At 43.0% G+C, this 60,948-nt stretch overlaps 3 protein-coding genes across 5 annotated transcripts in view; 2 read left to right on the top strand and 1 right to left on the bottom strand.

Annotated features, from left to right (window-relative positions):
* The first annotated feature begins 575 nt into the window (after positions 1–575).
* On the top strand, positions 576–35,840 carry LOC120060363 (1-phosphatidylinositol 4,5-bisphosphate phosphodiesterase beta-1-like). 2 transcript variants are annotated; one of them, XM_039009633.1, is made up of 32 exons: positions 576–674; positions 1,645–1,722; positions 2,121–2,189; positions 2,436–2,576; positions 2,745–2,824; positions 2,995–3,048; positions 3,314–3,389; positions 3,544–3,644; positions 3,805–3,968; positions 5,647–5,793; positions 9,558–9,715; positions 11,877–11,959; positions 13,665–13,749; positions 13,883–14,069; positions 14,263–14,318; positions 14,450–14,549; positions 15,054–15,138; positions 15,837–15,961; positions 16,069–16,223; positions 16,352–16,516; positions 16,776–16,875; positions 24,926–25,030; positions 25,287–25,399; positions 25,564–25,696; positions 25,861–25,908; positions 26,010–26,226; positions 26,362–26,521; positions 26,589–26,665; positions 26,785–26,874; positions 27,004–27,061; positions 27,209–27,295; positions 33,660–35,840. In XM_039009633.1, the coding sequence occupies exons 1-32, from the start codon at positions 576–578 to the stop codon at positions 33,831–33,833; spliced, it is 3,570 nt and encodes a 1,189-aa protein (XP_038865561.1). In that variant the 3' UTR covers positions 33,834–35,840. The 2 variants fall into 2 exon arrangements, with proteins under 2 accessions (XP_038865561.1, XP_038865560.1); XM_039009632.1 differs by having other exon boundaries at positions 25,558–25,696; positions 25,855–25,908.
* Positions 35,841–37,924: 2,084 nt separating this feature from the next.
* On the top strand, positions 37,925–43,959 carry LOC120060362 (cell division cycle-associated protein 4-like). Of its 2 annotated transcripts, XM_039009631.1 has the most exons (3): positions 37,925–38,056; positions 41,329–41,465; positions 41,786–43,959. In XM_039009631.1, the coding sequence occupies exon 3, from the start codon at positions 41,795–41,797 to the stop codon at positions 42,704–42,706; it is 912 nt and encodes a 303-aa protein (XP_038865559.1). In that variant the 5' UTR covers positions 37,925–38,056; positions 41,329–41,465; positions 41,786–41,794; the 3' UTR covers positions 42,707–43,959. The 2 variants fall into 2 exon arrangements, with proteins under 2 accessions (XP_038865559.1, XP_038865558.1); XM_039009630.1 differs by lacking the exon at positions 41,329–41,465.
* Positions 43,960–56,634: 12,675 nt separating this feature from the next.
* The window catches only part of si:dkey-229e3.2, a 4,705-nt gene continuing 391 nt past the window's right edge, over positions 56,635–60,948 (bottom strand). Inside the window, exons 2-6 of the mRNA XM_039008975.1 lie at positions 60,667–60,874; positions 60,349–60,497; positions 60,088–60,232; positions 57,139–57,219; positions 56,635–57,013 (exon numbers count right to left, since the gene is read on the bottom strand). Coding sequence (XP_038864903.1) covers positions 56,873–57,013; positions 57,139–57,219; positions 60,088–60,232; positions 60,349–60,497; positions 60,667–60,874 — 724 coding nt within the window. The 3' untranslated portion in view covers positions 56,635–56,872. The remainder of the gene's footprint in view (positions 57,014–57,138; positions 57,220–60,087; positions 60,233–60,348; positions 60,498–60,666; positions 60,875–60,948) is intronic.

The following is a 60,948-nucleotide window of genomic DNA, read 5'->3' as shown; positions in this document are numbered from 1 at the left end:
TACAATTGATTATGGATCCAATAAGTTGTCTACATTGGTTTCATATTATCTCTCTCTCTTTTTGTCTGTCTGTGTATGTGTGTGTCTGTGTGTGTGTCTGTGTGTGTGTGTGTCTGTGTGTGTGTGTCTGTGTGTGTGTGTGGGCGTGCAGGCTCCATACGCATGTCAGAGTGAGTCAGTGTGTGGAGGCAGTAGCAGTTATGTCTCACAGAGCGAGCTGACAGAACAGGACAGCTAGTACTATATTATCTTGTTTTACACTAGGTATACAAGAGGACACTGATACTAGAAGAGTAACCCTAAGACAGTCAGCTAGTACAGTAGGACGCATTATACTAAAGAGGAGTATACTGTTGATTCTACAGAACTGACTAGACAGGGCAAAAGACACCGTTGATTGTAGATGGATATGCAGCTTGTTTCAGTGATGTACATACCAGATCACTATCATCCAACCCTCTCAGTCTACTGACTAAAGAGGAGAGAAGAGGAGAGGAAGACAGGAGAGGAGAAAGAGTATAGACGGAAAGGGAAAGAGGACTTCCCGCGCTGCTGGTTGAAGGTGTGTGTGTACCATGGCAGGGGCTCAGCCAGGGACACATGCTCTGAAGCTTAAACCCCCGACCGTCCCCGATACTCTGCAGAATGGCAGCCGCTTCATGAAATGGGATGATGTGAGTATCAGTGTGTGAGTGTGTTGTTAACACTCCTTTTAGGAATGATAAGTGCTAGACATTTAAGATGAAAATGTGCACACACTTGACGTTTGTGGTTGTGATTACACATGTAACACATGTTACACATGTCATACATGTGGTTGCAAATATGTTGTAACGTGTGTATGTATGTATGTGTGTGTGTGTGTGTGTGTGTGTGTGTGTGTGTGTGTGTGTGTGTGTGTGTGTGTGTGTGTGTGTGTCTGTGTGTGTGTGTGTGTGTGTGTGTGTGTGTGTGTGTGTGTGTGTGTGTGTGTGTGTGTGTGTGTACATGTGTGTACATGTGTATAGGTGTGTATGTGCGCGTGTTTGCAAGAATGTGTGTTGGTATGTTGAAGGTTTTAAGCACAGAGCAAGGATACAGAGAAATGTGCTGGCATGTTGCTATGGTAACTGCCATGGTTAAAATCCCTCCTCGGTTAGCCGAAATGTTCCACCACATAAAAGAGAGAGATAGATAGAGGGAGAGAGAGTGTGTGTGTGCATTGGTGCGTACGTGTGTGTGTCAGTATATATTTCTAAGTAAAGAGGTAATTTGGGACCAAAGTGATTCATGCTTATGCAACGCCTTAGTCAAACCCAACTCAGCTTCTAACATGCGCACACACACACACACACACACACACACACACACACACACACACACACACACACACACACACACACACACACACACACACACACACACACACACACACACACACACACACACACACAATACAACATTTTCACAACCACATTACATGCATAATCACAACCAACAATGTCAAGTGTGAGTGTGTGTGTGTGTGTGTGTGTGTGTGTGTGTGTGTGTGTGTGTGTGTGTGTGTGTGTGTGTGTGTGTGTGTGTGTGTGTGTGTGTGTGTGTGTGTGTGTGTGTGTGTGTGTGTGTGCGTGTGTGTGCTAATCTCTGTCTCCATGTGGCCAGGATCTCTCAACAGTGACTCCCATCACCCTGACTGTGGATCCACACGGATACTTCCTTCACTGGACTGACCAGAACAAGGTACACACACACACACCCACACCCACACACACACACACACACACACACACACACACACACACACACACACACACACACACACACACACACACACACACACACACACACACACACACACACACAGGAGCTAAGTGGAGGAGACGCCATGCTGTCTCTCACTTTGGGACTCCCACTGTGTATTCTACTTCCTGCTGGGGCTTAGTCCCCCTGTGTGTGTGTGTGTGTGTGTGTGTGTGTGTGTGTGTGTGTGTGTGTTTTTGAGTGAGTTAGTGAGTTAGTGAGTGAGTGATGAATATTTTAACACCCCTCGCACTCCTTCTCTCATGTCTTTACTCCCTCCCTCATTATCTCTCTATCCTTTTTTCTCTCTGTCTTTCTCCCTACTATCTCTCCTGCAGGAGACAGAGTTGTTAGACATCACCCATATAAAGGATGCCAGAACAGGGAAGAGCACCAAAACACCAAAGGTACTTAACCCCCAGGACCTCTGAATCTTGACTCAAGCGTGTCAAACCAGGCTCCTGTTGGTTTTCATCACTGCTTTTGATTCATAGTCTGATTCCCTAGCCAATCAGCAATACTAATCAGTAACACTGATCAATGATGTACCATGTTGAAATGAAAACACATTTTGAGGACTGGAGCTGACACCCCTGGTCTAACCTGTGACCTTGACCTCTAACCACTAAACTCTGACCCTCTGTCCTCTCTAGGAGGCGAAGCTGCGTGAGCTGCTTGATGTGGGGAACCTAGTTGGTCGTATAGAAAATCGTTTGTTGACCATAGTCACAGGACCGGACATGGTCAACATCACATACCTCAACTTCATGGCCCTGCAAGAGGAGGAGGCCACGGTACACACACACACACACACACACACACACACACACACACACACACACACACACACACACACACACACACACACACACACACACACACACACACACACACACACACACACACACACACACACACACACACACACACACACTGTCCCTCTCTTTGTCTGTGTTGCATAGGAGTGGGCTGAGGAGCTGTTCTCTCTGGCCTCCAACCTGTTGAGTCACAACATGAACAGAGAAACAAGTCTGGAGAAAGCGTGAGTCTATCAGGAAAATAAATTTTGGTGCTGATTAAATCTTTACGGCATTTAAAAAGGAAATGCGGGTGCCAGACAGATCTGTGATAGCAATGGAGATCACTGGAAATGTTAGTGTGACAGAGGTGTGTTTATTCCTGTCTCCCTTTTTCCTAATCTTTCTCTAACAGGTATGTCAGACTGACCCTGCAGCCAAACTCAGAGGGGCGGATCCCAGTGAAGAAGTGAGTGAATCCCATTGGTTCTTCAATCACTTTAGGGGATCGTCCTGAGAAAGGTGTTGTGCAGAATCACTGATCTATATAAATTACCTGGTATCCCAAATAACTACTCATTATGGGATCAAGATTAGTGAATCTGTGCAGCGCTTTGCTCAGGGCCCATCCCTTCGAACACTAATTGTCACTCCTGTGTCTGCTGATTAACTCCCTGTGAATCCGTTGGGATGTGATTGATTTATATTGTGCATGTCCTGCCCCTTTTATCCAGCATCGTCCGCATGTTCTCAGCGGACAAAAAGAGGGTGGAGACGGCTTTGGAACACTGCAATCTACCATTTGGACGGGTATAGATTATAACTATGGAATACTATACAATAATAAAGCTGGTAGTGGTGGTATTTTAACTGGAAGTTATTTCCTCTCACACTCAAGCCAACTATTTAAATGATCACTTCTTGAAACCTGAATCATCTCAGTGGTATTTGTGTTCCTCTGCAGAGTGACTCTATTCCCCTTGAGGACTTCACCCCTGACCTTTACAGATCTTTCCTCTCCCACCTCTGTCCTCGGCCAGAACTCAGCTCAGTTTTCTCTCAGCAGTAAGTACTGATACTACCTCCTGGTACCCAGCTCTAAACCCTGACCCTTTCTGATCCTTCCTCTCCAATCCTCTGCTGTTCAGCCATAACTCAGCTCAGTCTTCTCTCAGCAGTATGTACAGTCACTAATTCCTGACTATTTCTCTCTCTCTTTCTGTAGAGGTGCTAAGGGTGCTTACCTGTCGGTGGATCAGATGACAGAGTTCATTAATGAGAGGCAGAGAGATCCTCGTCTGAATGAGATTCTGTATCCTCCTCTCAGACCCTCTCAGACACAGACCCTGATGGAGAAATATGAACTCAACCACAGCCTGCTCAAACAAGGTGTGTGTGAGTGTGTGTTTTGTGTGCATGCGCTTGTGCCTACGTGTAAGCTTGCGTGCATGCATGTATGCATACTTGTGTGTGTGAGATATGAGTGTCTTTGTGTATATACAGTGCATTCGGAAATGATTCAGACCCCTTGACTTTTCCAATATTTGTTACGTTACAGTCTTACCGTTACAGTTTTTTCCCCTCATCAATCTCAACACAATACCCCATAATGACAAAGCAAAAATAGGATTTTAGAAATTGTTGCAAGTGTAAAAAAACTAATAACGGAAATATCACATGTACATAAGTATTCAGACCCTTTACTCAGTACTTTGAAGCACCTTTGGCAGCGATTACAACCTTGAGTCTTGGGTATGACGCTACAAGTTTGACACACCTGCATTTGGAGAGTTTCGCCCATTCTTCTCTGCAGATCCTCTCAAACTCTGTCAGGTTGGATGGGGAGCATTGCTGCACAGCTATTTTCAGGTCTCTGCGGAGATGTTCGATCAGGTTCAAGTCCAGGCTCTGGCTGGGCCACTCAAGGACATTCAGAGACTTGTCCAAAATCTACTACCGCGTTGTCTTGGCTGTGTGCTTAGGGTAATTGTCCTGTTGGAAGGTGAACCTTCACCCCAGTCTGAGGTCTTGAGCGCTCTGGAGCAGGTTTTCATCAAGAATCTCTCTGTCCCTCGATCCTGACTAGTCTTCCAGTCCCTGCCGCTGAAAAACATCCCCACAGCATGATGCTGCCACCATCATGCTTCACCGTTGGGATGGTGCCAGGTTTCCTCCAGACGTGACACTTGGCATTCAGGCCAATGAGTTCAATCTTAGTTTCATCAGACCAGAGAATCTTGTTTCTCATGGTCTGAGAGTCCTTTAGGTGCCTTTTGGCAAACTCCAAGCAGGCTGTCATGTGTCTTTTACTGAGGAGTGGCTTCCGTCTGGCCACTCTACCATAAAGTCCTGATTGGTGGAGTGTTGCAGAGATTGTTGTCCTTCTGGAATGTTCTCCCATCTCCACAGAGGAACTCTGGAGCTCTGTCAGAGTGACCATCGTGTTCTTGGTCACCTCCTTGACCAAGGCCCTTCTCCCCTGATTGCTCAGTTTGGCCGGGCGGCCAGCTCTTGGTGGTTCCAAACTTCTTCCATTTAAGAATGATGGAGGCCACTGTGGTTTTGGGGACCTTCAATGCGCGGAAATGTTTTGGTACCCTTCCCCAGATCTGTGCCTCAACACAAACCCGTCTCGGAGCTCTACGGACAATTCCTTCGACCTCATGGTTTGGTTTTTGCTCTGACAGGCACTGCCAACTGTGGGACCATATATAGACAGGTGTGTGCCTTTCCAAATCATGTCCAATCAATTGAATTTACCACAGGTGGACTCCAATCAAGTTGTAGAAACATCTCAAGGATGATCAATGGAAACAGAATACACCTGAGTTCAATTTCAAGTCTCATAGCAAAGGGTCTGAATACTTATGTAAATAAGGTGTTTCAGTTTTACATTTTTAATAAATTATCAAGTTTCTAAAAACCTGTTTCACTTTGTCATTATGGGGTATTGTGTGTAGATTGCTGATGATTTTTTTATTTAATCCATTTTAGAATAAGGCTGTAACGTAACAAAATGTGGGAAAAGTAAAGGGGTCTGAATACTTTGTGCCTGTGTGTTCTGTAGGCCTGATCACGTTGGAGGGGCTCAGCAAGTACCTGGTGTCTGATGAGAACGGAGTGATTCCTCCTGAGAAGCTGGACCAGTCCGAAGACATGACCTTCCCTCTGTCTCACTACTTCATCAACTCCTCACATAACACCTACCTCACAGGTACACACACACATGAGTGATTTAGGGTCATGAAATATTGTGTGGTTGAGGGGTGGGTGGGTGGCGGGTGGGTTGGTTGGTTGGTTGAATAAAGAGAACACAATACCTTAAATCCATAATGCACTGTATCATAAATGTATAATTCTTGTGCTATTTATATTTATAGGCTACTTTGAGGTTTTTCTCTCATTATTTTAGGTTATCTGGCATTAGTGCGTAAACTTACGCTTTAGGGCCTAACTGTAGCCTATGCACGCCAAATAGGCTTTATGCCAATCATGAAATGCTTTTGGGAACGGGCAGAAAAAGTTCATGTAGATCCACAGAGGCAAAAAGGACAATCTCGAGTGTAATTCAATAAAAGAAAAGCTGTGAAATGGAGAGTTAAAAATAAAGAGAAGGGAGGGCAAGAAAAGTAATGTTTGGGAAAGATTTTAAGTGGTAAGAGGATGAAAGCAGTGCCGGGCTCTGTTATGTGTTATGATTGTGAGGCACTATACAAATAGAGAGTAACAAGACGGGAACAGAAGTGGAAAATTTTTATTTGCTGGCTGCTACCAGCTCTCAGTCAGAATTAGATGTTCACCCATGTTTCTCAAATGTCAAATTTTGAAGTTCTTCCAAACATCAAGTGTTTAAGGTTAAGTTTAGGCATTAACTCCAAATGCTTAAGGTTAGCCATTAACTCAGAATGTTTAAGGAAAGAGTTAAGGTATGGGATAGGCTTGGAACAAAAATGTCAAAAACAACTTTTTTATTGCTGGATTCCAACTTGCAGCCTTTGGAATCAGAGACAGATGCTTACGCCCATCCGCTATTCCCGTCCACATCGCCCTAGCAAAACCAAAATCTACTTGACGGTAACAGTGCTTACTGTTGCCCAGAGTGGCTGGTTTCCACGTCATCTCCTGATTTCCTCAGACATGGATGGATGTCAAATACTGACTTGTATCACAGGTGACCTGGATGATTTATTTCAGCATCTTGAGAGAATGCGAAGTTAGATACTGTCTGTATAGCTATTTTTAATCAGCATCTTAAAAGCTGATAGTAGGCTATTTCATCCATATAAAATATGCATCTTGTAACGACGTATGCTGAGAGTCGGGAAGCAAGTACAGGGAGTGAATATTTAATAAATAAACGGAACATAATACACAACAAGAATAGCACATAGACATGAAACTGAAACAGAAACAATAACGCCTGGGGAAGGAACCAAAGGGAGTGACATAAATAGGGCAGGTAATCAAGGAGGTAATGGAGTCTAGGTGAGTGTCAATAAGTGCTGGTGCGTGTGACGATGGTGACAGGTGTGCATAATCAGCATTCTGGTGACCTAGAGGCCAGAGCAGGAAGGTTCCCGAAGCGTGGGAACCTGTTGAGCCGGCTGGGGCACGGCTAGAGCGCAAAAGAAGGAGCAGACGATACAGCACCCTCTCTCCGACGCGCGGCTCCGGCCGCAGGACGCCGACCAGAGGGACGTTCCGGGGATCAGGAGCGGATCTGTCGCTTCCATAGGGGCACAGGAACCTGACTAGCAGCCTGATGCGCAGGAGCCTGGCGAGCCAGTTGTGGCATGGGAGCCTGCCGAGCCTTGGAAGGCATGGAAGCCTGACGAGCTAGCTGAGGCATCCTCGGTAGACTCGGCAACAGACACTTGACCCGCCAACCGAGTCTTGACACCCCGATGTACCGGCTGAGGCATGAAAGCCTGAAAAGCAGGCTGAGGCATCCTCGGTTGCTCCGGCAGTGGAACCCAGACCTGATGTCACCTCCAACACAAAACAAAACACTCCCTGATGCTTCCCTTTGTTGAGGCGTTATTCTGTAAGAAAGTACAGGGAGTGCATATTTAATAAATAAACGGAACATAATACAAAACAAGAAACACAAACAGCACACAGACATGAAACAGAAACAATAACGCCTGGGGAAGGAACCAAAGGGAGTGACATATATAGGGCAGGTAATCAAGGAGGTAATGGAGTCTAGGTGGGTGTCAATAAGCGCTGGTGCACGTGACGATAGTGACAGGTGTGCGTAATAATCAGCAGTCTGGTGACCTAGAGGCCAAAGAGGGAGTATACGTGACACATCCAAGCCAAACTGTAATCTTATCAGAAACATCTTGGGTCGTTTTCATAGCTTTCTATTTCCTTACAACCGGTCAAACTGATGTCATTTTGACATTTTGCATAGAAAATCTTTCCTGGTTTTTGTTGTTGTCGAGTTATTGTATTTTCTCCCAGGTGCCCAAATGTCTTTGCTCCGCAAAGAAGCAGAGATGACAGAGAAAACTTTTTCGATGTCAACTAGAATGAAACATTCATTCTTTTGATTTAAGACATTATTCTGGTGAGCAAGGGTTTATTTCGTCTTCTAGGGAAACATAATGACAGAAGATAAGGTGCATATATGTAATGATAGATAAGTTGAGGAACAAATAGAAATTATAACTGGAAACATATCTTCAGTGCATTCAGAAATTATTTTGTTATCTGACAGCCTTATTCTAAAATTGATTAAATTGTTGTTGTTTTTAAATCATCAATCTACAGTACACACAATACCCCATAATGACAAAGCAAAAACACATTTTTAGATGTTTTTGCAAATTATAAAAAATACAAAATTGAAATATCAGATTTACATAAATACTCAGACCCTTTACTCAGTACTTTGTTGAAGCACCTTTGGCAGTGATTACAGCCTCACGTCTTCTTGGGTATGACGGTACATGCATGGCACACTTGGGGAGTTTCTCCTATTCTTCTCTGCAGATCCTTTCAAGCTTTGTCAGGTTGGAAGGGGAGCATCGCTGCACAGATTGTTCAGGTCTCTCCAGAGATGTTTGATCAGGTTCAAGTCCGGGCTCTGGCAGGGCCACTCAATGACATTCAGAAGCCACTCCTGCGTTGTCTTGGCTGTGTGTTTAGGGTCGTTGTCCTGTTAGAAGGTGAACCTTCGCCCCAGTCTGAGCTCTCTGGAGCAGGTTTTCATCAAGGATCTCTATGTACTTTACTCCGTTCATCTTTCATTCGATCCTGACTAGTCTCCCAGTCCCTGCTGCTGAACAATATCTACACAGCATGATGCTGCTGCCACCACCATACTTCACTGCAGGGATGGTATTGGCCAGGTGATGAGCGGTGCCTGGTTTCCTCCAGATGTGACGCTTGGCATTCAGGCCAAAGAAATTCAATCTTGGTTTCATCAGACCAGAGAATCTTGTTTCTCATGGTCTGAGAGTCCTTTAGGTGTCTTTTGGCAAACTCCAAGTAGGCTGTCATGTGCTTTTACTGAGAAGTGGCTTCCGTCTGGCCACTCTACCTTAAAGTCCTGATTGGTGGAGTGCTGCAGAGATTGTTGTCCTTCTGGAAGGTTCTCCCATCTTGACAGAGGAACTCTGGAGCTCTGTCAGAGTGACCATAGGGCTCTTGGTCACCTCCCTGACCAAGGCCCTTCTCCCCCGATTGCTCAGTTTGGCCAGGCGGCCAGCTCTAGGAAGAGTCTTGATAGTTCCAAACTTCTTCCATTGAACAAACAGCTGACTCTGGCATCACTAACACACACACACACACACACACACACACACACACACACACACACACACACACACACACACACACACACACACACACACACACACACACACACACACACATATTATTTGTTGACTCACACAAATCTAGTCTGTGTGTAGGCCTATATATATTTATAAATACGTGTGTGTACGTGTATGTGTGTGTGTGTGTGTATAGCGGGGCAGCTGGCAGGTAGTTCGTCAGTGGAGATGTACCGTCAAGTGATGTTGGCAGGCTGTCGGTGTGTGGAGTTAGACTGTTGGAAAGGACGGACCACTGAGGAGGAACCAGTCATCACACACGGCTTCACCATGACCTCAGAGATCTGCTTTAAGGTACACGCACGTCGCACGCCGCTCGCACGCACACACAAACACACACATGCTCTGAAATCTCCTGCATCAAGGCTAACTCCATTCATCTGTGTCAAGGCTACATTAGTCTCCGCCTTGTCTCTGCTTCTAAAACTGATCATTTTATTCAAATATAGTCTATATCGGACGTGGCAGGCCACTGCAGTAAGCTGAATTCACTGTCATGTTCGTGGAACCATTCCTGGACAATCCTAGCTTTGTGTCATTGGGCATTATCCTGCTGAAAAAATATTTTCACAGATGGATACACTGCTGCCATGAAGGGATGAAATTGGCAATGTGTGGCTCAGTTAGTTGGGCATGGTGCTTGTAACACCGGGGTTGTGGGTTTGATTCCCACGGGGGACTAGTGTGAAAAATAATGAAAATGTATGTACTCACTACTGTAAGTTGCTCTGGAGAAGAGTGTCTGCTAAATGATGTAAAAATGGCAATGATATCCTGGGGCATTCAAACATTGCGCCACTTTTATCAAGGGGCCAAAGTGTGCCATGAAAACACAACCCACACCATGAAACCACCACAACCTGCCTTCAATGTTGACACGGTGCGTGATAGATGCAGTAGTGTAAAAATTCTTTAAAGTACTACTTAAGTAGTTTTTTGGGGTATCTGTACTTTACTATTTCTATTTTTGACAACTTTTACTTTAACTTCACTACATTCCTAAAGAAAAGTATATACTGTTTACTCCATACATTTTCCCTGACACCCAAAAGTACTCGTTACATTTTAAATGCTTAGCAGGTGTTAGGAGTATGTATTGGAGGCGAAGTCAGGTGCAGGAGAGCAGAGTGTAGTGAACAGGCACACTTTTTATTCCGGTCAAAAATAACAGCACAAAAAAACATAAAATGTGCTCAAAACACGGAACATAGACAAAAAGTAATGCGCGTAACAATATCCACAATATCAAAGTACACGTAACACAAACAATCCTACACAAAGACAAGATGGGGAACAGAGGAATAAATACATATGAATTGATTGGGGAATGAAAACCAGGTGTGCAGGGAACAAGACAAAACAAATGGATACATGAAAAATGAAGCGGCGATGGCTAGAAAGCCGGTGACGTCAACCGCTGAACGCCGCCCGAACAAGAAGAGGAGCCGACTTCGGCGGAAGTCGTGACAGCAGGACAGGAAAATTGTCAAATTCACACACTTATCAAGAGAACATCCCTTGTCATCCCTACTACCTCTGATCTGACAGACTCACTAAACATATGCTTCATTTGTAAATTATGTGTTAGTGTTGGAGCATGCCCCTGGCTATTTGTAAATTAAAATAAACAAGAAAATTATGCCGTATGGTTTGCTTAATATAAGGAATATGAAATTATTTATATTTTTACTTTTACTTTTCATACTTAGGTATATTGTAGCAATTACATTTACTTTTGATACTTAAGTATATTTGAAACCAAATACTTTTAGACTTTTACTCAAGTAGTATTTTACTGGGTGACTTTGACTTTTACTTGAGTCATTTTATATTAAGGTATCTTTACTTTTACTCAAGTATGATATTTGGGTACTTTTTCCACCGCTGGATAGATGCATGTACTCATGTGGTTTTCTTCATACCCTCGTCCTCCCATCAGCGTGAAACAGCAGGAACCAGGATTCACCAGACCAGGCAATGTTTTTCAAATTCTCCAGTGCCAAGTGTTTTCGTTCCTTAGCCCACTGCAACGGCAGTTTCTTGTTTTTTTGCTAAAAGAAGTGGAACTCTATAAGGTCATTGGCTGCCATACCCCAATTTGTGTCAATGTATGATGAGTTGTGCATTCTTTTCTGGGTCTTTGGGCACGAATGTTGTACTGTCAGTTGACAAACTGTTGCCCATCTGTTACTCTGCACAATTCATGTCAGCCTCCTTTTTCTTCTTTCATCAATTACCCGTTTTTGACCACTGGCCTGCCATTGGCTGGATGTCCTTTGGGTGGTGGACTATTCTTGAAACACGGGAAACTGTCGAGCGTGAAAAACCCAGCAGCGTTGCAGTTCTTGACACACTCAAGCGTTGCAGTTCTTGACACACCTAATGTTTTGTACACTCAGTGTATATATGTGTAATAAAATAACCAACTATTATAACTTCTCCTTTTACTCTACAGGAGGTGATTGAGGCCATCGCTGAGTGTGCTTTCAAAACCTCTCCTTTTCCTGTCATTCTGTCCTTCGAAAACCATGTGGACTCGTGAGTGAACATATATATATACAGTGGGGCAAAAAAGTATTTAGTCAGCCACCAATTGTGCAAGTTCTCCCACTTAAAAAGATGAGAGAGGCCTGTAATTTTCATCATAGGCACACTTCAACTATGACAGACAAAATGAGAAAAAAAAATCCAGAAAATCACATTGTAGGATTTTTAAAGAATTTATTTGCAAATTATGGTGGAAAATAAGTATTTGGTCAATAACAAAAGTTTATCAATACTTTGTTATATACCCTTTGTTGGCAATGACAGAGGTCAAACGTTTTCTGTAAGTCTTCACAAGGTTTTCACACACTGTTGCTGGTATTTTGGCCCATTCCTCCATGCAGATCTCCTCTAGAGCAGTGATGTTTTGGGGCTGTTACTGGGCAACACGGACTTTCAACTCCCTCCAAAGATTTTCTATGGGGTTGAGATCTGGAGACTGGCTAGGCCACTCCAGGACCTTGAAATGCTTCTTACGAAGCCACTCCTTCGTTGCCCGGGCGGTGTGTTTGGAATCATTGTCATGCTGAAAGACCCAGCCACGTTTCATCTTCAATGCCCTTGCTGATGGAAGGAGGTTTTCACTCAAAATCTCACGATACATGGCCCCATTCATTCTTTCTTTTACACGGATCAGTCGTCCTGGTCCCTTTGCAGAAAAACAGCCCCAAAGCATGATGTTTCCACCCCCATGCTTCACAGTAGGTATGGTGTTCTTTGGATGCAACTCAGCATTCTTTGTCCTCCAAACACGACGAGTTGAGTTTTTACCAAAAAGTTCTATTTTGGTTTCATCTGACCATATGACATTCTCCCAATCTTCTTCTGGATCATCCAAATGCTCTCTAGCAAACTTCAGACGGGCCTGGACATGTACTGGCTTAAGCAGGGGGACACGTCTGGCACTGCAGGATTTGAGTCCCTGGCGGCGTAGTGTGTTACTGATGGTAGGCTTTGTTACTTTGGTCCCAGCTCTCTGCAGGTCATTCACTAGGTCCCCCCGTGTGGTTCTGGGATTTTTGCTCACCGTTCTTGTGATCATTTTGACCCCACGGGGTGAGATCTTGCGTGGAGCCCCAGATCGAGGGAGATTATCAGTGGTCTTGTAAGTCTTCCATTTCCTAATAATTGCTCCCACAGTTGATTTCTTCAAACCAAGCTGCTTACCTATTGCAGATTCAGTCTTCCCAGCCTGGTGCAGGTCTACAATTTTGTTTCTGGTGTCCTTTGACAGCTCTTTGGTCTTGGCCATAGTGGAGTTTGGAGTGTGACTGTTTGAGGTTGTGGACAGGTGTCTTTTATACTGATAACAAGTTCAAACAGGTGCCATTAATACAGGTAACGAGTGGAGGACAGAGGAGCCTCTTAAAGAAGAAGTTACAGGTCTGTGAGAGCCAGAAATCTTGCTTGTTTGTAGGTGACCAAATACTTATTTTCCACCATAATTTGCAAATAAATTCATTAAAAATCCTACAATGTGATTTTCTGGATTTCTTTTCCTCATTTTGTCTGTCATAGTTGAAGTGTACCTATGATGAAAATTACAGGCCTCTCTCATCTTTTTAAGTGGGAGAACTTGCACAATTGGTGGCTGACTAAATACTTTTTTGCCCCACTGTATATATTAATAGGCGAATATATTAGAAAATATTTGGTGAACTGCTCTTTAATCCTGACCCCTGATCTCTAATCCTAAAAGGCCGAAGCAACAAGCCAAGATGGCAGAATACTGTAGGTCGATTTTTGGAGATGCACTACTGATTGACCCACTGGAGAAATATCCTGTAAGTTTTTAGGACACACGCGCACCCCACCAACCCCCCCCCCCCCCTCCCCTCCCCACACACACACACACACTTGCATGCATGTACACTGATATGTGTGTGCGTTGCCTGTGCGTGTGTGTGTGTGTGTTAGCTGGAGTCTGGGGTACCCCTGCCAAGTCCTCAGGAGCTGATAGGTAAGATCCTCATTAAGAACAAGAAATCCCACAAGCCCTTGGCTGCCCATGGCAACAAGAGAATGGCAGAGCACCCAACCAACCAGAGCGTAGCAGCAGAACAGGCAACAGATGAACCCTCGTCTCCTAGCAACATTACAGAAGGTGAGGCTGTCTGCAAGTGTGCTCTAATGCATAAAAATGATGATAATAATAATAATCATGTTCATCGTCTTCATCACTACCATCACAGCTGGTGAGGCTCTCTAGAAGCCTTTTATAAGAGATGACAACAACAAAAACACTTTTAGAGTATATGGAAATGTAAACATTATTTCAGGAGAAATAGAGGGTGAAGACGATGATGATGACGATGATGATGATGACGATGACTGTAAGAAGACATCAGATGAGGTGAGTTCAGTAGCTTGTACTCTGCTACCATGGTTACTTGGTTACCCTTTAACACTGCTGATGTAGGTTAGAGGTGAAGGGTCAGGGTTAGGGTAACATGGCTGCCTGTTATGTGATGACTTTGTCTCCAGGGGACAGCAGAGGAGCGGGAGGCCGTAGCCACAGAGGAGATGTCCACTCTGGTCAACTACGTCCAGCCCACCAAGTTTAACTCCTTCGAGGCGTCCAAAAGTATGCTGGCTCACTGCATATATACTGAGTATACCAAACATTAGGAACACATTCACATGGAACACATGTTGATTCCAATGCTTCCCAAAGTTGTGTCAAGTTGGCTGGATGTCCTTTGGGTGGTGGACCATTCTTGATACACACGGGAAACTGTTGTGTATAAAAAAACAGCAGCGTTGCAGTTCTTGACACAAACCAGTGCACCTGGCACCTACTACCATACCCTATTCAAATGCACTTAAATGTTTTGTCTTGCCCATTCACCTTCAATTGTCAAAAGGCTTAAAAGTCCTTCTTTAACCTGTCTCCTCCACTTCATCTACACTGATTGAAGTGGATTTAACAAGTGACATCAGTAAGGAATCCTAGCTTTCACCTGGATTCAATTGGTCAGTCTGTCATGGAAAGAGCAGGTGTTCTTAATGTTTTGTATACTCAGTGTATACACACATATGAGCGCATAAACACGCAAATGCATAATAAACCATTATGTTCTTTCCCCAGAGGTTAATCGTAGCTATCAAATGTCATCATTTGTGGAGACTAAAGCTCTGGAGCACCTCACGAAGTCGCCCGTGGAGTTTGTGGAGTATCCTTAAGATTCAGCTACCCTCTAAATAACCCCAACAATAACCCAGAACCCTAACTCTACTTCAGTATTAGTTTGTAGTGTGGTTGATTACTTCCCTCTTAAGGGTTTGCTTTGCTCTCTATTTTAGCGAATTCCATTGAAGATTAGCAGCAGTTAAGTCTCATCAATGCAGTTGACTAATATACAGGCCCTACTCTACACTCTTAGAAAAAGGGTTCCAAAAGGGTTCTGTGGCTGTTCCCATAGGAGGACCCCTTTTTGGTTCCAGGTAGCACTCTTTTGGGTTCCATGTAGAACCCCAATGTGGAAAGGCTCCTACATGGGAACCAAAAAGGTCCTATCTGGAACCAAAATGGGTTCTTCAAAGGGTTCTCCTAGGGAACAGTCAAAGAACCCTTGTTGGTTCTAAGATCAATCAATCAATCAAATGTATTTATAAAGCCCTTTTTACATCAGCCGATGTCACAAAGTGCTATACAAAAACCCAGTCTAAAACCCCAAACAGCAAGCAATTCAGACGTAGAAGCACAGTGGCTTGGAAAAACTCCCTAGAAAGGCAGGAACCTAGGAAGAAACCTAGAGAGGATCCAGGCTCTGAGGGGTGGCCAGTCCTCTTCTGGCTGTGCCAGGTGGAGTGTTCTAGTAAGAGTGTTCTTACTATAATGTAATGTCATGTCTTTAACATGTCCTCTCAGATATAACAAGCAGCAGTTGAGTCGTATCTACCCTAAAGGCACTAGGGTGGACTCTTCCAACTACATGCCACAACTCTTCTGGAACGCTGGCTGCCAGCTGGTGGCGCTCAACTTCCAAACTATAGGTGAGGCCTGCCTACTTGACCTGTGACCCCTGACCTCGCTTAACCTCTGACCTCACCATGACCTCTGTCTCTCTCTCTTTCTTTATCCCTCTCTCTCTCTCTCTCAGATCTGTCTATGCAGTTGAACCTGGGCATGTATGAGTACAATGGGAAGAGCGGCTACAGACTGAAACCAGAGTTCATGAGACGACCAGACAAACACTTTGACCCGTTCGCTGAGAGCACCGTGGACGGCATTGTGGCTAACACAGTCAAGGTCAAGGTAGAAGTTACAGAATACTCTAACCATAACCATAACCCAACCAACTGTCAAGGTTAACCAGTTACTGTAGTTTAGAATAAAGCGTGGATATAATTAGCCCATTTAAACTGAGCGTCTCTCTCCTACAGATAATATCAGGCCAGTTTCTGAGCGACAAGAAGGTAGGTGTGTACGTAGAGCTCGACATGTTTGGTCTTCCTGTGGACACCAGGAGAAAAGCCCTGAAGACCAAGACATCCCAAAGCAACGCTATCAACCCTGTCTGGGACGAGGACCCAATCATCTTCAAGAAGGTGAGACAACAGTATGACCGACTGGGTTGGAACCCAGGTCCCCTAAATGCCATAAGACTGGACTGTGTTAGCCCTCTGAGCTAAAACCTAGGCATTAGCTCAGAGAGCTAACTCAAATCTTCAGGATTCACTGTATAACCATAGGTAGCGTATAATATTGAAGTGTAACAGTTTAACTGTGTAAAACTGTATTATTTTAACTGTATAACTGTGTTTAAGGTATATCAATGTACGACTGTGTCTAATTGTGTTTTTGCAGGTGGTTCTCCCGACATTGGCCTCTCTGAGGATTGCTGCATTTGAGGAAGGAGGAAAGTTCATAGGTCACCGTATTATCCCTGTGCCAGCCATACGGCCCGGTAAATCAAATCAAATTTTATTTGTCACACACATGGTTAGCAGATGTTAATGCGAGTGTAGCGAAATGCTTGTGCTTCTAGTTCCGACCATGCAGTAATATCTAACAAGTAATCTAACAATTTCACAACAACTACCTTATACACACAAGTGTAAAGGAATGAATAAGAATATGTACATAAAAATATATGGATGAGGGGGATTGGAGGGACGCCATGTGCGACTGACGTGTTTTCCGTTTGCTCCCGTGGTATTTTTAAAGTTTATGTGAATTTTGCAGCAGAACCGTATTTATTTTCATATATTATTTTGGTGATCCCTTCCCGTAAAAACCAAGACTACTTTACTTCCAAATGTCAGCATGTCGACGAAACATAAGGCCAAAAGCATGACTTTGAGAAAACCCGGCCTACAAGACACACTCTCATCACCGCCCTCCCCTGAGCCTGACGGCCCGGGGACTGATACTTTACCCGGGGGGGCGGCTTGGCGGCGCTGAAGTGAACATTCTCGAGGCCATCAAACTACTACGCTCTGAGATAGTTGAAATGAAAACGGAGGTGGTTGCTACGATTGAGGCCCGAATAAAGGAGGTTTCTGATACTTTAAAAGCAGATCTAACCATCCTGCGGAACGAGACGGTGCCAGCAATCACATCACTCAAAACAACAATGGCGTCGCACGCTACAACGATTGCAGCACTGGAGACCTTCGCTACAAATGTCTCCGACTTAACTACATCCCTGGAGGCTGACGTGAAACGCCTAGCTGCGGATTTGAAAAAGGTGAAGGAGAGCTGTGTAAGTTTAGAGGGATTCTCTCGCCGCAATAACCTGAGACTTGTATCAGTCCCAGAGTCAGCGGAAATGCCTCGCGCCACGGATTTCGTTTCTGGGCTGCTGAAGGATGCTCTTGCCTTAGATGAAAAGCCCCTGATTGATCGTGCCCACCGGTCGCTGCGCCCAAAGCCCCGGGATGGGGAGAGGCCCCGTGACATAATTCTTCGAGTGCACTTTTTCCATGAGAAGATGGAGATTCTCCGACGAGCCCGCAATACCACTCTGAGCTTTCAAGGACAGAGCTTCTCCATCTACCAGGACTACTCCCCCACTGTTTCCAGGCAGCGCGCAGCTTTCGGACAGGCCAAACGACTACTTCGGGACCATCCAGGTGTGAAGTACGGACTGCGATTCCCGGCCGTTTATGGCTATCTCATGATGGTAAAGACTACACATTTGAATCTCCGGATGAGGCTCTCTCTCACATTCAACGTCACATCAAGAAGTCTTGAACTTGCTCATAGTTCAGCAACTGTTGCTTGCGAACTGTGGATAGTAAGTAACCCACCTGTGGTACAATTATGTTTAGCTACAACATGCTAATTTTGTATAGTTGAGGAGTTGGCGAACCCATTCAGGCTTATTTGATGTGATCTAATGTTTTGATCATCTAGTGTGCTTGCCATACAAGCATTCAGTCATTTTAATTTCATTGTATTGAGGTTTTACTATACTCCTGTGTTTTCTAGGTTGTCTTGCTCACCTATTCAGTTTGTTTACATAGTGTCTCAGTGACTCAAAATATTCTTGGTTATTTGCTTACTGCATCCGTTTGCATTGACCCAGTAAACAGTAAATGCTTCCCGAGGCGACACGTTTTTTGGGGTCTTCACTTAAATTTTAAAAGTTCTGAGCGTCATTTATGCCCAGCAAGCGTTCAACGTTGCGCACACGTAGTTTTTTGGTCTTGGTTGTAAGCTGTCTTACTACGATTTCCTTACTTCAAATTAGGTTTTCGGCTGAGAGCCTTTATACATTTTCTTTATTTTCTCTCTCAAATGCCTGTTATAAGACTGGGAATATAATTATATACATCTGCAAGTGGTGCTTTTGTAATTTCGTCTGCACAAGGGATTCACTTTTATTTATTTTTATTTAAAAAATGATTATCTCTTTTTGCTGTTTGATCCACTAACAAAACGCGACTTTAAAGAGCGGGACTGTGGGTTTAGGTTTAAGACCGCACTCTCACAGACATACTGTGCGAAGAGAACATGTTCTATTTAGGCTTGTACCTCGTTTGGGGAGGTATTGTCTGGGATGGGGGGAGGGGGTGGGGGGAGGGGTTGAATTGTTCAGTTCTAATGTTGTCATTCTGTCTTTTTTTTTTTTTTTTTTGTACTTTTTCCAAACATCTACCACCGTACATTATTACTCTGAGACAAGTTATTCTGGGGTTTTTGGGCGCTCATTGCTTTTCCATTCTATGCTCTAATGACAGGGTTGTATAACGGGAATGCCCAGAGGGGCCGAAACAATGCGATCAAGTACATTTCGTGGAACACCAAAGGGGTTAATAACCCAGTGAAGCGTAAGAGGGTGTTGACACACTTAAAGGGTTTGAATGCAAATGTTGCATTTCTACAAGAGACTCACTTGAGGACTGGTGAGCACTTTAGGATGCGTAGGGACTGGGTTGGTCAAGTGTTCCACTCTAACTTTCATAGTAAATCAAGAGGGGCTGCCATTTTGGTTGATAAAGCCACTCCCTTTGTAGCTTCTGAGGTTATCGCTGATCCTAAGGGACGATACGTCATAGTAACCGGTAAACTGTTTTCTACCCCTCTTGTTTTGGCTAGTGTTTATGCTCCCAATTGGGATGACACAAGTTTCATTTCTTCCTTTTTGTCTGCTATACCCAATTTAGATTCTCATTTGTTGATTTTAGGGGGGGATTTCAACTGCAAAATGTCCCCAGTTCTTGACAAGTCCTCACGAACAACTACAGGCCCATCTAAATGTGCCCTACTTATTCAAGCCTTTCTTCAGAAATATGCCATGTTTGAGGCCTGGCGTTTCCTACATCCTACAGATAGACAGTATTCCTTTTATTCTCATGTTCATCAAACATACTCCCGGATTGATTACTTCTTTTTGGACAAAAAACTTCTGCCTAACCTTCGGCAGTGTACTTACAAGAGTATTGTTATTTCTGACCATTCACCATTAGTGCTTGAACTAGAGTTTCCCCAGCGACCTCCTATGTGTTATCAATGGCGTCTTAACCCCATTTTACTCTCAGATAAGGAGTTTGTCAATTTCATTTATTCTGAAATCACCTTATTCCTAGAAACTAATTCAACACCAGGTATGTCCTGCTCTACCATATGGGAGTCTCTCAAAGCATACCTACGTGGCCAAATTATTTCTTATACAGCCAACTAAAACAGAGTTCGCTCTCAGCGACTTCGGGACCTGAGCGAATCCATAGCCACATTGGATGAGAAGTATGCTACGGTTCCTTCCTCTGATCTGCATAAAGAGCGCCAACTACTCCAATCTGAATTTGATGAGCTTTCTACCAGGCAAGCTGAACAGTTACTCTTGCGAGCTCGGTACAGAGTGTATGAACAAGGCGACAAGGCCAGTAAACTCCTTGCACATCAGATCCGTAAATCTGAGGCCTCACGTTTAATCCCACAAATAAGGACCCCGTCTGGTGCCACCACAGTTATACATAAAGAGATCAATGATCAATTCAAACAATTTTACTCTGCGCTATACACCTCTGAATCCCCTCAAGACCCTTTGCTGATTGATTCCTTCTTTAATGGCCTGAATATGCCTTCAATTGATACAGACACCCATGACTGTCTAGAAGAAGAATTTACACCTGAGGAGATTGCAACAGCAGTGTCCGCAATGAAAAGTGGTAAATCACCGGGTCCGGATGGTTTTCCAACCGAATTTTACAGGACGTTTTCTGGTCTGCTTTGCCCATTCTTGTCTCGACTATTTGCAGAGTGCCTTAATACCTCAAAGCTACCGCCTAGTCTTTATCAGGCTTCAATTTCATTACTATTAAAGAAAAACAAAGACCCCCTGGAATGTGGATCCTATCGCCCAATCTCGCTTTTAAACTGTGATTACAAAATCCTAGCCAAGCTTTTAGCCATCCGTATGGAAGGCTCGCTGCATCAAGTAATACACTCTGACCAGACTGGCTTTGTGAGAAATAGGCATTTGTTTTTCAATATTAGGCGCCTTATGAATATACTGTACTCCCCAGCGTCGGAGGACCCAGAGGTGGTGGTCTCACTTGATGCAGAAAAAGCGTTTGACCGCGTTGAGTGGGGTTACCTAACAGCTACCCTTTATAGATTTGGCTTTGGCCCCAAATTCATTGCGTGGATAAAGATTCTTTATTTTTCCCCCATGGCTTCGGTACGGACTAACAACTTGTCCTCTGACTATTTTCCCTTGCACCGCGGATCCAGACAGGGCTGTCCACTCTCCCCCTTGTTGTTTGCTTTGGCAATCGAACCTCTCGCCATTGCACTACGCTCTAATGATGCCATTCAAGGAATAAGCAGGACGGGCTCAGAGCAGAAAGTCTCGCTATATGCGGATGACCTCCTTTTGTTTATCTCTAACCCTGATACCTCATTGCCACGCGCCTTATCTGTTCTTAAAAGGTTTGGATCAATCTCAGGGTACAAGCTGAATCTAGGCAAGAGTGAGCTTTTTCCTGTAAACAAGGCTGCTTTAAAGTGCTCTTTTACAAGTTCTCAGTTTAGGATTGTCCGGGATCAATTCACCTACTTGGGAGTTAAAGTGACAAGGAAATATTCAAATCTGTTTCAGGAAAACTTGGTTGCTCTAGCAGACAGTTTGAAACAATCTTTTACTTTTTGGAATGCGCTACCTCTTTCTCTTATCGGAAGGATTAATGTCATTAAAATGAGTGTGTTGCCCAAATTTCTATATTTATTTCAATGTTTACCCATTTTTATTCCAAAATCTTTTTTTATTTCACTGGATCAAACATTCATGCATTTTATTTGGGATGGCAAGGTACCACGGATTGGTAGAAAACATCTACAGAAGCCTAAGTCATTGGGGGGTTTAGCTCTACCAAATTTTCAGACATACTATTGGGCTGCAAATTTCAGAGCCCTTCTGTACTGGCTGCAGACTGATCCTACTGGCCCTAGACCAATCTGGGTCCAGATGGAGTCTGAATCGTGTAAACCTGCTGCACTTTCTTCTGTGTTGTGCTCGTCTCTCCCAGTGTCCCTAGGCAAAAGGTGTGTCAACCCAATTGTAAAGCAGTCTCTTAAAATTTGGAATCAGTTCCGTTTAGCCTTTGGCCTCCGAGGCTTTTCGCTATCAGGCCCAATCAATCAGAACATTTTATTTCCTCCATCTTTGAATGATGGGGCTTTTGGCATCTGGCACTCACTAGGCCTCTCCTCACTAGCCCAATTATTCTTTGATGATACATTTGCCTCTTTTGCTCAGCTACAGGAAAGGTTCAACCTCCCCCAATCCCACTTTTTCCGCTATCTCCAGACTAGGAACTTTGTCAGAGCTAACACACCTGAATTTCCCCATAGGCCTGCGAATACAGCTATAGAGAGCATCCTGGAGCTGAACAAGCTTCCTAGGGGCGCAATTTCAGATGTATATGCAATCATTCATGACTTACAGAACCCTTCTTTGGTGCCCTTAAAGACTCGATGGGAAAAGGATTTGGGGGAGGAACTTGGGGAAGACACCTGGGAATCTGTGCTGCGCAGGGTGCATTCGTCCTCTTTTAGCACTAGACACAGCCTCATTCAATTCAAGGTGGTTCACCGTATCCACTGGTCTGGGGCCAGACTTGGAAGAATATTCTCTGATTTTGATCCTACCTGTGTCAGATGTAAAATTGAACCAGCCACACTGTTGCATATGTTCTGGGGCTGTCATAAACTGTCAGGTTTCTGGGAATTAATATTTAAATGTTTCTCTGATATATAGATCCCTCTCCCCTTACAGCCCTTTTTGGAGTACTGCCCATAGGTACCCCCCTGTCAAGAATCCAGTCGGACACTGTTGCTTATACAACTCTTTTAGCTAGACGGCTAATACTACAGAACTGGAAGATGGCAGCTCCCCCATCTTATAAATATTGGGTGAGAGATGTGTTGTGCTCTCTGAAACTAGAAAAAATTAAATTCAATTCACGTGGGAACCCCAAACTGTTTAATGAGGCTTGGGCTCCATTCCGGTCTTACTTTAAACAGTCCATCCTCTGATGGCATTCCTATTAAAACCAAAATAAGTCTGTATTTGACCCCCCTGTGACTTAGGGGTTGGATGAGCATTTCTCTGTGTTTTTTTCTGGGGTGGGGGTGGGGGGCATTAAGGTTGATGTGCTTATTGATTGTGACCTGTGGATGCCTTGTTCATCCTGCCCGGGCAGAGACTAAGGTGTGAGCTTGTTTTTCCCAGTTATTTTTATTTTTTAATTCTGTTCACGCCTACATAAAATTATTATTATTCATTTTTTATTTTAAAGCATTGTAACTTTTTATTTTTGGTCCAGTGGATGGTCGGTCTGTGGCCTTGACTGTCTGTGAGTGGTTGCATTTCTCCACCCCATCCCTTGACTGTTTACAGGAACAATGGTGAGGTGTTTGCTCTGTCCCTATACTATAGATTGCCCTTTAACCTTTTGTAGCCTTCTGCCTGGTGTGTTTAACTTGTCTAAAGTATGGTATCTTTAAAGTTATTTTTTTTATATGTATTATTTGTATTTTTTCTAGTTGAGTATATTATTTATATTGCTTTGTCTTGTCTGTGTGTGTAAAACTTAATAAACAGAGTTTTCAAAAAAAAAATATATGGATGAGCGATGGCCGAACGGCACAGGCAAGATGCAGTAGATGGTATAGAGTACAGAAAATACATATGAGATGAGTAATGTAGGGTATGTAAACATTATATAAAGTGGCATTGTTTAAAGTGGTTTGTGATACATTTATTACATTCAATTTTTAATTATTAAAGTGGCTAGAGATGAGTCAGTATGTTGGCAGCAGCCACTCAATGTTATTGATGGCTGTTTAACAGTCTGATGGCCTTGAGATAGAAGCTGTTTTTTAGTCTCTCGGTCCCTGCTTTGATGCACCTGTACTGACCTCGCCTTCTGGATGATAGCGGGGTGAACAGGCAGTGGCTCGGGTGGTTGTTGTTCTTGATGATCTTTTTGGCCTTCCTGTGACATCGGGTGGTGTAGGTGTCCTGGAGGGCAGGTAGTTTGCCCCCGGTGAAGCGTTGTGCAGACCTCACTACCCTCTGGAGAGCCTTACAGTTGTGGGTGGAGCAGTTGCCGTACCAGGCGGTGATACAGCCCGACAGGATACTCTCAATTGTGCATCTGTAAAAGTTTGTGAGTGTTTTTGGTGACAAGCCAAATTTCTTCAGCCTCCTGAGGTTGAAGAGGCGCTGTTGGGCTTTCTTCACCACATTGTCTGTGTGGGTGGACCATTTCAGTTTGTCCGTGATGTGTACGCCGAGGAACTTAAAACTTTCCACCTTCTCTACTACTGTCCCGTCGATATGGATAGTGGGGTGCTCCCTCTGCTGTTTCCTGAAGTCCACGAGCATCTCCTTTGTTTTGTTGACATTGAGTGTGAGGTTATTTTCCTGACACCACACTCCGAGGGCCCTCACCTCCTCCCTGTAGGCCGTCTCGTCGTTGTTGGTGTTGAACATTGAGATATTAAATAAATGATAGAGACGAAGCCTTGAATAGAAAGAATCTGTAGCGACCCAGAAGGCTTTGGAATGTGTTTGATGGAGGAGAGGAGAACGATGTGTTGATATAGGGAAGACAGATGGATATCTGTGGATTAGGTGAAGGAGAGGTTGAGGCCCTCTTGTCCAGATGGGTTAGGGCAGTGTGCAGTGTGATTGCGTCGTCTGTGGACCTATTGGGGCGGTAAGCAAATTGGAGTGGGTCTAGGGTGTCAGGTAGGGTGGAGGTGATATAGTCCTTGACTAGTCTCTCAAAGCACTTCATGATGACGGAAGTGAGTGCTACGGAGCGATAGTCATTTAGCTCAGTTATCTTAGCTTTCTTGGGAACAGGAACAACATTATATTTACCTGTAAACAGTAAACACTGTTTCTGCAAATAGTTTTGTGTTTCTTTCTCTGTAGTCCTTATTGTCCTCTGTTTTCCTCTCCTGTCCTCAGGTTATTAACTATGTTCTGTCTGTCTCAGGTTATCGCTACATCGGCTTGAGGAATGAGAAGAACCAGTCTCTGATTCTGCCTGCTGTGTTTGTCTACATTGAAGTGAAGGATTATGTCCCAGACACCTTTGCAGGTAGGTCTGGTGTATGACAATGCCTATTAGACCTGGAGGTCTCTGTATAAGCTTAATACCAGCTTAGTTATCAGTGGTAAGGAACACGTGCACGTGTGGCAGGAATATCTGGCCTCAGAGAAGTAGTCTTTTTCTTCAGCTTGCCCACATTGCATCAAGGCTAATCCCTAATGTGTGTGTGTGTGTGTGTGTGTGTGTGTGTGTGTGTGTGTGTGTGTGTGTGTGTGTGTGTGTGTGTGTGTGTGTGTGTGTGTAGATGTGATCGAGGCGCTGTCTAACCCCATCCGGTATGTGAATCTCCTGGAGCAGCGATCCCAGCAGCTGGCTGCTCTCACCCTAGAGGAAGGGGAGGAGGAGACCAGCAAAGAGGTTTGTGGTCAAACTAGGGTTTTGTGGTCGAAAGGGGGTTATGGACAGTAAAAACGGGTTCTCCTTGATATACATGCATTTAGAAATACTGTTACATTGCTGTTGTTGCTGGTGTTGATTGTAATGTTAAATGCTGTTGATGTTTTTGTGTTATAAAGGTTGAGGCTAATGCTGATCAGCCAGGGCCCGCTGAGCCAAAATCGAACCTACGACCTGCTCCTCTGGAGAACGGTCTCAGCCCCAGCCCTACCGTCACACCCAGAACTCCTACTAACACACCTCAGCCTGCAGCCACAGGTAACCCTAGACTTCTGACTCCTGACCCACCAACTTCTATCTGCCAAAGTCACACCCAAGACTGCTACAATGTCACCGCAGATGTATTGACATTAATTAATTTCCCCATTTAAATGGTGTGCCGCCAACCAATATTAGTGTTTTTGTTGTCTTTTCAGAACCAGCCAAAGCAGCGTTGAAGACTGAAGACATGGTGCAGAGCGTTCTGATAGGTCAGAGGGATCAGGGGGCGGGATTGTGTGTGGTCAGTATAAGACAGTGTGGCTGTGGTGTGTAGTCTATGTGCTCGACTGTGTGGTCTCTGCCGGTTCAGATATGGAGGCGGCCACACTAGAGGAGCTCAGGCAACAGAAGCTGATCATGCGGGAGCAGAAAAGACACTACAGGGAGATGAAGGATGTGGTGAAGAGACACCAGAAGAAGACTTTGGAGATGGTGAAGGAACATACCACCAAATACAACCAGGCTAAGAACCAACACACACGCAGACACAACGCTCTCTTGAAGACTAAACAACATGGTAAGACAAGGTAGGTAGGGTGGAGGGGGGGAAGTAAGGTAGAGTGTTGCATTGTGTGTGTATGTGTGCGTTGTCCCTAACCCTGACTCATGTCCCTTTTGTGTGTGTGTGTGTGTGTGTGTGTGTGTGTGTTTGTGTGTTGTAGAAGTTTGACGCCTGGAGGGGAGGCTGAACTGAAGCAGTTTGATGAGGAGGGAGAGGACCAACTGGGGGAGCTGAGAGAACAACAACAGCAACAGCTACTGGAGCTGAGGCAGGAACAATACTACAGCGAGAAATACCTCAAAAGAGAACATATCAAACAGGTAACACACACACACACACATTAATACATTATATAACTGTACATTCTAATACTCACCACTATTGCAGCTGATGGAGAAACTGACTACGGTGACTGAGGAAAGCCAGAACAACCAGATGAAGAAATTAAAAGACATCTGTGACAAGTGAGTTTGACATGACTGTGAGACGTCAGTTTAACAGAGTCGTAAAGTGAGTGTATTATAGAGATATAATTGTAAACAATTCTATAAAATATCTAATTTGTGATGCTCCACCGTTGTAGAGAAAAGAAAGACCTGAAAAAGAAAATGGAAAAGAGGAGAACAGAGAAAATCAAAGAAGCAATGACGAAAGAGAAGCACTTGGCTGAAGAGTAAGAGAGAAGTGTGTGTGTGTGTGTGTGTGTGTGTGTGTGTGTGTGTGTGTGTGTGTGTGTGTGTGTTTGACAGAGAGATAGAAATACAGCCTATGTGTATGATTGTATTTCTTCTTCTGTTGTCAGGGAGAAGTTGGAGATCAACAAATCATATGTGAATGAAGTGGTACAGAACATCAAGAGGGTAAGGATGAAAGGGTTTGGGGACAGACATCACTCAAAACTCCTGTTGGTGAATCATCTGCGGGACGTCAAGTACTGTTATAGTGATAGCGATTCCAGGAACGAGTGGTCCAATCACTGAAGGTAACCTCTCTGTTCTCTGCTCTAGCTGGAGGATGCCCAGGCAAAACGTCAAGAGAGACTGGTGGAGCAGCACAAAGGCATCCAGCAACAGATTCTGGATGAAAAACCAAAGGTGACACACCAACTAACCCATGACCTCTAACCTTTAACCCCGTTGCCCTTATTTATTTATTTAACCTTTATTTAACCAGGTAGGCCAGTTGAGAACAAGTTCTCATTTACAACTGCGACCTGGCCAAGATAAAGCAAAGCAGTGTGACAAAAACAACACAGAGTTACACATGGGATAAACAATCGTACAGTCAATAACACAATAGAAAAATCTGTATACAGTGTGTGCAAATTAAGTAAGGAGGTAAGGCAATAAATAGGCCAATAGTGGCAAAGTAATTACAATTTAGCAATTTACACTGGAGTGATAGATGTGCAGATGAGGATGTGCAAGTAAAAATACTTGTGTGCAAAAAAGCAGAAAAACAAAAACAAATATGGGGATGAGGTAGGTAGTTGGCTGGTTGGTTGGTTGGATGGGCTATTTACAGATGGGCTGTATACCGCTGCAGCGATCTGTAAGCTGCTCTGACAGCTGATGCTTAAAGTTAGTGAGGGAGATATAAGTCTCCAACTTCAGGGATTTTTGCAATTCGTTCCAGTCATTGGCAGCAGAGAACTGGAAGGAAAGGCGGCCAAAAGAGGTGTTGGCTTTGGGGATGACCAGTGAAATATACCTGCTGGAACATGTGCTACGGGTGGGTGTTGCTATGGTGACCAGTGAGCTGAGATAAGGCGGAGCTTTACCTAGCAAAGATTTATAGATGACCTGGAGCCAGTAGGTCTGGCGACGAATATATAGCGAGGACCAGCCAACGAGAGCATACAGGTCACAGTGGTGGGTAGTATATGGGGCTTTGGTGACAAAACGGATGACACTGTGATAGACTGCATCCAATTTGCTGAGTAGAGTGTTGGAGGCTATTTTGTAAATGACATCGCCAAAGTCAAGGATCGGTATGATAGTCAGTTTTACGAGGGTATGTTTGGCAGCATGAGTGAAGGAGGCTTTGTTGTGAAATAGGAAGCCGATTCTAGATTAAAATTTGGATTGGAGATGCTTAATGTGAGTCTGGAAGGAGAGTTTACAGTCTAGCCAGATACCTAGGTATTTATAGTTGTCCACATATTCTAAGTCGGAACCGTGCAGAGTAGTGATGCTAGTCGGGCGGGCAGGTGCGGGCAGCGATCGGTTGAAGAGCATGCATTTCGTTTTACTAGCATTTAAGAGCAGTTGGAGGCCACGGAAGGAGTGTTGTATGGCGTTGAAGCTCGTTTGGAGGTTTGTTAACACAGTGTCCAAAGAAGTGCCAGATGTATACAGAATGGTGTCGTCTGCGTAGAGGTGGATCAAAGAATCACCCGCAGCAAGAGCGACATCATTGATATATACAGAGAAAAGAGTCGGCCCAAGAATTGAACCCTGTGGCACCCCCATAGGGACTGCCAGAGGTCCGGACAACAGGCCCTCCGATTTGACACACTGAACTCTATCTGAGGAGTAGTTAGTGAACCAGGCGAGGCAGTCATTAGAGAAACCAAGGCTGTTGAGTCTGCCGATAAGAATGCGGTGATTGACAGAGTCGAAAGCCTTGGCCAGGTCGACGAAGACGGCTGCACAGTACTGTCTTTTATCAATGGCAGTTATGATATCGTTTAGGACATTGAGCGTGGCTGAGGTGCACCCGTGACCAGCTCGGAAACCAGATTGCATAGCGGAGAAGTTACGGTGGGATTCCAAATGGTCGGTGATCTGTTTGTTCACTTGGCTTTCGAAGACTTTAGAAAGGCAGGGCAGGGTGGATATAGGTCTGTAACAGTTTGGGTCTAGAGTGTCTCCCCCTTTGAAGAAGGGGATGACCGCGGCTGCTTTCCAAACTTTAGGAATCTCAGATGATATGAAAGAGAGGTTGAACAGACTAGTAATAGGGGTTGCAACAATTGCGGCGGATAATTTTAGGAAGAGAGGGTCCAGATTGTCTAGCCCAGCTGATTTGTAGGGATCCAGATTTTGCAGCTTTTTCAGAACATCAGCTGTCTGGATTTGGGTGAAGGAGAAGCGGGGGGGCTTGGGCCAGTTGCTGCGGGGGGTGCAGAGCTGTTGGCCGGGGTTGGGGTAGCCAGATGGAAAGCATGGCCAGCCGTAGAGAAAAGCTTATTGAAATTCTCAATTATTGTGGATTTATCAGTGGTGACAGTGTTTTCTAGTCTCAGTACAGTGGGCAGCTGGGTAGGAGGTACTCTTATTCTCCATGGACTTTACTGTCTCCCAAAACTTTTTGGAATTAGTGCTGCAGGATGCAAATTTATGTTTGAAAAAGCTAGCTTTTGCTTTCCTAACTGTGTCTATTGGTTCCTGACTTCCCTGAAAAGTTGCATATCGCGGGGACTATTCGAAGCTAGTGCAGTATGCCACAGGGGTGTTTTTGTGCTGGTCAAGGGCAGTCAAGTCTGGAGTGAACCAAGGGCTGTATCTGTACTTAGTTCTACATTTTTTGAAAGGGGCATGCTTATTTAAGATGGTGAGGAAAGCACTTTTAAAGAACAACCAGGCATCCTCTACTGACGGGATGAGGTCAATATCCTTCCAGGATAACTGGGCCAGGTTGATTAGAAAGGCCTGCTCGCGGAAGTGTTTTAGGGAGTGTTTGACAGTGATGAAGGGTGGTCGTTTGACCACGGACCCATAATGGATGCAGGCAATGAGGCATTGATCGCTGAGATCCTGGTTGAAAACAGCAGAGGTTTATTTAGAGGGCAAGTTGGTCAGGATTATACAGTGGGGCAAAAAAGTATGTAGTCAGCCACCAATTGTGCAAGTTCTCCCACTTAAAAAGATGAGAGAGGCCTGTAATTTTCATCATAGGTACACTTCAACTATGACAGACAAAATGAGAAAAGCAAATCCAGAAAATCACATTGTAGGATTTTTCATTAATTTATTTGCAAATTATGGTGGAAAATAAGTATTTGGTCAATAACAAAAGTTTATCTCAATACTTTGTTATATACCGTTTGTTGGCAATGACAGAGGTCAAACGTTTTCTGTAAGTCTTCACAAGGTTTTCACACACTGTTGCTGGTATTTTGGCCCATTCCTCCATGCAGATCTCCTCTAGAGCAGTGATGTTTTGTGGCTGTTGCTGGGCAACACGGACTTTCCACTCCCTCCAAAGATGTTCTATGGGGTTGAGATCTGGAGACTGGCTAGGCCACTCCAGGACCTTGAAATGCTTCTTACGAAGCCCCTCCTTCGTTGCCCGGGCGGTGTGTTTGGGATCATTGTCATGCTGAAAGACCCAGCCACGTTTCATCTTCAATGCCCTTGCCGATGGAAGGAGGTTTTCACTCAAAATCTCACGATACATGGCCCCATTCATTCTTTCCTTTACACGGATCAGTCGTCCTGGTCCCTTTGCAGACAAACAGCCCCAAAGCATGATGTTTCCACCCCCATGCTTCACAGTAGGTATGGTGTTCTTTGGATGCAACTCAGCATTCTTTGTCCTCCAAACACGACGAGTTGAGTTTTTACCAAAAAGTTCTATTTTGGTTTCATCTGACCATATGACATTCTCCCAATCTTCTTCTGGATCATCCAAATGCTCTCTAGCAAACTTCAGACGGGACTGGACATGTACTGGCTTAAGCAGGGGGACACGTCTGGCACTGCAGGATTTGAGTCCCTGGCGGCGTAGTGTGTTACTGATGGTAGGCTTTGTTACTTTGGTCCCAGCTCTCTGCAGGTCATTCACTAGGTCCCCCCGTGTGGTTCTGGGATTTTTGCTCACCGTTCTTGTGATCATTTTGACCCGACGGGGTGAGATCTTGCGTGGAGCCCCAGATCGAGGGAGATTATCAGTGGTCTTGTATGTCTTCCATTTCCTAATAATTGCTCCCACAGTTGATTTCTTTAAACCAAGCTGCTTACCTATTGCAGATTCAGTCTTCCCAGCCTGGTGCAGGTCTACAATTTTGTTTCTGGTGTCCTTTGACAGCTCTTTGGTCTTGGCCATAGTGGAGTTTGGAGTGTGACTGTTTGAGGTTGTGGACAGGTGTCTTTTATACTGATAACAAGTTCAAACAGGTGCCATTAATACAGGTAACGAGTGGAGGACAGAGGGGCCTCTTAAAGAAGAAGTTACAGGTCTGTGAGAGCCAGAAATCTTGCTTGTTTGTAGGTGACCAAATACTTATTTTCCACCATAATTTGCAAATAAATTCATTAAATATCCTACAATGTGATTTTCTGGATTTTCTTTTCTCATTTTGTCTGTCATAGTTGAAGTGTACCTATGATGAAAATTACAGGCCTCTCTCAGCTTTTTAAGTGGGAGAACTTGCACAATTGGTGGCTGACTAAATACTTTTTTGCCCCACTGTATCTATGAGGGTCCCCATGTTTACGGATTTGGGGTTGTACTTGGTAGGTTTCTTGATCATTTGTGTGAGATTGAGGGCCTCTAGCTTAGATTGTAGGATGGCCGGGGTGCTAAGCATATCCCAATTTAGGTCACCTAGCAGGACTAACTCTGACGATAGATGGGGGGCAATCAATTCACATATGGTGTCCAGGGCACAGCTAGGAGCTGAGGGGGTTCTATAACAGGCGACAACAGTGAGGGACTTATTTCAGGAGAGATGGATCTTTAAAAGTAGAAGCTCGAACTGTTTGGGCATAGACCTGGATAGTATGACAGAACTCTGCAGGCTATCTCTACAGTAGATTGCAATTCCGCCCCCTTTAGCAGTTCTGTCTTGATGGAAAATGTTGTAATTGGGGATGGACATTTCTGAGTTTTTGGTGGCCAGGATTCAGACACGGCTAGCACATCAGGGTTGGCGGAGTGTGCTAAAGCAGTGAATATAGCAAATTTAGGGAGGAAGCTTCTGATGTTAACATGCATGAACCCAGGGCTTTTACGGTTGCAGAAGTCAACAAATGAGAGCGCCTGGGGACACACAGGGCCTGGGTTAACCTCTACATCACCAGAGGAACAGAGGAGGAGTAGGATGAGGGTACGGCTAAAGGCTATAAGAACTGGTCGTCTAGTGTGTTGGGAACAGAGAATAAAAGGAGCAGATTTCTGGGCGTGGTAGGATAGATTCAGGGCATAGTGTACAGACAAGGGTAAGGTAGGGCATGAGTACAGTGGGGGTAAACCTAGGCATTGAGTGACGATGAGAGAGGTTACATCTCTGGAGGCGCCAGTTAAGCTGGGCGTGGTCTCTGCATGTGTGGGGGGTGGGACAAAGGAGCTATCTAAGGCATGTTGAGCAGGACTAGGGGCTCCACAGTAAAATAAAACAATGAGAGCTGCCCTAAACAACAGTATACAAGGCATATTGACATTAGAGAAAGGCATACGCAATCACAGGTGTTGATTGGGAGAGCTAAGACAACAACGGGTGAGACAACAACGGGTAAACAGCTAAGACAACAACAACGGGTATATGGCGATGAATGGGCAGAGAGGGTCAGTTAGCTACACACAAGGCCTGAGTTTGAGGCTGGGGCAGACAGATAAACAAAATTAAGTACCGTGTTAATGGACAGTACAGCAGGCATCGGCTGTGTAGCCGAGTGATCATAGGGTCCAATGAGCAGCACGAGATGAAACAGGGAACCGTTCGGTAGTTGATTACTATGTTGAGCGAGCAGGAGACACGGCGTTCAGGGAGCTAGCAGGCCGGGAATAGCAGATGGATCATCACCAAACATCCACAATGCAGAGGCCGGTTGAGAGCACATCGGCCGAGTTACGTCAGCAGACCAGCAGACCAGTCGTGATGGATCGGCTGGGCTCCGTGTCGACAAAGGGTCCAGACCAATTGGCAAGAGAAGTGTTGTAGTTGGTGTACTTCGTTTGGTAGCTGGGAGATGGGCCTAGCTCAAGGCTAAATGGTGCATGCTTCTGGACAAGGGTGTTAGCCACAATAGCTCCTCGGTAACCATTAGCTAGATCCATTGTGATGGTCCAGAGCTTGCGGCAGGAATCAGGTGATGTAGTGGAAAAAAGCAGTCCGATATGCTCAGGGCTGGTATCGCGCTGTGCAGACTGGCAGGTGTTATCCGGGCTATCCAGACTAAAGCTGCAGGAGTCCGAGCTAAAGGTAAAGACCGCTAGCAGAGGCTAACAATGACTAAATAGCTAGTAGCTAATTAGCTGACTAACTAATGATGGAGGTTCCAGTTATAACGTCTATAAAATAAAATAAAAGCTGGTCCGTACCACATTGGGTGAGGCGGGTTGCAGGAATGTATATTTATTTTGAAAATGGAAAAAAGAGATTGAAATGTATACAAAAAACCCCGCAAAGACAATATTTACATGGAACGAAAACAAACACGTCTTACTGCTGCGCCATTTTGGATTACCATAAACCGCAAACGCCTAACTCTAACCCCTGACCACTGACCCTAGCTGCAGGGTGCGGTGGAGGCGGAGTACCAGGAGAAGTTCCGCCTGTTGCCGGGGGAGATCCAGGACTTCTTGCAGAACAGAAAAGGAGGGGTCAAAGGTCATGTCGTGCCCCGCCCCTCCACCCCTCATGACACGCTCTCTGAGGAGGAACTAGATGAGGACCGAAGGGAGTGAGAGAGAGGGAGGAGAGAGAATGGGAAAAAGTCCATCCTTTTCATACTCCTACTCTGTAACCCGGAAAACGATGAGTGGTTGAATGGTCGAGGAGAGTGTCATTTCGTTAGTAGGCAAACAGAGAAGTATGCTCAACTCCTCAATTACCTACTTTGGCAGAGGATGCACAAGAGTATCCTCCCGGCGGCTAGCGCAGAAGTGTTTAAAAATCTGCCACACCCCCTTTGAATCAGCTGTTGTTTTCTCAAAGGAGAAAAGCATGAACATATTTTATCTATAAAATGTGTTGCACAACAAGCTACATTTGTTTTTATCACTTTACAAATTTATTTTGGGATTCCACCCCTGTAAATATAATTTGCCTGATAATGCGAAAGTGGAGAAGGAGAGTCTCATTTCATACAAGTGGATTTGTTTCCACATTTCCTCTCCTCGCCTCTGCTCTTCAATTACCTTTGACCTTTTTCAAAAGCAGGCAAGCAGTGGATGGAGGAGAGGACATGAGGAGTCGAGCAAAACCAATTGAGGTTCTGCCAGAGAGAGAGAGAGCTTTTCTTCTTAATGAATGCTGGTTTAGTGATGCACTCTACAGGTAGTCCGGGACAATGTGTATTGTCATGTTATCTGCGGCATATTAACCATAACTTTTTGATAGTTGAGATTTGATATACAGTATACTAATACTGCTACATTGTGCTCTCCTGCCTTAGAGGACTCATAAGTAGGCCTAGTGGCCGAGCAGAGTGTGTTGCATGAGGCCAAGCAAAGCACGTTATTATTCTACTGACCACATCTTGACCTCAGACACGGTCCTGTTGTTCTGACCGCATGTGATTCTTATCTGGTCATGGGGTTGTGGTAGTCAGTGGACAAGGGAGAGGCTTTTTGCTGAATTTCTATTTGCACTGAAATGTAGACCATTTGCTCTTTGCAACACTCCTGGCTGTCTGTGCTTTTCTCTTGAAAGACGTTGCTGCTGAAAAGGTTTGTTTAATTGTTTTCTACTTGATATTAATGCTTTTAGAGTTTTATATACAGAAATTTTGCTAATGACATTGATATGTTATTTTAAAAATAATGAGCTGTTGATTGTTGTGGTTCCTTACAGTTTCAGGGATGCATGACTTTATGCAGTATTTTTATTGAATGTTTCAAATGTACTATTATATGGTTATTAAAATGGATGTACTGGTTCAATCATAATTAATGACTTAGTTTAATTTTAGTTTATGTTAAATTATATTTAATACAATTATATCCCAAACCATTTCCACCCCTATCTCATGTCTTACTCCTGATGTAGTGTAAAATAACCAAATAAAATGTCAGATCCAACAAATATTTAAGAAGCGGTTTCACAAGGGACCAACAATGTGTTGCAACTGGCTAAGTATGTTTTTGTTTGGTTATTTATTTGTATTTGTTTTACTTTTATGACATTATGTTGAATAGTGTTAATGTTAGGGGACTGTGTGTCTGGGTTAAGGTGAGGGCATTTGTCCTGTGTATGTGCTTTGCCCAGAATTTGTGAAACCCCTTATTTTAAATATTGCACTTTAAGCATCATAAAATATGTTTGACCATTTTTCTGGGGTTGGATGTATGTTTTGATAAAACAACTATAGGCCTAGTATACCGTAGAAATTACAAAAAATGAAGTTGTATTAAGTTTGGATCAATAAAATTACATGAATTCCTATGAAGAAAACCTACATTTCTCAACATGTTATGGAATTACAAACTGTGTTTAAGTCTCTTTTTGAATACAGGTTTCAGGTAATTATATTAATATTTCTGATGTATATAATTGTATTGGGTTTATTTGTATATAGTTGCATTTGTTTGATTGTAGTACTATATTCAATAATGATAAGTCAAATATGTTGGGGGTTACTAGTAAGTATGTTACTAGTAAGAATTATTTGTTGATATGTTTAACTTTAAAAGTTCTCCTTTGTATAGAGCCTTAGCTCTCAGTAATGATTTGCCCCTTGTTTTTGTGATTACTTGAACCACATTTATGACTAAAATATTTATTCTGAAATGAGATGTGTGTATTTTCTTTTGTTAAAACTTCTTATGGCTGCAATCCCGCTACCGGGATCGATATGACAACAGCCAGTGAAAGTGCAGGGCGCCAAATTCAAACAACAGAAATCTCATAATTAAAATTCCTCAAACATACATGTGTCTTATATCATTTTAAAGGTAATCTTGTTGTTAATCGCACCAAAGTGTCCGATTTCAAATATGCTTTTCAGCGAAAGCACTACAAACGATTATGTTAGGTCACCACCAAACCACAATAAGCACAGCCATTTTTCCAGCGAAAGATAGCAGTCAGAAAAAGCAGAAATAGAGATAAAATGAATCACTAACCTTTGATTATCTTCATCAGATGACACTCATAGGACTTCATGTTACACAATACATGCATGTTTTGTTTGATAAAGTTCATATTTATAACAAAAAAATCTGAGTTTACATTGGCGCGTTACATTCACTAGTTCCAAAAACATCAAGTGATTTTGCTTAGCCACATCGTTTCAACATAAATACTCATCATAAATGTAGATGATAATACAAGTTATACACATGGAATTATAGATATACCTCTCCTTAATGCAACCGCTGTGTCAGATTTAAAAAAAACTTTACGGAAAAAGCAAAGAGCTCAGAACAATAGCCAAACTAGCCGCCATGTTGGGGTCAACAGAAACCAGAAAATACATGATAAATGTTTCCTTACCTTTGATGAACTTCATCAGAATGCAGTCCTAGGAATCCCAGGTCCACAATAAATGCTTGATTTGTTCGATAATGTCCGTTATTTATGTCCAATTAGCTACTTTCGTTAGCGCGTTTGGTAAACAATTCCAAAGTCACAAAGCGTGTCCACTATAACGTGACGAAATGTCCAAAAGTTCCATAACAGTCAGTAGAAACATGTCAAACGATGTACTGAATCAATCTTTAGAATGTTGTTAACATACATCTTGAATAACGTTCCAACCGGAGAATTAGATTGACTTCAGTTGAGCGATGGAACGGAGATGCCTATCACGTGGTCAGCTCGTGGCAGTGGTGACTAATTCCTGTCTCCTTCGGCCCCCCTTCACATTAGAGTCATCAGACAAAGTTCTATTGACTGTTGACATCTAGTGGAAGCTGTAGGAAGTGAAAACTCATCAATATCTCGCTGTAATTTCAATGAAAGCTTGGTTGAAAATCTGCCACCCTCAGAAAAAATTCAAACAGGAAGTGGAACTTCTCAGGTTTTTGCCTGCCAAATGAGTTCTGTTATACTCACAGAGATAATTCAAACAGTTTTAGAAACTTCAGAGTGTTTTCTATCCAATACTACTAATAATATGCAAATATTAGCAACTATGACTGAGGAGTAGGCCGTTTACTCTGGGCACCTCTGTGCACCTTTCATCCAAGCTACTCAATACTGCCCCTGCAGCCATAAGAAGTTAAAAGCATACATTCACACAACCTAACTTGTACCCACAAATGCAAAAATGTTATATTGAAAACACTGACATAAGGTTATTTTAACAGCCATACAAACCATATAAAATAGACGCTTGACAAATCAGTCAATATTGGCAATAACAGTGTTGTGCCACCGTATGGTGCCACCACTGAGTTTTTGGACAGGCACATCCACTAACTGCAAACTCAGAGTAATTTGTAAAAAATATTATTTTTTTATGATTCCTTGGTAAACCACAGCCTTGGACATTTTGAACAATAAAATACATTAAAATAAATAAAAAGCTCAATGTCATTACATTCTGTATAACTCGTCATAGTTCTATTGCATTTAATGTTGACCATTTTTCACAGTGGAATTTTTTCTTCTGTGAATTAACAATTTCCTCCCATATGTACTGAGGTCCGCAGTGATTACAGTCTGTGCAGTTGTGAAGAAACGCACGTGAGCTTTGATTTACATGTTGCTTTGTTGTTGTTTTTGTGCCTTTTGAGAGTATACCTTTTGTTCTGGTGCTCTAATTCAAGTGACAGCATGTCGATCAAGATGCATGGAGCCCGCCCCCTTCATCCTTCCCCCCATTCCGCCACCCTCCCTGCTCCCTGGCCGTAGCAAGCAGCAGTGAAGACGAGGTATTTTTGAAGCCGTGGCATTAATGATCTCATCTCAGCATCCTACAGAGGATCTTATGACCAACAACGGAATAAAGTAAAAATAAACGAAGGTATGTTGAATGTATTTATTTGTTAGGATTGATACGAAATATTTATTCCCGAAACTCTTATCAAATGTTAGTCTGGTGAGGCGGGGTGAGGGGGCTAGCTAGCTACACATTTAGCTAGGTAGCTAAACCATTTTGTAAAGCAGAAGTATTACACGCCAGTTTGGGAGAGTTGAGAAATTATGTAGTTGGAACAAATGAAGTTTTGTAATTTGAAAACAGTGTCACAATTTATCCCCATTTTATCTCGATGAGTAGGAATTGGCTAGCTAGCTTGTTATTTCAAAATGGCCTCATCTCCATTGTCGCCCCAGCTTCCCTTTTGCTCGAGCTAGACAAAGCATGCGGTGCAGCTACCAGAGAAGGCCACTAGCGATTGCAATGGGTGCAATGTAAATAACTGATTTAATTTTGTACATTTATTTTTTATTAACCTATTATGAATTGCAGGATGCACCCTCGCACTGTTGGGTAGTCAGATAATTTCTCCATTCAAATAACCATAAGCAGCCGTGGAAATATCGACGTCAGTACTGTGGGGGAGGGGAGCCAATTCCTAGGTGGAGCCATAGACGAGGAGGAGGATCTCTGGTGGAGCTGTTGCTCTTTGAAGTTTAGTGGTGTAAACTGAGACATAACACAGGGTACTTGCAACAAGCACAGCCTACAGGATTGAGGTTCCCTCCTTACATGTGGCACTGACAGACTAATTGATTGGAGTAATCAGCAAAAGACAACCTTGAAGTGTTGTATGTTGTCTTGACCTATGTTTTGTTTTTATAGCCACATTAACCTATTTGATCCTTTTTTTCCATGGATATCGGCCTAACAGATTTGTATTGAACAGTCCTTTTTAGGTTTGCAGTGTTTTATAAGGAGCAATAAGGCCCCATCCTCGCACCAGTAACTCATTCTTGTCACATCATAATGATTGCACCTCTTTTTCCTTGTTTTCAGATATCCAATCAGCTAGACTTCTTTAGTAGAAACCCGTTGTTTGTGGGGATTGGTGAATTAACATGAACACAGTGTTGTTGTTACTTGTGTAGTATTTTGCTTCTTAGTTAGAAATTATCCTTTATTTTTGACAGGCTTCACTAAGGTAAAAAATAAACAGAGAGAATACATTCATATGTCTGCCTCACATTTTAATTTTTAATAGGGTACCTGGCAGCGCCCCTCGTGAATTGGACTAGAACATTTGCAGCTATGGAAATACCATTTGGGTTCTAGCAACTTGGAACACACAAACATTTGCTGAAGTTTGCAGTTTTCTTGTACTTCAGAGGTTTGTGTCAAAAACCTACTGTTCATACATTTTATCTGTGGACTGATGCGGGTCCATTTGTAGTGTTCAGTTGTTGCAGTTAAAATAATCTTACATTTCAGTAAGGGCACCAGTCCAATTGTGTGACAGAGTATTTCATCATAGTTTATTTATGGCTAATGACATTAGAAGCACTTTACCACCATCTAGTAAAAGCAATAGTTAGGTGGTGGGCCATAAAGTCTGCATTCAAGTTAGGTTCATTAACACAGTCAAAGTACTCTCCTGGTTACTTCCAATGGTAAAAATATACAGTAAATGCAAGTGTCACCTTGTGATAGCATTTGTTGCTCCAGTGGTAAGATGTCCACTAGGGTAGGACCAAACCTAAATGTTCTCCCCTGGCCAGACTGATTGATTGTGCCCCTGTGATGTCCACAGTGTACCCCTACAGCTCTAGAATAGATACAAGACATTGCTAATTAGAAACGTTGCGTAAGTTGCTATAATCAACTGTGTGCTTTTTTGCTATCAGCAAGTATAGTGTTAAAATAATCTATACTGAACAAAAATATAAACACGACATGTAACGTGTTGGTCCCAGTTTTCATGAGCTGTAATAAAAGATCCCCGAAATTTTCCATACGCACAAAAAGCTTATTTATCTCCAATTTTGTGCACAAATTTGTTTACATCCCTGTTAGTGAGAATTTCTCGTGACAGGTGTGGCATATCAATAAGCTGATTAAACAGCATGGTCATTACACAGGTGCACCTTGTGCTGGGGACAATAAATGGCCACCCTAAAATGTGCAGTTTTGTCACACAACACAATGCCACAGATGTCTCAGATTGAGGGAGCGTGCAATTGGCATTCTGAATGCAGTCATGTCCACCAGAGCTGTTGCCAGAGAATTGAATGTTTATTTCTCTACCATAAGCCGCCTCAACGTTGTTTTAGAGAATTTGGCAGTACGCCCACCCGCAGACCACGTGTAACCACGCCAGCCCAGGACCTCCACATCCGGCTGCGGGATCGTCTGTGACCAGCCACCCGGACAGCTGATAAAACAGGAGAATTTCTGTCTGTAATAAAGCCCTTTTTTGGAGAAAAACTCATTCTGATTGGCTGCAAGGCTGCACCCCTGCCCAATCATGTGAAGTCCGTAGATTAGGGACAAATTCATTTTTTCTATTGACTGATTTCATTATATGAACTGTAACTCAGAATTTTTTTTGCATGTTGCGTTTATATTTTTGTTCAGTATATTAACTACAAATGTTGTTTTGAAACTATGTCTCTTGTCTGTTTTAGTTTTCTTTATTGCATTACTTACCTCCTGTTTTTATATCCTTTGTTGCTTCGTGGATGGTTGATCCATGTAGCAGAGTAGTAACGCCAATCAATGCCCTACCCAGAGCTCTCTCTGAGGGGACGCATACCCTTACAGAAGTTCCTTTGTTTTAGTCTTATGGGAAATGTAGTCACACCAGGCTCATGTCCTGTGTTCTCTCCCTACTCTGCTCTCCCCGGCTTGTTTGTCCCTTGGAGCCAGCAGCCGACCCTGTTGTTTTGAGGCAAGTCTTCTGATATCTTCTCATTCAGGCAGAGATACAGCATCGGGAAGGTTAATGTTAACTTTTCCTCCTTTCCCTGTAATGACATTCTAGCAGTTCTAGTTTTCGGAGCATGGTGTGTGCATATTTCAAACATAATATCACATTAAACCAGTGTGGTTTCATTTGACTTTTCTCACCCAGTATGTTTCCTGTTCTCTTTTGTACTACCGGAGTGAAGTTGTTAACTCACTTTTGCCCATAATTAGGAGATGTCTGACGACAGGTGGCAGTGGGGTGGGATGGTGTGTGTACATGAGCTGATTGTGTTTTTTTGAGAAAAGTCTGACCTGTCCTGACTTTGACCGCAGTGATGGCAGGTGGTTGGTAACATGCTGTATTTTCGGTGGTTCAGTGGGTCTGTTAAAAGTGTGGTTGTTCCGCCCAGCAGGAGCCTTGCTTCAGACTGGCCTAAAATGGGCAGAAAGGGTGCAGAACAAAAGCTGCTTGTTGCTTGTACAAAAGTACTGAAGCGCTGCAGCCGGGACCAAGCTGCTATGCTAATGCCTGTGCCTCTCAACAGGAAAGGTATAGCAAACTTTCAGAAAAACAACAAGCCATTTATACTGTAGGCCACTACATGAATATTTAGCTAACCTTCTAGAGATTCATCACAGAATTCTCTTACCAATTGAAATTTAGCTTATCACCTTAATAGTTTGTCCTTATGCCACACACTTCAAACATAACACCACACATAAGTTCATTCATTTTTAGAATGTACTTTTGATAAGTAAAATTCTGCAAAACAACAGTCTTTCATGATACCATGTGTGTTTGTGTCAGAATGGTAACGTTTATGTGACAGATTTTTCGTCAATAACACTCTCCGTCTCCCCTTACACCAGAGAGCCAAAATGTTCCCGAAGGGCACGAAGCGCAAGTTTTCGGACTCCGGGGATGAACCTGCGGCGGGCGGTGAGGATGTAAACCAACCGAGTTCGGTGGCCGTAAGGATGCTGTCATCCTACAGCCTGCAGCGGCAGTCCCTGCTGGACATGTCCCTAATCAAGCTGCAGCTGTGCCACATGCTGGTGGAGCCCAACCTGTGCCGTTCAGTGCTGATTGCCAACACGGTGAGGCAGATCCAGGAGGAGATGACCCAGGACGGCACCTGGCAGATCATGACCCAGGCCCTGAGTGCTGCCAACGCTGCTGCCCAGTGCTCTGCAGACCGCCTGGTGGCCACCGAGGTGCTGTGTCGGCAGACCGAGGCAACCCAGGGGGAGCAGGTACTCAAGCCCTTCCCAGCGGTGGGGTCAGAGGGTTGCCCTGCAGAGGAGGAGGAGGAGGTGGTGGTGGAGGAGGAGGGCGAGGGGGGGGTGACCATGTCCACGGTTTCCCCCCAAGCCCCAACCTCCTACCTGCCAGGCACCTTTGGCATGGACCCCTGCTGGGAAGAGGAGAATGGTGAAGATGAGGAGGAAGATGAGGACAGTGAGGAGTGTGGGTCTGGTTCGGAGGAGGGAGACAGTGACAGGCTTGTGGGTGACTCCAGGACAGCAGAGCAGGTCTTTGGCACGTTCGAGATCAAAAACCCTGCGCCCAGCCCCGACCCTGCCCTGGAGGAACTGTTTTCAGATGTGGATGCGTCCTATTACGACCTTGACACAGTGCTGACAGGCATGCAGAGTGCGCCTAAGATGGGTCCCTACGACCTCCTGGAGAGCCTGTCCTCCCATGGGCCCTCAACCCTCAGCTCCAGCACCAGCTGCCGATCAGACCTCAATGAACTGGACCATATCATGGAGATCATAGTGGGCTCCTGAGAAACAACACATTCCCATTCATACAGACTTGGTAGACTCTTTACAGACAATGCACATGGTGCGTACATGGATATGGTGTTATTATTATACATTCAGACGTTGAGGGTTTATGAAATCAATAACTTATTCAGTGTTACCACATGCAGGTGTGCATCTGTTAGTGGGCAGAGATTACAGCATATACCATTATGATTTTTCTTATTTACATACTTTTCTATGTTTCCTTTTATCATACAATCTATTTTTCCAGTTTTGTTTTAATTTATTGTTATGTATGGACTGAAGAACAATGTCATTACACTACACCAGAATAGAGACCGGAACATCCAAACCTTTGAAGCAATGTATATTTTCCTAAAGACTAAAACAAATATTAGTGAAATAGATGTATATTGTACGTATATATGTATATTGAAATATATTTTTTGCAACATACAGTTTGGGAAATGTATCAGTATGACTACATCTAATCCCCCCCTCCTATTTTTAATCTGACAGAGATTTTGAAATGTTAATGTAGCCCGATTCGACCAGTCTTCCTATGGTTTGGTATCAAGTAATTAAGTCTCAAGACAGGGACTGTCCTGCTTTTTCGGGCACCCCCCCGCTTGATTTGAATCCATCTCTTACGACCTAGACTAGATTTGTTCAAGTATTAACAGAAACTCTTGCTGGATATCAGCATTAAGAAGCCATATTTTCTGATATTTGTGTTATTACAAATTAAGAATTATGGGTTGACCCATTAAGTTATTACTTTTTAATTTATTTAATTTATTAAATAGACTGAATTGTGTAGACCCATGTGATATATTTTATATATCACAAGGGTCTACCCAAACCCCCCCTCCCCCCTTTTTTTCTCTCAAAAAGAACTATGGGCCTGGGTTTACTATTCACTATGCAGTTCATTTGTGAAATGATATTTTGTACAGAATTCATCCATAGAAATGTCAAAATGTTTTTTTGTTTCCCCCCCATTTTTTGGGATGTACAAGCAACTGCCATTCTAAAGATTTTTCAAAATGTCTTATCATGATTAAGAGATTACTCAGGCAAACCGTATCAGTTAAATCCGACAGTATTACTCCGGTCATTACTACCACAACACTCTTCTCTGAATGATGTCACTCTGCTTCAAACAGGAGCTAGAATTTCAACAATTGTTAAGTATATGCATTTTTATATTAATAAAACAAATGTAGCATCTTTGTAAATATTTTTTATAATAAAAGGTGCAAAGTTAATTGTCATTTATTTTCTTTTTTAATTAGATAAAATGTATCTGTTAGTTTAAGGATCAACCCTTTTTTTCAATTTTTGCTTAAAATGACATATCCAAATCTTAACTGCCTGAAGCAAGGATATGCATTTTCTTGATACCATTTGAAAGTAAACACTTTGAAGTTTGTGGAAATGTGAAATGAATGTAGGAGAATAACACAAAGGGAAAAAATGCGGTTACATTTTTTTGTACCATCTTTGAAATGGAAGAGAAAGGCCATAATGTATTATTCCAGCACATGTGCAACATAGAATTTGGCCACTAGACGGCAGTAGTGTATGAGCAACGTTTTAGACTGATCCAATGAACATGTTCAAAATGTTGTATCAAGACTGCCCAAATGTGCCTAATTGGTTTATTAATACATTTTAAAGTTCATAATTGTGCGCACTCAAACAATAGCATGGTATTCTTTCACTATAATAGCTACTGTAAATTGGACAGTGTAGTTGGATTAACAAGAATTTTAGCTTTCTGCCCATATCAGATATGTCTATGTCCTGGGAATTGTTTTTGTTACTTACAACCTCATGCTATTCACATTAGCCTATGTTAGCTCAACCGTCCCGCGGGGGGACACCAATCCCGTAGAGGTTTTAAAGGTAAACTAATTTCAAGGTATTGTGTTTGATGTGAAGTTGGTGAAAGACACTAAGATGTCCAATGTGCATACCAATCAGTGGACAAACAACAAAATGTAAACAATAGAGCAAATGCACACCATAATATTTTCACATGCAAATACCACTTGATTTCTATGGCATACAGTGCTTTCGGAAAGTATTCAGACCCCTTGACTTTTTCTACATTTTGTTACCTTACAGCCTTATTCTAAAATGGATTAAATCTACACACAATACCCCATAATGACAAAGCGAAAATAGGTTTTTAGAAATGTTTGTAAAAAATCCGGAAATATCACATTGACATAAATATTCAGAACCTTTACTCAGTACTTTGTTAAAGCACCTTTGGCAGCGATTACAGACTGGAGTCTTATGCCTGGGTATGACGCTACAAGCTTGGCACACCTGTATTTGGGGAGTTTCTCCCATTCTTCTCTGCAGACCCTCTAAAGCGCTGTCAGGTTGGATGGGGAGTGTTGCTGTACAGCTATTTTCAGGTCTCCAGAGATGTTCGATTGGGTTCAAGTCTGGGCTCTGGCTGGGCCACTTGAGGACATTCAGAGACTTGTCCCGAAGCCACTCCTGCATTGTCTTGGTTGTGTGCTTAGGGTTGTCCTGTTGGAAGGGGAACCTTCGCCCCAGTCTGAGGTCCAGAGTGCTCTGGAGCAGATCTTCATCGAGAATCTCTCTGTACTCTGCTCCGTTCATCATTCCCTCTATTCATCTTCCCTAAATCCCAGTCCCTGCTGCTTAAAAACATTCCCACAGCATGATGCTGCCACCACCATGCTTCACCTTAGGGATGGTGCCAGGTTTCCTCCAGACATGACGCTTGGCCTTCAGGCCAAAGAGTTCTAAATTGGTATCATCAGACCAGAGAATCTTGTTTCTCATGGTCTAAGAGTCCTTTAGGTGCCTATTGACAAACCAAGCGGGCTGTTGTGCCTTTTACTGAGTAGTGGCTTTCATCTGGCCACTACCATAAAGGCCTGATTGGTGGAGTGCAGCGGAGATGGTTGTCCTTCTGGAAGGTTCTCCCATCTCCACAGAGGAACTCTAGAGCTCTGTCAGAGTGACCATCAGGTTCTTGGTATACCTCCCTGACCAAGGCTCTTCTCCCCCGATTGCTCAGTTTGGCCAGGCGGCCAGCTCTAGGAAGAGTCTTGGTAGTTCCAAACTTCTTCCATTTAAGAATGATGGAGGCCACTGTGTTCTTGGGGACCTTCATTGCTGCAGAAATGTTTTGGTAACCTTCCCCAGATTTGTGCCTCGACACAATCCTGTTTCGGAGCTCTATGGACAATTCCTTCGACCTGGCTTAGTTTTTGCTCTGACATGCACTGTCAACTGTGGGACCTTATATAGACAGGTGTGTGCCTTTCCAAATCATGTCCAATCAATTGAATTTACCACAGGTGGACTCCAATCAAGCTGTAGAAACATCTCAAGGATGATCAATGGAAACAGATGTGCTTGAGCTCAATTTTGAGTCTCATAGCAATGGGTCTGAATAGTTATGTCAATATGGTATTTCTGTTTTTTGAAATGTCTAAACCTGTTTTTGCTGTGTCATGGTGTTTTTATTTTATTCAATCAATTTTAGAATAAGGCTGTAACATAACAAATTGTGGAAAAAGGGAAGGGGTCTGAATACTTTGCGAATGCACTGTATCTGTAGTGCTCAAGAAATGATTTTCCATGAGACCAACATTACACTTCTTTACAAATGATTTGAAACTACATAATTTGTACAGTAAGTTAATGACGACAAAAATATCAACACTGGGTCCTCCTTAGATTTTAGTTATCGATGGCATATTCTTACAAATAGTCATTGAAATGACTAAATCATATTGAAATATACAAAAACACATTTATCTCAAAGTATGTTCCTATTAATTCCTCTCCTTCAAGGTTATCATGTACATTTCACCTTCACAATTACAATAGGCCTTTGTCCTTACATGGCTGTTCATGGTCCCGTCGACCACAATAGTTATTTGCTCATAAGGAACATTTATGTTACATTGTATGAGTGCCTTCAGAAAGTATTTACACCCCTTGACTTTTTACACATTTTGTTATGTTCAAGTGGGAGAAAAATGTATTTAAATGTCCTTTTTTTGTCAACGATCCACACACAATACTCTGTAATTGGGGTGGCAGGTAGCCTACTGGTTAGAGTGTTGGACTAGAAACCGAAAGTTTGCAAGATCGAATCCCCGAGCTGACAAGGTAAAAATCTGTCATTCTGCCCCTGAACAAGGCAGTTAACCCACTGTTCCTAGGCCATCATTGAAAATTAGAACTTGTTCTTCACTGACATGCCTAGTAAAAAAAATATATACACTGCTCAAAAAAATAAAGGGAACACTTAAACAACACAATGTAACTCCAAGTCAATCACACTTCTGTGAAATCAAACTGTCCACTTAGGAAGCAACACTGATTGACAATAAATTTCACATGCTGTTGTGCAAATGGAATAGACAAAAGGTGGAAATTATAGGCAATTAGTAAGACACCCCCAAAAAAGGAGTGATTCTGCAGGTGGTGACCACAGACCACTTCTCAGTTCCTATGCTTCCTGGCTGATGTTTTGGTCACTTTTGAATGCTGGTGGTGCTCTCACTCTAGTGGTAGCATGAGACGGAGTCTACAACCCACACAAGTGGCTCAGGTAGTGCAGTTCATCCAGGATGGCACATCAATGCGAGCTGTGGCAAAAAGGTTTGCTGTGTCTGTCAGCGTAGTGTCCAGAGCATGGAGGCGCTACCAGGAGACAGGCCAGTACATCAGGAGACGTGGAGGAGGCCGTAGGAGGGCAACAACCCAGCAGCAGGACCGCTACCTCCGCCTTTGTGCAAGGAGGTGCACTGCCAGCGCCCTGCAAAATGACCTCCAGCAGGCCACAAATGTGCATGTGTCAGCATATGGTCTCACAAGGGGTCTGAGGATCTCATCTCGGTACCTAATGGCAGTCAGGCTACCTCTGGCGAGCACATGGAGGGCTGTGCGGCCCCACAAAGAAATGCCACCCCACACCATGACTGACCCATCGCCAAACCGGTCATGCTGGAGGATGTTGCAGGCAGCAGAACGTTCTCCACGGCGTCTCCAGACTCTGTCACGTCTGTCACATGTGCTCATGTGCTCAGTGTGAACCTGCTTTCATCTGTGAAGAGCACAGGGCGCCAGTGGCGAATTTGCCAATCTTGGTGTTCTCTGGCAAATGCCAAACGTCCTGCACGGTGTTGGGCTGTAAGCACAACCCCCACCTGTGGACGTCGGGCCCTCATACCACCCTCATGGAGTCTGTTTCTGACCGTTTGAGCAGACACATGCACATTTGTGGCCTGCTGGAGGTCATTTTGCAGGGCGCTGGCAGTGCACCTCCTTGCACAAAGGCGGAGGTAGCGGTCCTGCTGCTGGGTTGTTGCCCTCCTACGGCCTCCTCCACGTCTCCTGATGTACTGGCCTGTCTCCTGGTAGCGCCTCCATGCTCTGGACACTACGCTGACAGACACAGCAAACCTTTTTGCCACAGCTCGCATTGATGTGCCATCCTGGATGAACTGCACTACCTGAGCCACTTGTGTGGGTTGTAGACTCTGTCTCATGCTACCACTAGAGTGAGAGCACCACCAGCATTCAAAAGTGACCAAAACATCAGCCAGGAAGCATAGGAACCGAGAAGTGGTCCGTGGTCACCACCTGCAGAATCACTCCTTTTTTGGGGGTGTCTTACTAATTGCCTATAATTTCCACCTTTTGTCTATTCCATTTGCACAACAGCATGTGAAATGTATTGTCAATCAGTGTTGCTTCCTAAGTGGACAGTTTGATTTCACAGAAGTGTGATTGACTTGGAGTTACATTGTGTTGTTTAAGTGTTCCCTTTATTTTTTTGAGCAGTGTATATATTGTCAAAGTGTAAGAAAATTGATGATTTATTTTAAATTTTTATGAAAAATATAACACTAATATATCTTGATTCGATAAGTATTCAATACCCGAGTCAATACATGTTAGAATTAACTTTGGCAGCTGTGAGTGTTTTTGGATAAGTATCTAAGAGCTTTGCATACCTGGATTGTACAATATTTGCCCATTATTCTTCAAGCTCTGTCAAGTTGGTTGATGATAATTGCTGGACAGCCATTTTCAAGTTTTGCCATAGATATTCAAGCCGATTTAAGTCACAACTGTTACTAGGCCACTCAGGAAAATTCAATGTCATCTTGGTAAGCAACTCCAGTGTATATTTGGCCTTGTTGTCCTGCTGAAAGGTGAATTTGTCCGCCTGCGTCTGTTGGAAAGCAGACTGAACCCATTTTTCCTCTTGGATTTTGTCTGTGTTTTGCTCTATTATGTTTAAAAAAAAATCTTAATTAACTCCCTAGTCCTTGCTGATGATAAGCATACCCATAACACGATGCAGCCACCGCCATGCTTGAAAATACAAAGTGGTACTACTCAGTGATTTGTTATGTTGGATTTGCCCCAAACGTAACGCTTTGTATTCAGGACAAAATTTTTATTTCTTTGCCACATTTTTTGCAGTATTACTTTAGTGGGTTATTGCAAAAGGATGCATGTTTTTGAATATTTTTTATTCTGTACAAGCTTCTTTTCATTCTGTCATTTAGGTTAGTATTGCGGAGGAACTACAATGTTGATCCAGTTTTCTCCTATCACAGCCATGTAACTATTTTAAAATCACCATTGGTCTCATAGTGAAATCCCTGAGCGATTTCCTTCCTATCCAACAATTGAGTTAGGAAGGACGTCTGTTTCTGTGTTGTGACTGGGTGTTGTGACTGGGTGTATTGATACACCATCCAAAATGTAATTGATAACTTCACCATGCTCAAAGGGATATTCAGTGTCATTTTTTTAACCTATCTACCAATAGGTGCCCTTCTTTGCAAGGCATTGTAAAATGTTCCTGGTCTTTGTGGTTGAATCTGTGCTTGAAATTCACTTCTCGACTGAGGGACCTTACAGTATGTGTGTGGGACAGTGATGCAGTAGTCATTCAAAAATCATGTTCACCACTATTATTGCAAACAATAGTGAGTGCATGCTATTTATGTGACTTTTTAAGCAAATTTCTACTCCTGTAATTATTTAGGTTCGCCATAACAAAGGGGTTGAATACTAAAAACTAAAATTTCACATTGACATTATGGGGTATTGTGTTTTGGCCAGTGACACAAAGTCTCATTTTAATACATTTTTAATTCAGGTTGTAACACAACAAAATGTGGAAAAAGTCAAGGGGTCTGAATACTTTCAGTGACAGTGAAGGCACGCACTGTTCCTATTCCATGCATCTGTAACCGATCTGTTTCGCCTGCCCTTGTGATTGTCTCCAACCCCCTTCAGGTGTTGCCTATCTTCCCCATTATCCCCTGTGTATTTATACCTGTGATCTCTGTTTGTCTGTTGCCAGTTTGTCAGGTCAACCAGCGTTTTTATTCTCTGCTCCTGCTTTTCCCAGTCTCTCTTTTTCTCACCCTCCTTGTTTTTGACTCTTGCCTGTCGTGACTCTGAGCCCGCCCGCCTGCCCCTGACCTTGAGCCTGCCTGCCTGCTAACCTGTACCTTTGCCCCACCTCTGGATTGTTGACCTCTGCCTACTCTGAGCCTGCCTGCCGTCTGGTACCTTTGCCCCACCTCTGGTTAACTGACCTCTTCCTGCCTTGACTTGTCTTATTGCCTGCCCCTGTTGGAATGTTAAACCATTGTCAATTCGACGTTTCTGCATCTGGGTCTTACCTTGATTCCTGATACAACCACCATTATAACAGTAGCACAAGTCTGGTTTGCACTCAGAGAACCACTACGTAGTAGACTGGATACAGTGTATTTCAACGCATGTAAAAAGTTCCAATCCTAGAGAATGTGTTGCACATTTCCCAGCCCTGTGAGTGGTTAAGACCGCCCACTGACTATTATAATATTGAGGGAGTTTGATTAAGTGCAACGTGCTATCAAATGAAGTAGCTCCATAATACAGGTCCAGTAGCCTAGGGGAAAGTGGGGTAAGTTGAGCCATTATTTTACATTCAGCATCACTCCGTCAAGGGAAGTATAGTATTCTTTCTAACAAAGATATCTACATATATTTCAGGATGTTGTGTATTCTTGGAAATAATCAGAGTTAATTTAAACGTTTCAGTTTTGAAAACATAGGTTGTTCCAACAAAAAGTGGTCTCTTGGCACAACTTACCCCGGGTATGGGGTAAGTTGAGCTGCGGAACAGGGTAAGTTAAGCAGCCTACACATTTCTGTACTGAATTAAATATTACCACTACCCCACTACCATACCTTTAATTCCCAAACACAATTCAACACAATCAAAATCACATTTTTGTATTTTAATAATTGTAAGCATCTTAACACAGGTTTAAACACCTAACAAACACTTTGTAATTTTATACTTTTAACATAGGCACTGTTGTTACCTCATATCTGAGCAATAATGCCTTGCATTACGCCTGGGAAAAAAACACTTCAATTTGCTCAACTTGCCATTGGCTCAACTTACCCCATAGCCATTGGCTAAACATATCTGAAGACACAGCTACAAGGATGCACTTTCATGCTAGGTTTAGGACCTCATATTGAAGCTTATAGAGACCCCAACTGATGTATAGACCAATCTTAAAATTATCTACTTTGGTTTTGATACAAGCATCATGAAACCTCTAACACAAGAAATTAATTTGACTTAGTGAAAATTTGTTTTTGGGCCTAACTTGCTTACCAGAGTAGTGTCAACACTGAATAAATTGTCTTTGTAAATGATGAACAAAAAAATCTAGATGCATCATTCAATCTAAACTCAAGCTCATATTTAGTAGTTCTTACACATGAACAAATTCATAAATACAGTGGTTTAGATCACTGTAAACAGCGAGTGCTAATATAGTAGCCTATCAACTCACTGAACAAGAAAGAGCCTTATATCACAAACTATATTTAAAACCGTATGAAGACAGGACTATAGATGTACATTTCATACTTAAATGTTGATCAATGAAAGTGATAGATATCCTTCCTGTCTAGATTCATGTTGGGTCGTGAAGTGGAAGCGGAGCTGTAATGAGGCAGATGGGCTTACGGTCTATGGGCCAGAGAAGGCTGAGGTCCAGGTTCAGGGTGGGTCTTCTTACCTGCCTCACCTGCAGCAGTGCCAGCTGGTGCTTAGCCTGTGCCTGGACAAGCCACAGCATAGTTAAACAGGAGTGGAACTCAGCCTGCACCGCTCAGTGCTGCTGGTGAATACCTTGAGGCAGATTCAACAGGACATGCAGAGGGAAGGGCCAGGTAGTCTGTAGGTAGTCCCAGTCACTCTCCCCTGATGCACCTGCCCACATACCTGGCCTCTCAGACTTGCCTTTTAATGATGTCCACCATGATTCCCCGCTCTGTGACAGTATTTGGGAGGAGGACGGGCCAGTCACCTACCCAGGGTGTGCTGAAGGAAACGGACTGGGTGTCTCCTCACCGCACCATATTTCCTACATCTCCCTCTCAGGACAGCTCTTCTGGACACCCCAGATCCAAAGCCCCTTGGCACCCCCTCTTCTAAGAGCAAGACGCCAAACTCCCTGGGCTGCCTCACGGACCTTTCCCCGGATGGCATCTTTGAGGACAAGGACACCTCCATGTACTACTCCTCTGATCTCCCCTCTACCTGGGCCGGCTACCTGTGCTGATGGGCCAGCGGGATGGTCTCCTGGGGGAACGAGGGACTAAAGATGTGCTCAGGTTATATCTCGGTCAGCACATTACAGCCGTGTCTGACCGACCTCCATGATCTGGACCACATTATGGAGATCCTGGTCAGCTCGTGATACATGGGGTTCACATCAGGGGTCATGACCTGGTTGTTAAGGATCTGAACATCATCAGGATAACCTGGCTTGGTCCGGTTAAGAATTGTAAATGACAATATATATTTTTTACAATGTGGATAGTATTTTTGTCATACTACAATGGTTTTATTCAGGTGACGGAGACTTGTGTATCTACTGTGAACAGAATATTCCCTTTTTGAGGCAGTTAGTAGAATGCAAGAAAAATATGCACTACTTGTAGAGCTTGTCTTGTTATATAATACCTCTTCTTGAAATTGTACATTATCTTTGCATTTAATCTAATTATTCCAATTCTACTTCTCTTGATCAGCACTGTACTTGTAAAGTCTGTGTCTCACCCTGATGTGTCACCTGTCTTTGTGCTTGCCTCCACCCTCCTCCAGGTGTCGCCCATATTCCCCATTTTCCCCTGTGCATTTATATCTGTGTTCTCTGTTTGCCTGTTGCCAGTTCGTCTTGTCCCGTCAAGCCTACCAGTGTGTTTTTCATACTCCTGTTTTCTTGAGCCCGTTTTCTAGTTATGCTGGTTTTGATCATTCTGCCTGCCATGAGCCTGCCTGCCACTCTGTACCTTACGGACTCTGCCTTGGACTACCGACCTCTGCCTGCCCAAGACCTGTCGTTTGCCTGCCCCGTTTTATAATAAATGTTTTATTCGAACTGTCTGCATCTGGGTCTTATCCTGAGACGTGATAATATTGAGTTATTCTGTATAATCAAAGGATGCTCCTTGTTCTCATATCAACCACTTTTCCCTTTAAAAAAGAATGCCTTAAAGACTTAAAATAGTTCTGTAGAAATGTAGTATTTGAGTTACAATAAGGAAAGTTAGCAAATATATCCATCCAGCTGAGCAGTGAGCGGCTTCCTCCAGTGGCGGACTGGGACAAAAATTAGGCCCTGGCATTTGAGACTCAACAGCCCACATTACCGCTGACACCATATATGCAGTGCCTTTTTTGACTCCCTGTGGTGCAGTTTTCCTCTGCATCATCTCTGCTCTCACTCTGTCTGTCTGTGCTTCTTCTTGTTCTTCTCTATCACTCTGTCTGTCTGCCTGTCTGCCTGTCACTCCTAAGTATTAATAGCTATTATACTGAACAAAAATATAAATGCAACATGCAACAATTTCAAAGATTTTACTGAGTTACAGTTCATATAAGGAACATAGTCAATTTAAATAAATTCATATGGCCCTAATCTATGGATTTCACATGACTAGGAATACAGATAACTGAAAAAAAGGGCCTCAGAATTTCGTCACGGTATCTCTGTGCATTCAAATTGCTATCGATAAAATACAATTGTGTTTGTTGTCCGTAGCATATGCTTGCCCATAGCATAGCCCCACCGCCACCATGGGGCACTCTGTTCACAATGTTGACATCAGCAAACCGCTCACCCACATGACGCCATACACGTGGTCTGCGGTTGTGAGGTCGGGTGGACGTACAGCCAAATTCTCTAAAACGACGTAAGAGGGAGTTTATGGAAGAGAAATTAACATTACATTTTCTGGCAACAGTTCTGGTGGACATTCCTGCAGTCAGCATGCCAATTGCACTCTCCCTCAAAACTTGAGACATCTGTGGCATTGTGTTGTGTGACAAAACTGCACATTTTAGAGTGGCCATTTATTGTCCCCAGCAGAAGGTGCACCTGTGTAATGATCACGCTGTTTAATCAGCTTCTTGATATGCCACACCTGTCAGGTGGATGGATTATCTTGGCAAAGGAGAAATGCTCACTAACGGATGTAAACAAATTTGTGCACAAAAGATAAGAGAAATAAACTTTTAGTGTGAATGGAACATTTCGGGTATCTTTTATTTCAGCTCATGAAACATGGGACCAACACTTTACATGTTGCGTTTATATTTTTGTTCAGTATAAATTATGAACTTCACAGGGTGGTGAAAAGCGCAAGGTGATGTGCTCCTTTCCAATAAACATAAAGGGTCTTATTCTGGTGACATGATCATCGATGCTTGGCTGCCATTTGACAAATAGAAATAATCTTGTCCATAATAATCTCATCCATAGGCTATTGGCCTACTCGCACAGTGTCTGCTAGCTGTTGGCTAGAGCACACGTGCCAATACCAGTGGGAACACTCGCTATATAACTCACGTTTTTTGTGAGAAAATCATCAGTAAAGTTGAAAATGCAATGGAAAGGGTATTATTTTGTGCACTACATCATCACGCACAGCCTTTTATCCACAACAAGTCAATTTGATGGAAACCCCTTGGAGTTTTTATGCAGATTTTTGAATATTCGCATTAAAATCTGTCAGTATTTGGATGAAAACTGAGAAAGAGTAACACAGTAGCTAGGTTTTCTCCATACCTCGACTGCACTGTCTTCTGTAGCAGCATCTGTCACAACACTTGGACCAGCAGAACCAGAACTTTTAGAAAATGAGTTGGTTAATTTCATACATTAAGCAGCTGTGGCCTCAAGACTTTTTTTGGTCTCTTAACTTTTTTCGGCACTACCTTTCCGGTTTTTACGAGCCATGATCTGGGCTGACTAATGACAAGAGAGTCAGAGTAAGGTCTCTTTGCTGATGTGCGTTTGACTTTGAACATGAATTTTGCGCCACCTCAGCCAATCAGAAAACCGGGCAGGCCTATCTTGGTAGGGGGGACTGGCCGTTGTCCACTGATCAGGCAAATGCTCAAATATATTAATATGACAATAGAGAAATTGCACAAAAGTCATAATCTTTACAGGCCCAAGGGCCATCTGCCATTGCCCCTAAAAAAAGTCAATTATTTGTATTATTATTCATTTATTTTGACCATCCCACCCCCAAAAAAGATGGTCCAATGCGCCCATGCCTTCTTCTGTGTGTGTGACATATAAGGCACAATTACAACCCAGGATCATCCTTCCTTCCTCCATGTCCCTTTGCCTTTTTCCCACCACTGCACTGCAACGAGATGTAATCTAAATTCACTCTGACATCCCGCTAGTGCGCTGAGAGAGAGAGAGAGAGAGAGAGAGAGAGAGAGAGAGAGAGAGAGAGAGAGAGAGAGAGAGAGAGAGAGAGAGAGAGAGAGAGAGAGAGGGAAGTGTAGGGCTTGTCATGTAGTGTAGGGCTTGTCATGTAGGAGGGGCCTACTTGTAAAAAGGTGATGTTTTTTCTCTCAGTATTTCAATTCTATTCATAGACTCAACCCGCCAGCCAAACAAGTGACATGTGGGAGGAGTGTGCACCTCCACTAACCCCTTGTTTTCTCTGTCTGGAAAAGCAAATCCTGGTGGTTGAAATGGAAGAGAACTGTTTGAGATGCAGTTGTACACATGTAATAACCTCTCTGTTATACTGATTTCTGCTGATTAGCTCCATGATACCGTGCAGTCTTACTTACAAAATTGCCAATGACATGAAACATGTCTATGGTTTTGAGTATTAAGGGAGGTAAAGAAAAACAGAGGACCGAACTAAGGAAATATTAAGAAGTGGAGGACACCAATAATGTGATGCCATAAATAGTTCAAGCACAAGCAATCCAAATTTCCATAAAAATGTATCCACAGTGGGAAGACACACCCAATTACTTTTTTTTTGGACCATGCACTGCCCTCGATCGCAAGCCAGGTTTCTACAGTGAGACTGGGACTGAGATGGGTATTCTACAAAACAAAATATATGGACAAAGCTTGTTTCTTGAGGTATTCATTGTTTTGAGGTGCATGGTCTGAAGGTCTACACATGTTGTAGTCGGTGCATGTGACAAATAAAGTTTGATTTGATTTTTTGTTTTGAATACTTATGTAAATAAGGTATTTCTGTTTTTAATACCTTTGCCAACAATTCTAAAAACCTGTTTTCGCTTTGTCATTATGGGGTAGTGTGTGTAGACTGATAAAAAAAGTGTAATCAATTCCAGAATAAGGCTGTAACGTAACAAGATGTGGAAAAAGTCAAGGGGTCTGAATACTTTCTGAATGCACTGTATGTTTGCAAAATGGGGGTTGGGACTTATGAGGAAGCCAGTATGCCCTCTAGTGGAGTGCTGTGACTGACTTCCAAAGTCTTCCAAAGAATTGCATTGTTCCCTCTGCTCTTGACAATAGTGGTATAAAACAGCTGTTACACTGAATAAATAACTCAATACATCTATAAGAACATTTTATAGTATCACTGTAACTGCACTCCGTATCAAAATAGTATATATAAAACCAGGAACACGCCTGCAAACTAAATACACAATATCATAGAATGTATTTTCTTTACAATCTGTATAAATAAAATGTTTGCGAAAAGTGTATACTTTGTTCTCACCCGGGTAACAACCCAACCCGTTTCACCCATCTACAACAGTTCAGTAGGGCTATGCTAAGCAGCATCTTCATCTTATCCTTCTCCAAAGTTCAGTGCAGGAGGCTTCTTGTGGTGCTGAGGCTGCAGGTGGATGCTGCATTGAGTCAGCCACTGCTGGGAGATTTGGTAGAGGAAAGCTGGGGTGTCACCATGGCAGGAGGAGGGCGTCAGCAGCTGAGTGGAGATGAGAGTAAGGCCAGAGGTGAGGTTACAGGTGTGCTCCCTGCCAATAAGAGTAGAAAGACGCCCAGTGCTGCCCACTTCCTAAAAAGGAGAAGCTTCCCCCCCAACACACACACCTTGGTTTTGATGAGAGCAGCAGCAGGGGGGCAAGAAGTCTCTGTAGTTTCTTCATGATCTTCCAAAAAGACTGACTCACACTATGGAAGGGAAAGACCACAGATATAGAACCCTGATATACAGTGTCTTCAGAAAGTATTAACACCCCTTGACTTTTTCCAATTTTTGTTGTGTTACAGCCAGTATTTAAAATGGATTAGATTGTGTCACTGTAGTACAAACAATATCCCATAATGTAAAAGTGGAATTATGTTTTTAGAAAGGTTTACAAATTAATGACAAAATAAAAGCTGAAATGTCTTGAGTCAATAATTACTCAACCCCTTTGCTATGACAAGCTTAAAATAGTTTAGGAGTAAAGATTTGCTTAACAAGTCACATAATAAGTTGCACGGGCTCACTCTGTGTGCAATAATAATGTTCAACATGATTTTTTTAATGACTACGTCATTTCTGTATGCCACACATACAATTATATGTAAGGCCCCTCGGTCAAGCAGTGAATTTCAAACACAGATTCAACCACAAAGACCAGGGAGGTTTTCCAATGCCTCACAAAGAAGGGTACCCATTGGTAGATGAGGGGGGGGAAGCAGACACTGAATATCCCTTTGAGCATGGTGAAGTTTTTAATTACACTTTGGATGGTGTATCAATACAATCAGTTACTACAAAGGAATGAAACAGCTCAGGGATTTCACCATGAGGCCAATGGTGACTTTAAAAGAGTTACAGTTTAATGGCTGTGATAGGAGATAACTGAGATGGATCAACAACATTGCAGTTACTCCACAATACTAACCTAAATGACAGAGTGAAAAGAAGAAAGCCTGTAAAGAATACAAATATTAAAAAACATGCAACCTATTTGCAATAAGGCACTAAAGTAAAACTGCAATAAATGTGACAAAGAAATTAACTTCATGTCCTAAATACAAAGCTTTGTTTGGGCTAAATCCAACAATGCATATCACCAAGTACCATTGTTCATATTTTCAAGCATGGTGGTGGCTGCATTATGTTATGGGTATGCTTGTTATTGGCAAGAACTAGAGAGATTTTTTTAGGATAGAAATAAACAGAATAGAGCTAAGCACAGTCAAAATCCTAGAGGAAAACCCGGTTCAGTCTGCTTTCCAACAGACACTGGGAGACAAATTCATCTTTCAGCAGGACAATAACCTAAAACACAAGGTCAAATATACACTGGAGTTGCTTACCAAGATGACATTGAATGCTCCTGAGTGGCCTAGTTACAGTTGTGACTTAAAATCAACTTGAAAATCCATGGCAAGACATGAAAATGGCTGTCTAGCAATGTTCAACAACCAACTTGAAAGAGCTTGAAGAATTTTTTTAAATAATAATTTGCAAATATTGTACAATACAGGTGTGCAAAGCTCCTAGAGACTTACCCAGAAAGACTCACTGCTGTAATCGCTGCCAAATGTGATTCTAACATGTATTGACTCAGGGATGTGAATACTTCTATTTCATTTTCACTTTGTCATTATGGGTTATTGTGTGTAGATGGGTGAGATAAAAAAAAAAAAATTAATACATTTTGAATTCAGGCAGTAACACAACAAAATGTGGACTAATTCAAGGGGTATAACTACTTTCTGAAGGCACTGCATTGTCTATGCAGAACCCGAGGCAGACGACTTGGCAAATATATTTCCTCCAGTGTGGAGTCTTGGAGCATCATCTAGCGCAGGGGTTCCTAAGCTTTTTTACTCAGGCCCCCCTTCCAGCATTGGGGAACATACCGCCATTGGTTGAAACACAACATGCTCTTGAATACAGGGTGGGTGTCCTGTTTGGCTGATATATGGGAATCAAATTGAAATTTCAACTTTCAAATGGTACCATAAAGATGGTTGGAGGCCCACACATCAGATAATGTTGACTTGAATGGGAATATCTGTTGTTTTCAGTCAATCCTCCATAGGAAACCAATTGAAATCATAGAAATATAGATAATAGAATAGAGATTACCATTTAAGTTTACAAGGGGAGGGTCCTGGAGTATTGAAAACAGGGATGCCAATAATATTTACCCCTATCGTTTTGAGAGTTTCTATTTTTATTACTTGTTAAAACTTCTTCAGGATTAGTGGGTCCCCTGCGGGACGGTTGATCTAATGTAAACTAATGCGATTAGCATGAGGTTGTAAGTAACAAGAACATTTCCCAGGACATGATATTGGCAGAAAGCTTAAATTCTTGTTAATCTAACTGCACTGTCCAATTTACAGTAGGTATTACAGTGAAAGAATACCATGCTATTGTTTGAGGAGAGTGCAAAGTTTTGAACATGAAAAGTTATTAATAAACAAATTAGGTACATTTGGGCAGTCTTGATACAAAATTTTGAACAGAAATACAATTGTTCATTGGATCAGTCTGAAACTTTGCACATACACTGCTGCCATCTAATGGCCAAAATCTAAATTGCACCTGGGCTGGAATAATACATTATGGCCTTTCTCTTGCATTTCAAAGATTGTATTATCTTTTACCAGATCTAATGTGTTATATTCTTCTACATACCTTTCACTTTTCCACAAACTTCAAAGTGTTTCCTTTGAAATGGTACCAATAATATGCATATCCTTGCTTCAGGGCCAGAGCTACAGGCAGTTAGAGTTGGGTATGTCATTTTAGGCAACAATTGAAAAAAAGGGTCCGATCCTTAAGAGGAAAGAAAATCTCTTTCTCCCAGCAATTGTATTAGTATAAAATACTATAATTTTCTATTTTTGGGCCGGATACAATATAGCTCAGATTTTTTTGCTAATTTTTATCAACGGTGCCAATTATTTTGGACCTGACTATCGTATTTCCAATTAATAACCCACAATTTTTTCACAAAAAGTAAAGACATTCATCCAACTAGGCTGGGTGTATTCATTTTAAGGACCCCATTCCCCACCTACCCATCTCACCTGGTCAGAGATGCAATTTGAGGGTGTGATTCTGAGGGCAGAAACCATTCTGCTGTGGCTGTGGCAGTGTAAGCTGGGCTTTGGCTCCGACAGCCTCAGCCTGCTGGGCTCAGCCACCAGATGGCTCCACAAGCTGCCACAGTCACTAAGCAAGAGAGAAGAGGAGTCAGCTACAACCTCATGGAACACAGAAGTGAAGCTTCATACATATACAGAGGCATGTTTTTAGTTACAGTAAAAAAAAAAGGATAAATTAGACACCATATTGTAGCTGTTGGTTGAAAAGGCTGTGTGTTTTCTAGCAGCTGGGACAGAGATCGTACAGTACAGTTGGTCTCTTTAGATTCACCCAAGACCTGGAAGCACTCCTGGAAAACTACAGATGATTTCTTCACATTGCCATTCTCCAGCTGTATAGAAAAATATATCACATATCATATTTGTACATTGTTTATATATTAGCCTACATTAGGAAAATGGCAATTAAGACAGCTCCTATATAGATCACAATTCACAGGTAATAATTTCCTCTTAAGTAAAGTAAACTTGGAATGATCAAAAAGATTGGTGCACTCTCACCTTTGTTGAGAGTTTAGAGATGTCCATGGGTGAAGACAGAGATGAAGATCTTTCAACTGCATCCGACTTGTTGCCATTACAGGCAGAACTCCAGTCTCCAAACGCACTGTCCACCTCGGCGTCATTCTGTTCCCAAGCAGTTTGGACAGACCAGTCGACGAAATCCCCACAAGCAAAAAATAATGGTTCCTCCATTGAACGGATAAGCCTGTTTTAGGACAAGGATCAGATAATGGAAGAAATTACAATTTATCCGTCCGTCCACATCCACAGACGCCCCCA

Source organism: Salvelinus namaycush, chromosome 15 (genome assembly GCF_016432855.1).
Source record: "Salvelinus namaycush isolate Seneca chromosome 15, SaNama_1.0, whole genome shotgun sequence".
In the NCBI taxonomy this organism is placed as follows: domain Eukaryota; kingdom Metazoa; phylum Chordata; class Actinopteri; order Salmoniformes; family Salmonidae; genus Salvelinus; species Salvelinus namaycush.
Note: the sequence above shows the minus strand (reverse complement) of the source record. Positions and strands in the feature narration are given on the sequence as shown.

Excerpts from the sequence above, each read along its gene's own strand:
- LOC120060363 (XM_039009632.1), top strand. The coding sequence starts at position 576 with ATGGCAGGGGCTCAGCCAGGGACACATGCTCTGAAGCTTAAACCCCCG. Across the intron at positions 2,825-2,994 it reads GAAACAAGTCTGGAGAAAGC|GTATGTCAGACTGACCCTGC; the intron begins GTGAGTCTATCA and ends TTTCTCTAACAG. Across the intron at positions 13,750-13,882 it reads ACCCACTGGAGAAATATCCT|CTGGAGTCTGGGGTACCCCT; the intron begins GTAAGTTTTTAG and ends TGTGTGTGTTAG.
- LOC120060362 (XM_039009630.1), top strand. The coding sequence starts at position 41,795 with ATGTTCCCGAAGGGCACGAAGCGCAAGTTTTCGGACTCCGGGGATGAA.